Below are 72,089 nucleotides of genomic sequence, written 5' to 3'. Positions count from 1 at the left end.
ACATTAGGGTATGCATTGTCTTATTATTGAATTACATGTATTTATTATGCAATAATACTGTAGCTTTGTTAAAAGATAGCAATATGCACTGGCATTGCCAGACTAGCACTCATTACAATATTTTCAAATTATGGTAAAGCAACCACAAGAAAAATTATAAAATTAAATATCTCATAGAAAAGATTTTTTTCATGAAAATATAAAATGAAAATAAGGCTGCACCAAAGAAAGTTTTATCTCATTTCTTAGTCAAGTAAGAGATGCCATTAACCAATGGTGCTGCTGCTGCTAAGTCACGTCAGTCATGTCTGACTCTTCACGACCCCATGGACTGTAGCCTACCAGGCTCCTCCGTCCATGGGATTTCCCAGGCAAGAGTACTGGAGTGGGTTGCCATTGCTTTCTCTGTAACCAATGGTAAGTGAGATTAATTTTGTTTGATTGAAGAAGCTAAAGAAATGTGTCCAGACTGAGAAAATAAACTCAAATCTATTAGTGCTTTGGTGAGCACATTTTTTCAAGTAGTTGAAGATATTAGAAAAATATCATCAGTCAATTAAGAAACCAGGGGACTATCTAGTTCTGGGAAATAATGGAATAGACACCTTTCCCTATCCCACTAATAATTGAAGCCCCAAGCACTACATATATATAACAAATACAAAGAGACTCTAAAAGATGTCAGCAATGACATATATAGCGAGCTCTCTCTACCTCCATCTTTTTTTTTTTCCTCTCCTAATGTATCCCTGAGTGGGTGCTGGAGAAACCAATAATCCAGAAATGCCAATGGGTAAAGACAAAGCTTCCCAGATGCTGGTGGTGCTGGTGAAAGTCACTCAGTCATGTCTGACTCTTTGTGACCCCAAGAACTACACAGTCTACGGAATTCTCCAGGCCAGAATACTGTAGTGGGTAGCCTTTCCTTTCTCCACAGGATCTTCCCAACCCAGGGATTGAACCCAGGTCTCCCACATTCCAGGTGGATTCTTTACCAGCTGAGCAACCAGGGAAGCGCGAATGACTCCTTGGTAAAGAATCTGCCGCCAGTGCAGGAGATACAAGAAACACACATTGGATTCCTGGGTCAGGAAGATCCCCTGGAGAAGGAAATGAAAGCCCACCCCAGTATTCTTGCCTGGAAAATCCCGTGGACACAAGAGCATGGTGGGCTACAGTCCATGGGGTGGCAGAGAGTCAGACATGACTGAGTACACACACGCATGCTAAGACAAAGTAACCCCCAAGAAAAGCTTGCTCTTTGTGGTCACAGGACCAGGAATAGACAACCTAATGAGATGAAAACTTTTAAGCAATAACTTCCTGACTCCAGCCAAACACCACAGAGAAAACCATAATCCCACTCCTGCTTTTCAGCCAAGACTGAGTAGCCTAGTGGTTCACCGTCACTCAGTTAACAATATGCCCCATCCTGTCCTGGTTGGTGTCAGTGAGGGCAAAGTGGAGAGCTGGAACTTTCATTCCCACTCAGCAGCAGTGAGGTCAGTGCCCCTGCCCTGCCACAGAGTCAGTGGAGATACACAGAAAATAGTAATGAGGTGCCCTCACTCTACCAGGTGAGGTACTGTCAGCAGAGGACCAAAGGGGAACCTGAGCTTTCAGCCCTACCCAGCAGCAACAAAGTGCCTCTCTCCTTCGACAGTGTTAAATAATGCCAAGTGGGAAATGGCTACTTCCACCTTCACTTAGCAAAATGAGATATCTATGTTTTCCCATACATGTGGTGCCATTTGAGGCTTGATACAATAGATGATATAATAAAATACACAGCCTCATAACATAAGACCCAAGATGTCCAGGATACAATAGAAAATCACACTTCATACCTGGGAAGAGGGATGATAGGGGAAGAGGATTAAGAGGTATAAACTGCTGCTGCTGCTAAGTTGCTTCAGTCGTGTCCGACTCTGTACCACCCAATGGACTGCAGCCTACCAGGCTTCTCCGTCCATGGGATTCTCCAGGCAAGAACACTGGAGTGGGTTGCCATTTCCTTCTCCAAGGAAACTGGAGATATAAATAAATAATATACTAGAATGTAATGTGCAACACAGAGTATGTAGCAACATTATGTAATAATTTAAATGGAGTGTTAATACACAAAAACATCAAATCAATATGTTGCATACATGAAACAATAAATCAACTATACTTCAATAAGAAAGAAACAGTAAAAATGATACACTTAAATATTCCAGTTATGAGTGCTTCACTTAAACATTTAAAACATCTAACTGCAAACTAACAGCGGTTAGCAGATAATTTACTTAAAGATATAAATTTGGCTAAGAATCCAACAGAATTTTGTATAAATAGTAAAATCTTTTCCAATTGATTTCCTAGAAACTTAAATTTGAGTACATAACAGTACTTTACAACAATATATAAAAGATAAAATCTGAAATTTTATTTGGTGAGGCAAGTTACTATGTAAGACAGAATCACATCCAAGAGAACCAAATTTTATGACAAAAAGCAAGAATCTGAGAAATGAGCAATAAACAGGGAAAATCCTTTTTCATCTTTGAATCTGATCTTTACTGTGGAAGCCCACATGAAAAAAAGTTCATTCTCTTTTTATATAAGGTTTTAAAGGAGGGGGGCAACATAAGAGTGGTATGGGTGTGGGAGGTACAAACTATTGCGTGTAAGACAGGCTACAAAGACGTACTGAACAACACAGGGAACCCAGTCAATGTTTTGTAATTACTGTAAATGGAGCATAACCTTTAAAAGTATGTGAAAAAGCTCATTCATTTAAATGTAAATTCTTTTTTTTAAATTTTATTTTATTTTTAAACTTTACAATATTGTATTAGTTTTGACAAATATCTATGTGTAAATTTTTTCAGAAAATGCATTTGAAGTTAATAATATAGTCTTGTACGTCATTCAGATTATTTAATTGCTGTTTTTTTTTAATGAATATCTAAGTAATTGATATAAATTTCAAGAATTCTAAGAATTTAAGTCTGAGATGTAGCCATCTTTACTTAATGAAATGTCATTTTACAGTTTCATTATGTGTAATGATGTATTTTACACAAAAAGAAGTATAAAATGTTCTTACTTCTTTTCATTTATATTAGTATTCTTCTTGCTAGAGGTCCACCAATTTCCTACCTATTCTCTCAGCCAAATGCCTGAGAAATGCCTGAGAGAACTGATTTTATCTACTTAATTGCTACTGGTACCATGTGAGCAGAAAGTTTGGTCCAGCTCTCCTTCTAGGTAAATAGTCATACCATCTACTGGTATTTTAGCTCCTTCAACCTATCTTCTTCCTCAAAAAGTGACCAGATCACCTGCCACTGTCTTATCTATCATGTATAATTATACTTCTTCTCCTAGCATTATCGGAGAAGGCAATGGCACCCCACTCCAGCACTCTTGCCTGGAAAATCGCATCGACAGAGGAGCCTGCTGGGCTGCAGTCCATGGGGTCGCTAAGAGTCGGACACGACTGAACGACTTAACTTTCACTTTTCCCTTTCATGCATTGGAGAAGGAAATGGAAACCCACTCCAGTGTTCTCGCCTGGAGAATCCCAGGGACGGGGAGCCTGATGGGCTGCCGTCTCTGGGGTCGCACAGAGTCGGACACGACTGAAGCGACTTAGCAGCAGCAGCAGCCGCCGCCTAGTATTATACTGCAAATTCACAGATAATGGTCAGCAGCAATAACATTGCTAAATCAAATTTTTATTTTTCAACCAATGTTCTTCAGTTTTCTACAGCATGGATATTATCTACCATTCCATTCATTATTTAATATAAATTGATGTCTTTCTAAATCATTTCCTACATCTATTCCTATCCATAGGACTATCATTCCCTGTCACTTCTTTGTCCTCATATTTTTCCACTACTGAGTATTGCTTTGAAAGCAAGCAAATTATTATGCATATTAAATACATGCATAAAATCATAATAAGTAAAGCAATGAGAAAAATTGTGTTCAATTTCAAAAGTGACATATAATCATCATTGAGGGAGTCAATGTAACAAACTACATTATCTTTCCTGTTATATATGCATATTTTAGACACTAAATAGATTAATCAATAATAGCAAAAATGTGTATGTGATAATATGGTCTTCTACATAAGGAAACACTGGAGAAACCTACCTGTACATATCAACCATTCTAATAAAAAAAATAGCTACAACAAAAAAGTCTTCACTACATATTGCAAAGCAGTTCAATGTTTAAAGTTAACATCAAAGTAGCCCAATGCCATATTCTTGCATAAAACAATTTTAGAGCATTATATAAATCTTATGTTACAATAATTTGAATAATACCCCACTGATAGCCAGAAAAACTTTTTCCAATCTCTATCTGTTCATGAGTTGTCCTCGCTTATTTTTCCAAACAGAGATGGTTGCTTACTTACCTACAGTGGCATTATACATCAATTTTTTCAGGACTTACTATATATCAGAATATTAGCCACCACAAGTTGGATCTCTACTCCACTCCTAAATATTTCTAATTAGTGCACATTAAAACATATTCACCATGGATATTAAAATTCATGAATATAAAAATGTTAAAATAATATATTGGAATTCCACAGCAATGTGTTCCTTAAAAGAAGCCTTTATTTCATCATTACACAGAGTGGCCAATTTTGAGAGTAAAGTGTGTTAGTTGCTCTGCCACGTCCAATTCTTTGCAACCCCATGAACTGTAGCCTGCCTGCCAGGCTCCTCCATCCATGGAATTCTCCAGGCAAGAATACTGCAGTGGGTAGCCATTCCCTTAGAGTAGCTTCCTGACCCAGGGTTTGAACCCAGGTCTCCTGCATTGCAAGCAGATTCCTTACTGTCTGACCACCAGGGAAGCCAGTATGAAAGTATTTGTTTTCAGTTCTATGAGGAAATTTTTTATGACTTTAGAATGCAAATATCACACATTAATTGCTAATTGCTGATTATATTTTTGAAATAAGTGATGTTCTAATGACATACAGAAAAGAATGTATGGAAGTCAGATTGACCAGACTTGAGGGAGTGGAAATCCAAGTCTCACGCCTTGTACCCTGAGGTCTGCTCTATCTTTGTGACTCAAATGCTTTTGTTAGAAGCACTAGCTAGACATACAGGCTCTCTCTCTCTCTCTCTCTCTCTCTCTAACACACACACACACACAAAAGCACAAACAATATCAGCAGTATAAAAAAATCAAACTCACCTTTATGATTTCCATTCATCATAGGTGATTTTCTATAGTGATCTATTGGATAAGTCACCATCTTAAGAAGAAAGATGTTTCACGTCAGTCACTTGTGGCCCAGAGAAAGTCTAAGCTTGATCCTGAGTTGTGTTGGCAGGATTTTGAAATATCTTTGTGTCCCTTCTACAAACACAGAGGGAGAAGAGATTATATGACCCAAGGCAATATCCCTGGGTCAGAGAGAAGTTCCAGTCATATGAATCAGGTTTCTGGTTCTTGAGTGCTGCAGGTACAGCATGGAATTAACCAGAAGCAGGAAAGGAGACCCTGTACTCTGAACCTTATATGATCATAAAACAATACTTCAGAAGCAGTTATTCATTTGAATATATCCACAAATAGCATATACACAGAAACTCAATTGATAAATCTCCGATTAGATTTCTTTTTTAATTTTTCTCGTCATGCAAGTCAACCATAGAGTATCTAGTGCTGAAACAAGAAGAACTTTTATGTTCACTTGATCATTTACATAGACCAATTATAGGCCAATTAAACTAAACCAGACTTGTTACTGCTTAACAATCCTGCCCAGGTCCTATCTCAGACTAATCAAATAGAAATTTCTTAGGGGTGGAAAGAAGGAAGAGAAGGTAGAACTATGAATCAGTAATTTAAAATATATTCTCAAGTGATTATACTGTGCCCTAGTGCTCCCGTGCTGTTGTGTCCCACTCTTGCATGCCCCCGTGGACTGCAGCCTGCCAGGCTCCTCTGGCCATGGGATTTTCCAGAGAAGAATACTGAAGCAGGTTGCCATTTCCTCCTCTGGGATCTTCCCAGCCCAGGGATTAAATCCTGATCTCTAGCATTGCAGGTGGATTCTTTGCCTCTGAACCATCAGGGAAGCTGATTATACTGTACAGTCCAGAATTAAGAAATGCAGTCTTAGACTGGCTGACTTCTCCATGCCTCCTACCACTTATCTGTCAGCTCCTGTTAAGCACTCAAATCAAGGTGAGGTGGAAGGGAATGTATTGTTCAAGGATCCTCTTATCAAACCAGCCACTTCTTATCAAAAGAAGTATTTTGAACTCCGTTCTTCAGTTAATGTATAATTAGTCTTTGAGTAAAGGTAGGGCTTAGTACTTTGCCCTAAGCCCACACAGGGCAAGTTATATTTTGAATCCATTTGTAAAACTTGCAGTTTGGACCTCAAAGTCCTGTTAACTAAAAAGTTTATTTACAATGAAAAGTTGAGACTTATGTTTTTTTAATTAATTTATTTATTTTAATTGGAAGCTAATTACTTTACAATATTGTGTTGGTTTTTGCCATACACTGACATGAAAAGAGCCATGAGTGTACATATGTCCCCCATTCTGAATCCCCATCCCACCTCCCTTTCCATCTCATTCCTCAGCATTTTCCCTGTGCACCAGCTTCAAGTGCCCTGTTTCATGCATCGAACTTGGACTGGTGATCTATTTCACATATGGTAATATACATGTTTCAATGATATTCTCTCAAATCGTCCCATCCTCACCTTGTCCTACAGGGTCCAAAAGTCTGTTGTTTACGTCTGTGTCTCTTTTGCTGTCTCACATATAGGGTCATCTTTACCATCTTTCTGAATTCCATATATATGTGTTAATATACTGTATTGGTGTTTCTCTTCCTGACTTACTTCACTCTGTATAATAGGCTCCAGGTTCATCCACCTCATTAGAACTGATTCTAATGTGTTCTTTGTAATAGCTGAATAATATTCCATTGTGCATATGTACCACAGCTTTCTTACCCATTCATCTGCCGATGGACATCTAGGTTGCTGCCATGTCCTAGCTATTGTGAACAGTGCCACGATGAGCATTGGGGTACACATGCCTCTTTCCTTGAGTATATGCCCAGCAATGGGATTTCTGGGTCATAAGGCAGTTCTGTTTCCAGTTTTTTAAGGAATCTCCACACTGTTCTCCATAGTGGATATACTAGTTTGCATTCCCACCAACAGTGTAAGAGCATTCCCTTTTCCCTGCACTCTCTCCACATTCATTGTTTGTAGACTTTTTGATAGCAGCCATTCTTACTGGTGGGAGATGGTACCTCACTGTGCTTTTGATTTGAATTTCTCTGATAATGAGTGATGCTGAGCATCTTTTCGTGTGTTTGTTAGCCATCTGTGTGTCTTCTTTGGAGAAATGTCTGTTTAGTTTAGGTCTTTGGCCCATTTTTTGATTGGGTCATTTATTTTTCTGGAATTGAGCTGCAGAATCTGCGTGTATATTTTTGAGATTAATTCTTTGTCAGTTGCTTCATCTGCTATTACTTTCTCCCATTCTGAAGGCTGTCTTTTCACATTGCTTATAGTTTCCTTTGTTGTGCAAAAGCACTTAAGTTTAATTAGGTCCCATTTGTTTATTTTTGCTTTTATTTCCATTACTCTGGGAGGTGGGTCATAGAGGATCCTGCTGGGATTTATGTCAGATAGTGTTTTGCTTATGTTTTCATCTAGGAGTTTTATTGCTTCTGGCCTTACATTTATATCTTTAATCCATTTTGAGTTTATTTTTGTGTGTGGTGTTAAAAAGTGTTCTAGGTTCATTCTTTTATAGGTGGTTGACCAGTTTCCCCAGCCCCACTTGTTAAAGAGATTATCTTTTCTCCATTGTATATTCTTGCCTCCTTTGTCAAAGCTAAGGTGTCCATAGGAGCATGGATTTATCTCTGGGCTTTCTATTTTGTTCTGTTGATCTATTTTTCGATCTTTGTGCCAGTACCATACTGTCTTGATGACTGTAGCTTTATAATATAGTCTGAAGTCAGGCATCTTGATTCTTCAGTTCCATTCTTCTTTCTCAAGATGACCCAGCAATCCCACTGCTGGGCATACACACCGAGGAAACCAGAATTGAAAGAGACACATGTACCCCAGTGTTCATCGCAGCACTGTTTACAATAGTCAGGGCATTGAAGCAACCTAGATGTCCACTGGCAGATGAATGGATAAGGAAGCTGTGGTATATATACACAATGGAATATGACTCAGCTATTAAAAAGAATGCATTTGAATCAGTTCTAATGAGGTGGATGAAACTGGAGCCTATTATACAGAGTGAAGTAAGTCAGAAAGAAAAACACCAATACAGTATATTAATGCATATATATGGAGTTTAGAAAGATGGTAACAATGACCCTATATGAGAGACAGCAAGAGACACAGATGTAAAGAACAGACTTTTGGACTCTGTGGGAGAAGGTGAGGGTGGGATGATTTGAGAGAATAACATTGAAACAAGTATATTATCATATGTGAAATAGGTTGCCAGTCCAGGTTCAATGCATGAGACAGGGTGCTCAGGGCTGGTGCACTGGATGACCCTGAGGGATGGGATGGGGAGGGATAGGATGGGGGACACATGTGCACCCATGGCTGATTCATGTCAATGTATGGCAAAACCAATACAATATTGTAAAGTAACTAGCCTCCAATTAAAATAAATTAATTAATTAAAAAAAAAAAAAGAATTTGCTTGCAATGCAAGAGCTGTAGGAAACAGGGGTTAAATCCCAGGGTTGGGAAGATCTCCTTGAAAATAAAATGGCAACCCACTCAGTATTCTTGCAGGTAATCCCACGGACAAAGGAGCCTGGTGGGCTACATTCCATAAGTCCCAAAGAGTCAAACACCACTGAGCGACTGAGCTCATAGACATGGTATTTTTGCAGCTCCTACTTTCGCTTTTTCTGTTAATGTGAATTTTAACACAAGTTAAGAGTTTTCAACAAATCTTAGTCTCAGTCTTAGAGACATCATTGTTTTCTCTGATTCTTCTTCCTCTTTTGCTTTTCCTCTCTTCCTCCTCTTCCTCATCCTCTCATTATTATTCCTTTCTATTCCTCCTTCTCTCCTGGTTGTTCATGCTTCTCTATGGAGACCACCATTACCTAACAGACTTCTATGTTTTCTTTTTCTTATTTTCTCTGCCTTTCTCTTCTATCTCTTTTCTCTGAATTTATGTGTTACTTTCCTTTCACAGACTGTAATGTGGCTTTATTAGAGTTTCTCCAAAAAATGAGATATTCAGTTTGATATATAACATTTTTTTCAAAGACCATGTCAGTCATTTGTTATATCTTTGAAAAATCACTTAAAAGTTATGATGCATTCCTAACTATAATATTTCTTTAGAAGAAAAAGAAATTGAATATTTACAGTAAGCTCTCTGTGACTCTCTTCAGAAATAATTTTCAAATTATTTAAAGAAATGGAAAATTTTTATTTTCAAACATTATGTAAGAAATCTTGTGATTCCTAAGCAAAGGCAGACAAATAAGTTGAGTCCTATGATGATCCATCAGATGTTCAAGCTGGTTTTAGAAAAGGCAGAAGAACCAGAGATCAAATTGCCAACATCTGCTGGATCATTGAAAAAGCAAGAGAGTTCCAGAAAAACATCTATTTCTGCTTTATTGACTATGCCAAAGCCTTTGACTGTGTGGATCACAACAAACTGTGGAAAATTGTGAAAGAGATGGGAATACCAGACCACCTGACCTGCCTCTTGAGAAACCTATATGCAGGTCAGGAAGCAACAGTTAGAACTGGACATGGAACAACAGACTGGTTCCAAATAGGAAAAGGGGTACATCAAGGCTGTATATTGTCACCCTGCTTATTTGAATTACATGAAGAGTACATCTTGAGAAATGCTGGACTGGAAGAAGCACAAGCTGGAATCAAGATTGCGGGGAGAAATATCAATAACCTCAGATATGCAGATGACACCAACCTTATGGCAGAAAGTGAAGAGGAACTAAAAAGCCTCTGGATGAAAGTGAAGGAGCAGAGTGAAAAAGTTGGCTTAAAGCTCAACATTCAGAAAACGAAGATCATGGAATCTGTTCCTATCACTTCATGGGAAATAGATGGGGAAACAGTGGAAACAGTGTCAGACTTTATTTTTGGGGGCTCCGAAATCACTGCAGATGATGACTGCAGCCATGAAATTAAAAGACGCTTATTCCTTGGAAGGAAAGTTATGACCAACCTAGATAGCATATTGAAAAGCAGAGACATTACTTTGCCAACAAAGGTCCATCTAGTCAGGGCTATAATTTTTCCAGTGGTCATGTATGGATGTGAGAATTGGATTGTGAAGAAAGCTGAGTGCCGAAGAATTGATGCTCTCGAACTGTGGTGTTGGAGAAGACTCTTGAGCTTCCCTTGGACTGCAAGGAGATCCAACCAGTCCATCCTAAAGGAGACAATGACTGATGCTGAAGCTGAAACTCCAATACTTCGGCCACTTCATGCAAAGAGTTGACTCATTGGAAAAGACTCTGATACTGGGAGGGATTGGGGCAGGAGGAGAAGGGGATGACAGAGGATGCGATGGCTGGATGGCATCATCGACTCAATGTCATGAGTTTGGGTGACCTCCGGAAGTTGGTGATGGACAGGGAGGCCTGGCATACTGCAATTCATGGGGTTGCAGAGAGTCGGACACGACTGAGTGACTGAACTGAACTGAACTGATGATGATCCTGGTATTCTGCCTTGAGGCACTATTTGGAGTTCATTTAAAAAGGAGTGAGATAAAGATAATCTTGTGGTATTCCTCAGGTGAAGTCAATAAGACAAATTTCTGTGAGTAAAGTATGAGTTGGTCTGGAATTCAGTTATACAAATTCTAGCTAGAATTTGTATGACTGAATATTGTGAGAAGGAAGCTTTTTAAAGAAATAATTCCAAATATCCTAGAAATTCCAAATAATTCCAAATATGCTTAGATTTCTTCCTTGACTCTATCACTGAGTTTAAGCAATATATGTATGCATGAAACTAAAGAAGTGAGGCAAATAATGGCAAAGGATCTATAATATTTATAGGACTTCTATAGGACTGGAGGCATTCAAGTTTAGAATAGCTGGAGTGAAGAGTTTTTGGTGAATATATGTGCACTGAGAAAACACCAAATATGGGCAAATCTGGAGGGAGGGGCAAATGGGTATGACTGCTTAATGGTGATGGAGTTTCCTTTTGGATGAAAATATTCTGGAACTGAATACTAATGATGGTTGCACGTATTGTGAATGGAAAAAATACCGATTTCTTGGACACTTTATTCTGTTCCTTAAAACTTTAATGGATAGGGAAATTAAATACACTTTGATTACATTCCTTCCTAATCTTAATTGAATTCAGATTTGAAACATCATTTCAGCAATTACATATCTTTCTCATCTTAGTAATAACGTCTTTCCCGTTTTGCATTCTGCCATTGAGATGTCTCTCTTCAAGAAACTGTAAAATCAGAGTCTGAATAAAGCCCTGAAAACTGTCTATGGTTTTTAGTTCCCTTTTAGTTAAAACAACAACAAGAATTAGACACTCTAAAATGACTAAAATGTATTTTGTATGTATTTTACCACAATTGGAAAAATTTTAAAGCTAAATAAAATAAGTGTGAATACACTTGTGAAAGAATAATATTACATGCTAGAATATTACAGTACATAACTTCAAATATAAATTTGAGTTTAAGTATGGGAAAAAAAAAAAAAAAGCCACGATCCAAAACAGAAAATTCCAGAATGTCACAGATGAATAATCTTCAAAGGACAATGAAAACCGTGATGTCTGCCTTCTTAGAAAGTGCAATCTGTCATTCGGAGATGTCCCTCAATCTCACTTCAGAAGACTTTAAGACTTTTTCCAAATCTTTATTTTTTCACAATTCCTTCTTCTCCTATGTGTGGCTTCTCTGTTTTAATTCACTGTGATTTAAAATATTTTTTTATTTCCATTGCATTTTATTGCTTGTGTTGTACATATTGCTTCTGTTTATTTTGTAAGTATTAATTTTAAATTGTGTGCTTTTGCACTCTAAAACTAAAATTGACATTTTCATATACATGACACGTAACACATTTTCCTCTTGGACTAGTATTTCTGAAAAATTTCCTCACTCCACACTCTCAATTAACTTTCTGAGAAAGTTTGATGCAGAAATTACACACTTTATGGGATTTTCAAGATTATATCTTAGTGATCAGGTTTTCCTCCTTACATTTAGCTGTATTTTCTCTTCTTTATTTTAACTGTATTTTTTGTTTTCTCAGTCCCATTGGGATAATTGTTACCCTTCTAGAGACACAAATCAAATACTTGATTGTTCCCTGCGCTTCCTCCTCTAGGCTAAGTTGCATTTTCCATTGGATTTTCTAAAGGTCTTTTGTTGTCAGATATCAGATTGTGATCAGCCAGCAGGATATTAGAGAGCTTGGGATATGACAGCTCACAGAAAGGATAAGTCTCCAGGTCAGATATGACACCAGAGTAAGGTTAAATCCTCTTGATTAGGTAAGTGAGTGAGTGGGCCAGTCCCCTTCTAGTAGTTGGTGAAAAGAGAAAAGAACTGGGACTTAGAATATAACCCTGGTTTCCAGAATCCACGGTAATTGTTCTCCTTGGAGGTGCTGCTGAGACTCCTTTGGGTGCAGGAAAGATTCAGAAGAACCTACACTAGGAGACCAAAGAAAGAAGCGGGTGCAGAATTTCAGATAAGAATATTGGGGGAAAGTATAGATAAGGCTTCCCAGGTGGCACAGTGCTAAAATTTACAACTGAGCACTCACGCACCATAAATAGGGCACTTGTTCAAGTTATCAAAGGAGAGGCCTCCAGAGGTGTAGTCAAGGGAGATTCTAACGCCCTAGAGACATCTTCAGGCAGTGGAGGCCTAGAGGAGAGGAAATGGCCCAGTACTCATTTCCATAGCAACCCCTTATCCCAACTCATTCTCAGATAATAGACACAACTTCTTCAGGACGCTGTCCTTGGCAACACTCAAGGCCTATCCTGTCCTATCCCTAACCTCCGCCTCTCAGTACCACCCTCCTGAGACGAGCCCCTCCCATCCCAGCTTGCGAAGGAGGCCGTCAAATTGTTGCGGGACATCTGGCTGCATGACTGTCTATAGGCCACAAGCTTGTTTCCCTCAGAAAGGATTCGTTCTGGGTGAGCTGTTTTTGAATCCAATGTCTCATTCACTGCAAGGAAAGAAAATCCATTCTGATAATAACCAACATAGGAATATTTTAAAATATTAATTTCATGATATTAACATCCAAACCGGGGAAAAATGTACGACGACTTAAGAAATTTAAAGTGGAAGAACTTTCTAGGGCTCACAAAATCACCAGTATATGAGAAGCCCTTCCTTCAGAGCAAGGAAAACTGATAAGTAAATCACCGTATTTTAATGATCTCAGTGAAATCAGTTCATGCTGACAGAATCCAGTTAAGTCTCAGCTTCAGAGCAAGGATGTCTATGCCATTTTTTTTCTTCCTCTTCCTCCACTAGATCACCTGGGAATGTGCACTGGGAGATTAAATTATTATCTTTTATTCCTTTTGCTTCTGTTATTACTGTAAATTGATCTCATTCAACACTGATCCTCAATTACACACGTGTAACCTGTGGACTCTCATGTTTCATTAATTACTGAATATCCACTGGATGCCTTTCTGCTTCAGTGTCTGCTGAAAAGGTTCCCACCGCAAAGCCTGTTCCATGCTGTTTCTGTTCTCTTAACTCACCTTTTCTGCAGCTTTTCCTCCAGATCAAGCCTACAACTCCAACAAGAAGAAGAAGAAGCAATCCCCAAATCAGCAGTATGTTCCATGAATAAATCATCCTGGACTCTGAAATGGAAGCCCCAGAACCACATTAAATCCTGAAACTGGGAGAATTTCAGGATTGTTCTCATCTGAGCGGCTCCTAGGCTGCAGAGAAGGATGAGAATTGGCCCTGTCCAGAAGAAAGTTGGTCAGTTGCTCCCTGCTCTGCACAAGCTGAGGAGAGACTAGAGGTTCATGCTAGCTTTCCCATTAGCCCCTCTCAGAAACACACACATTTCTCCCCTTTCTCTTTTCCAACTCTATCATCACCACAAACACTGGAACAGCAAGAGTGGCAAAAAGATAAATTCACCGAATCTGCAGCCATGAAAATGGTGCTATGGAAAATTAATTTCTAATCTGGAAGAAAACCTGTCATGAGGGGCAGGGGGAAGGGATGTCAATGTTTTTGCATTGAAAAGATACAGTGATGATAGAGTCAATTCTTGAAATTTAGTAGCTGATGATATAACCATATAACCTTATGGCTTTAGAGGGGGATTTCAGGGAGAAGCTCAAAAGAGTAGAATCTATAGACGTCTTGAAGACCAGCTTTGCAAGAGATAGCAATAGACTTCATCAGAAAAGGAAAAAAAAAAAAAAACAGAAAAGCAGTAAAATGAGTAAGTCTCGGTTGGTCTTCATATTTAATTCACAAAGCTGAGAGGAGCACATGGAATCACTAACCTGAAGCATAAAAAGTTGTTTTTTTCTCCTCGCCGAGAAGGGGGCTGCTGATGGAGCAGGTCACATTTACAACAGAGCTGTTTGTGATCAGTAGAAATGACTCCACTTGAAATAGCCCCTGTCTGCCTTGAGTCAGGTCCTGGGAAAATGATGGTATTGTGTTTCCTTCCATGTCCCTCCATTGCACTTGGGGCTGTGGGAATCAGCCTTCTGAAGTGCACTTTAGCTTTACTTTTCCATCCTTTGGTCCCTCCATGGAGATTTGAGGGGAAGAACCCAGACCTGGGAATAAAGATCAAGGAAGGCAACTGAGAGCCTCTGCAAGTGGTTACATAGTCAGTGATTTCACTGCAAGGGGAGAGAGGGGTTCAGAGGCTTGGAGCAGAAAGCGAAGCTTACAGGGGTAAGCAAAGTTTATACGCCACTTAGGAATGAGACTAGCTGGAGCCTTTGTTTCCTTTTGTTTGCATATTTTTATGTTTTGTATTCCTAAAATCATTCTGGGAAAGATTAAAGGATGCAATAAATTTCGAATCCAATTTTTATTCTTCTATACCCCAAAAATTAACTCTGATAAGGTCATGAATCAACATGGCCAGAAAAATGGATAAGAGAATATTCTCAAAGAACAAAATCTTATAAATACATGTTTCCAATGGCAGAAAATTATGAAGTTCATTAAACTTGTTAACTTGTGCTCCCATGGAAGTTTTCTAAACATATTTATTAATTTGTATACACCACCCGTGGGAGAAACAGATTATCTGTGAGTTAGGCAATGTCCTCAATGGCAGTTGCCAACCTTAGAAAAATCAGTTTTCACCCACAAACATAGACAGAGGGAAATCATGATGCAAGGGGTGATCTTGTCCCTCCTCCGTCCCTGCCAATACTGTCGACATTTTTATTTTTTTCCTATATGGTAGATTTGTTGGGTTGGCCAAAATGTTTATTTTTTCTGTTTTTCTGTTAAGACATGATGGAAAAACTTGAGTGAACTTCTGGCCAACCCAACAGTTTAACCTTCAAATTACCTTATTTCCTAATAACTACATCTTTCCCAATATTTTAGTAACACACTGAAATAATGAGTCCTGTGTCGTTACGGAGTAAGAATCTCGCATTTCACTAGAGGTATGGCCACTTTATGGAGATCCTGGGAAGGATACAAATTCTACACACAAAGAATTAGGTCTGGTCCATTTGAGTTTGTGGACGTTATGTATCTATGATAGCTCCAGCATGTGGGAGAATTTACTGTACATTTGATGAGTGAATGGACATTAAGAAAATTTCAGGTGCTAGAGAAATTTTCCAGGATCCAGCAAGTTAAAAGCAGTAGGAACAGACATTGAATTCAGAACATCTGTCTAGAATCCTTACCTATGATCTTCAGATCCAAATCGGCCTCTTGGTAGACCCCATCTTTTTCAAAAAGGCACCAGTACTTCCCATCATCTGAAGTCCTGGCATCATTTATCTGCAGGGTCAGCCTCCCCTCACTGATAGCATCACTCAGCAGCGCAGTCCTCCCCCGATACTCTGCCATCTGCTCTCCAGCCACACGGGCCCCATCTGTATAGACGTAAACAGCATAACAGGATGACAGTCATGTCCCCCAGGATGACAGTGGGATCGGACCCACTGCACCTCCATGCTCTGTGCATCAGTCTTTGGGGCCAGGGAGCAGGTTAACTGTATGTCTTCTCCCACTCTAACAAGGATGGGCTGGGAAGGTCCAATCACTTTTAAGGAAGCTGTTAAATACAGCAGACAAAACACAATGCAAGATTCAAACTGGAGCAAAGAGTGTCATGCACAAGAACATCTCAAGTAGTGTTTAGGACCCGGGGCATCTCAGGAGGGGCCTGAGATTCAAAGTTATTCTTTACAGAGGTGGAGATTTGGTGGAATCAGGATAGAGGTTGCCTGTGCAAGGTAGAACCATCCCATGGTTCCATCTGAAGATTATCACTAATTAAACCCACACCTGCAGCCCTTTCCTATAATCTCATTCAGTGTATAGACCCATAAGAAAATAATTTTGCAATTAAAATCAAATTAACATTTTATCATTTCAAATTTGCATGACCTTAAACTACTTCTTAATCTGTGTATGTCTCAGTTTCTTATACTACAAGACATATATGTCACTATCAAAATAAAAAGGTTTGCCTGGAGTTAAGCCTTCCCTGATAGCTCAGTTGGTAAAGAATCCTCCTGCAGTGGAGGAGACCCCAGTTCAATTCCTGGGTTAGGAAGATCCCCTGGAGAAGGAATAGGCTACCCACTCCAGTATTCTTGGACATCCCTTGTGGCTCAGCTGGTAAAGAATTCACCTGCAATTTGCAAGACCTGGGTTTGATCCCTGGGTTGGGAAGATCCACTGAAGAAGAGAATGGCTACCCACTCCAGTATTCTGGCCTAGAGAATTCCATGGACTGTATAGTCCATGAGGTTACAAAGAGTCGGATGTGACTGAGCAACTTTCACTTTCAAAAAAAGTAATCCATATATAAAGGATTACAATGATAGCAATGCAGTGTGAGTGAGGCAAGAGATTCAAGATCTGAGGTTATTGGAGCCAATCCCATTATAGACCTTGATAATGGCAACGAAATGAAAATGAGGTGGCTTTTTAGTAATGAAGTATGAAGAAACACCTCTAGCTTGTTTTATAATACCTTATAAGTCAGATCCAGTCATCATATTTCAGTGCCCCAAGGTCCCACATATGTGAGCCTCTAAACACACACTAGTCAGTGTTCTTGGGTGATTTTGGAAAATGTTATAATGATCTTATAATGTTATTTTTGCCTAGAATCTTGCCCAGTATTCTTGCCTGAAAAATCCCATGGACAGAGGAGCCTGGTGGGCCACAGTCCATGGGGCTTCAAAGAGTTGGACACTACTTAGCAACTAAACAACAAAAAGATAATTTATAATAGAAATCCAGGCATAAAAGTGTCACTTGTTTGCTTGAGGAATAAATGATAAAAAGCAAAATGTCCTCATTATGTATTTCATAGGTAATCTTCTAGGTACTTCTCTAGAAACATAATTCTAATTTTCAGATTATTCTGTTCTATTCTTGATAAAATTTGTCTCCCAGTTATTTCCAGCATGTTGTTTGCTTTGTTTTGCAATTTTACCTAAAACATATTATTTCTACTTTATATGTACCTGTTAAAATCTAAACACAAATGTAGGAGTCAGGAGAAAAAAGAGCTAAGAGTTTGCTGCTATTTCTCCATCCATGTGTCTTAGGGTAATAAAGCAGACTATTTCCTCCTCTCTGTTATCTATATGAGGTTTTTTTTTTCTTTTCTCCTATCCATGAGCTGTGGTACATATCAAGTCTCAAACTAGATTGCCCTACCAGAGATTGATAATTAAGAGCTAAAATTGATTATTTCCCAACTGTAAAATGATGATAAATCTATTCACCTTTTAAATTATTGGAAGAAAAGAAAAATAATTCCCAAAACTCATGCTGGGCATGTGATTATCATTTCAAAAAATTTGTTATTATTTTTATAACGAATAACATTTGCCAGAGTAGGAGCTAGGATTTCAGTTTCAGGACTTCTATAGAAATCTTGGTTTGCCAGCAGCCTCTGAGCTCTAAGTCACAAGCTCTAACAACACAGTGGCAGCTTTGAACTCCCTGGTCTCCTCTCTATTACCAGCTCATCCTCAAGGCTCCTGAGGGCAGAGCCAAGGGAAGTTCTGGTCTTTTCATCTTATTTACCTTTGGTCCCAGAAGGCATGCACCACTTAGAAACAACAGGACATCAGACTGCACTTTGTGTGCTGGGTCTCCAAGGAGCATGTCATTTTGATTCAAATAACTCAGAGAAATGAGAGGATCTTCCTAAGGGACAGACATGTAGGCCAGCCTGCCCAACACTGGCTGGGTTTTCTGAGCTGTAACTGACAAGCTCTGCCAGTCAAGCTTTCTGTCCGCCCCAGGAGGGAAGGGATTTCAGTTGGAGGGTAAGGCTTATCAGGGCACAGTCTACAGAGTTATCTTATCTCCTCAGTCTACAGAGTTACCTTTGACTGTTCCAAGGCCCTTCTCTTTATCTTTATGGCCCAAAGGGGTCCAAAGTATCACACCAGACTCTGGCAGAGACGAGGGTGTGCTCTCCACCTTAATTTTCCTTGAAAACTCCTGTATGGGCTGAGAAGTGTGCTTAAACTAATGTAACGTGCACACAGGCACTCACACACACCTTCACACATATTCCTATAGCTGATGACTTAAAGGAGAGCAGAGTATCGATGGAAGGAGAAAATGGTAGGTAGCAGGTAGGTAGCAGATGTCTTTATGGGTTCAGAGAAGAGGTCACAGAAAGGAGGAAACGGGGGGAAGATACAAGACATCAAAGGAGAAACTGAAAGAGGCTTAAAAATCCGTTGGTTATTGTTTAAACCACTTATCTTAGGGACCATAAAATAATACTTGCAGTCCAACTAGTAAGTAAAGAAAAAGAGGAAAATGACCACCTGGAGCACAGGGTCCCAGGCTGCATCCAGGAAAGTCACAGCTTCCTCCCAACAGTGATGAGGTCAGGCCCCCAGGGGTGAAGAGCAGGTGCAGAAACCATAGCAGGGCGAGAGGGTGCAGGCGTGGAGGGGTGAGGACCTCCAGTATCACGACAGCACTGCTTACTCACGCCAGAAACTCACACCAGCGGTCCCGTGCCGTCCCCTACACACTCCCCCTCCTCCCGCCCAGTGGGGCAGAGCTTCCGTCTGCACCCGTTTTAGGCATCCGTCTGGGGCTCACGGGGGTCCCCACGGACACGGAAGGTGGCAGGTTACGCAGTGTGAAGGTGCCTCGGGAGACTGCGCTTTGCTGGCCCCTCCAGTACTAAGGTGAGACTTGGGAGGATCACGCCCCAGGTTCTCATCTGGGTCACGAGGTGTCGCCTTCGCTGTGTGTGCTTTGTCCAGGGAGCATCGCCTTCCTCAGGGGTGGAGGGAGGGCAGAGGCTCATGTACACTCATGCACACCAACCATCTCTGTTTACCCAGCTCTGTTTGGAGTTTTTCTGGAAAAAGAATGAGAATAACATATCAAGGAATTTGTTCTAAAAGAAAGTAGAGAGAATATTCCCTCCCCCTCCCCAAAAATGCAAGGTCTACATTTTCTCGAAACAGTTGATTCATAAGAAAGAAATAAAATGTAGAAAAATAATGACATTTTTTTTTCGCCTGGTGGTCCAGCTATTTTTCCCTTTCTCTGCATAACAAAAATGTTCTCAATTCTACCACCCCATGATTCTGCTTGTTTCTGCTTATATTTAACATATTTAACTATTTTATTGAAACAATAATATTCTTTTTAATAAATGCAGGCCCCTTGGGACAAAGAGCAGGTGCAGAAATCATAGCAGGGTGAGAGGGTGCAGCTGGTGGGTGAGGCCAGTTATCACAATGGCACTGCTTATTCACACTAGAAACTCACACTAGCTGTCTTGTGCCTTCCCCTAGATACTCCCTCTCCATTCCATATATATGAAAAGTGTATTTTTATACCTTTATAATATGTGGACAAAGACAATTATCACCCATAATCACAAACTGAGAGGTATATTAATATATGCTTTGCAATTATAATACATATACATAGACTCCTTTTAACAGCAACATATAACATTTAACTTTTTCCCTATAACCATTTATGTAAATAGCTATGTACTTACATCTTTATATCTAAATGTAGAGGGTGTCCCAAAAGTCTTAGTGCAATTTTAAGTTATTTAAAGCCAATAATCTTTTAAATACTGTTTTTCATCAATGCTATAATGTATAGTAACATAAGACACTTAATGCTCCACTGTTGTATCAGATTTCTGGCTGCTATTTTTGCTGCTATTTATAAATGAGGCTATAATAAAGATGCATTACTGTGTAAATAGTTGTCTCCATCTCTGATTATCTTCAGATGATAAGTTCCTAGATGTAACTGGCAAAAATACAGCACGAGAAAACATTTCAGTTGAATGAATAGTTGTATTTCCTTCACAATGTAACACATACTTGTGAGAAAAGAAAAGTAATAAAGAAGCAAAGGCAGAATCCAAAAATAAATGGAATGCCATTAACAATATAGCTATATAGTGTATGTATATCTCCAGCCATAAATGTTTTATAGTTTTTAATGCATATTGGTGCTTCTCTCATGGCTCAGATGGTAAAGAATCCACCTGCAATGCAGGGGACTCGGGGTCAGGAAGATCTCCTGAAGAAGGAAAATGGCAACCCACTCCAGTATTCTTGTCTGGAGAATTCCATGGACAGAGGAGCTTGGAGGGCTACAGTCCATGGGGTTGTAAAGAGTCAGACATGACTGAGCAACTAACACACACACACACACACACACAATGCATATTACTAAATATTAGATATTCTTCTTGATTAAAAAATAGTAGGTGCTACAGAACAGTCCCTTCAACCTTTCCTACTAATGGGAGCATCTTGATCCTAGATGTAGAGCACTGACCTGGGATGGAGACGTCTGAGCCCTTCTTCTCGGCGAGTGAGGGGTTGTGGATGAAGCAGGACACAGCCTCTGTAGAGGCATCCCTGACCACAAGAGTGCTTTCTACATAGAACAAGCCATCTTCATCTTGGAAGTTATAATCAGAGAAAGTCAGGACTTTTCTCCCTTGATGTCTTGCCAGGAAAACTGAGGTTCCGGGAACCAGCCCTTTGCAGTGCACACAAGCTGGAGTCCACTTTCCACAGATCCGTCCATGTGAATGTAAGGGTCAGACCCCAGACCTGTGGTAGAAAGACACAGCCCTGAGTCCCTGAGCCCATGGAGGCACAAATCACAGAGCTGGGAGTCCAGTGACCTTGCTCATAGGGAGAGAGCAGAACTTCAAGGCTCTGGGAAGCAAAAGGTGGCCCAAAGTCCTCTCGCCTTCAAACTGGAACTCACATACACTTTATACCTTAGTCTGGATCTTTAAATTCTAGCATATGAGCAGTATTTTCATTCAGACTCAGACAGGAAAATAAGAGTTACATAATGACATTTTGCTTCTGTCTCTAGCACTGCAAACTAAGATTTGTTACAATTTATTCATGAACTCCCTTGTGCCACAGACTTGGCCTTTTTCATAATATTATTGTGTCAGGCACTTGGACATGTTGGATGATATCTTGACTCCAATTTAAATAGAATATTTACTGTAAAGTGAGATCTTTTCTCCAGAGAGAATATTCTTCCCATTCCTTTTGTTGGTGGTTGTGACTTGGGGAAGAAAACAGATAACCTGGGGTATGCAAAATGGGAAGTCTCATGAGGACTTTCTGTATCTAAGTATTCCATTCCATGGGAAATGTTTTTGAGAATCCGAGTTTTGTATAATCATGAAGTTCTTTCTCTATTCAACACAACTCTCAAACCCAAACAAAGGGGATTCTATTTTCCATAGATGACAATTTTGTCTCTACCACTTGCTGAGAACGGAGACCGATTTTCTTCACCCAGAGCCTTAGAAATGCATGGTTTCTTTTCAGATGTCCCTGAAAGTGAAATGCCTTGGTACGGGCCCTCCCAACTCCATATCTCAGAAGTTTGTGGATTCTTTTCATCCATCTTGAGTCAACTTGAACTTAATAACAGTAATAATCACACATAGGTGTTGAGAAAAAGAAGGTGTTGGAGATCAACCTCGTAGGGGAGCAAAGAAGAGAGCAGCATCAGCTAAAGAGGTTAAATTCTACTTAGAACAATTTTCCTGATAAGGTAAATGGATTTGCCTAATTTTTTCTTCTGGGCTTCCCTGGCGGCTCAGTGGTAAAGGTAAATCTGCCTGCCAATACAGGAGATGTGGGTTCAATGCCTAGGCTGGGAAGATCCCCTGGAGAAGGAAATGGCAACCCGCTCCAGTATTCTTGTCTGGGAAATCCCATGGGCAGAGGAACCTAGCAAGCTACAGTCCACGAGGTCACAAAAGAGTCACACACAACTTAGTGACTAAATGACAACAGCAATTTTCTCTTTAGCACATGAAGTAGTTACTCCTGCCAGGGAACCATATGATCAATTACTTTCAGATATTTGTTTTTCCACAGAGCGATCCTTTCTTACAGTGCAATTTATTTCTTCCAACCCCTTCCTACTTTGCTAACACAAAAGCATCATGCAGATCCTTGCCACTCACAATGGGTATGTCTCCAAATCGTCTGTGAGCCCCAATTTCACTGAACACTAGTATCCATGATCTCCATAAAAGCATAATGCCTACAGAACCACTTGCCTCCAAATGAATCAGAAGACTGGACATCAGCAATTGCCTCCATGACTAAAAGAGAATTGTTCAACTGGAAATGAGCTTAATGCAAGTTAATATACTTCCTCTTCTGAGAGCCTGTGTCTTTCCCCAGATACTCACTGGCTACTTGGAGTAGCAGGCTTGTTTCTGCAAGGTAGTTGTCATCTTTGACACGGCACCAGTACTGCCCATGATCGGATGGCCAGAGGCTGTGAATCTTTAGAGCCACGCTTCCCTCATTGATGCCATCTTCTATCCACTCTACCCAGCCTCTGTACTCCTCCATCTGTATCTCCATTACCTCATCTCCATCCCGATACAAAAACACAGGAGTTCTGGGCTCCGAGCAGTACCACCTCACCTCCATGTGCATTGCCGTCCTCTTGGGAAGGAGCTGACAGGTGAGGAGGGCATCTTCCCCAACCATGTCCAGGATAGGATGGACAGAACCCATCACTCTAAAGTCATCTACAAAAGAGTGACACAGAGGAATCGGGAGATGCCACCTGGAGGAGCAATACGATTGCTTTGGGATGTCTACTCTATCAAAACAGAGGCACCTGGATGAGGGAAGGTTTTATTTACAATGTTTTAAAGAAATCCAGCATTATGTTATGTATGTTTGGTGGTTACAGAGACAATCTTGTGTACTGAAAATAGCATGTAGTTCAAAAACCTGAGTATGAGTGCTGAATCAATCACTTACCAGCTGTGTGATTTGGAGAGAAACCCATTATTCTCGAGAAATTGATTTGCAATCTCAATTTCTTCATCTTTAAGATTAACAACTACCACCTCTACATTCCTTTTATTCTCAAATAAGTTAAAGTGTAAACTGATTTTCTAATTGAAAACTTTATTAGTTAGTGGCTTATTTTATATTTTACAGTGATTTATTTTATAGTTAGTAATTTCACAGAGGATGAGACAGTTGGATGGTATCACTCACTCAATGGACATGAGTTTGAGCAAACTCAGGGAGATAGTGGAGGACAGGGAAGCCTGGCATGTTGCAGCTCAGGAGGATGAAAAGAGTCAGACACAACTTAGCGACTGAACAATAACAATTTCACTTTAGTGACTGACATTGTAATCACTTTTCCTAAATTTTAGGTAATAGATTTATTCAATAGATTTTTCGGCTTTTCAGAATTGTTCTTGTCTTGTCCTAAGTAATGAACTGGATTTGTTTTGTTTTGTTTTTCTCTGAAACAGGCAAGATTCCAATTACTAGGGCTATGTAAAATATAGCTTTTGCAAGGATATTTTTGGCAAATTAAAGGCAATGATTAGTATAAAGAGTTCGATAAAATTTTAAGTCATGTTTGACTTGTTATCTACAAATTGAAGAGATGTTTCATAATTCTCTATGTTCCTATGCTTCCTAATTTCATGTCATGTGTATTATGTTTTTTTCTCATCCTAAAAAATTCCAGGGCCAGTTGCACTTTCTCTGTGCAGATCCAAAACTCCTAAGAAGGAACTTCATCTTGTTGAGTTGTTGTTCAGCATCAAGTCAATGGTGCTCACTGTGGAACATAGGTGGATATCTGCTGGTATTCTGTGTTGATGAAATCTGAACATAACACTAGAATGCAAGTTGTGCCATCTGGGTGAATTTTACAGCTTAGGAAAGTGCATCACTAGAGAGGAAGGTAGCCTCACTACATCATATAGCTCCTGGAAGCCTCTGTCTGCTGCTGCTGCTAAGTCACGTCAGTCGTGTCCGACTCTGTGCAACCCCATAGACAGCAGCCCAACAGGCTCCTCTGTCCCTGGGATTCTCCAGACAAGAACACTGGAGTGGGTTGCCATTTCCTTCTCCAATCATGAAAGTGAAAAGTGATTCCGATGTCCTGTGCCATGCTTTTTTTCTACCTTGTCATCCTGCATTTTACTGGGGGTTCTGATGCTACCCACTGACTTTGACTTTTCACAATCTCTTTTCAAGTTACAATACTTCAACCCAGAAAATTCAGCTACTGAGATTTCCAAGCCCATTTCTTGAAACTCTCCTTCAAGTTTATTTCCATGTATTTTTACACTGTTTAATTTACGGTAAGAAGCAGCCCCCTTTCTTGCCCTGCAAGAGTTATCCTGAATAGAAGCAGGAGAATGAATGACTCACCGTGTTCCAGGTGCTGATTCAAGTGTTTTTCATGTACAGCCTCATTTAATCTTAAAGCCCATGTGAGCCTATGAAATACAGTTAGGTTGCCGAGGTCCAGCCCCGGCTGATCCAGGGTATTCGAAGGGGAGATAGCGTCGATGACTATTTAAATATTTGCCAAAGATATAAAGAGTGATAGAATGAGGATAGCTCAGTAGGAAAATTCAGTGGAGAAAAGAGGCTGAGTAGCTTGGTTTATGCGGAAAATCAATATAACCTGTGACACCAGGTTAGCTCTGACCACGGAGGCCGCAGGCGCCCTCTCAAATAGCGAAAGGTGCCCCACCTTAGACACCTTCTCAAGTGGGTCTTAGAAGTCCAGGCAAATAAATGGTCGTGGAGGACCTCGGTGCTCCAGATGGAATCTTCAGCCGGAATGTGAAAAGAAAGAATGACATGGGGAGACCAAGCTTTGGTGAGCAAGGCCCGTAGCTTTATTTTCAACCGGGGCTTTTATACCCTAAGTTACACATAGAGGATAATAGGGGATGTGAAATCATGCAAAGTCAGCAGTCTTTGATCCTTATCAAAAACCAGGGTTTCTTTCCTGCAAATTTATCATATACAAATGGTTTAGGTGATTTACATCATCTTCTGGCCAGAAGGCCTATTAACATTTTATGACTCTTGACAAAGGTTTGTCAACCGTAAGACTTATTTTCTCTGAGAGTAATTATTTTAAGGTTGGGCACCGTCCTCGAAAAGTGTTAGATAAAGTTGCATTCCTATAGGGCAGAGGTGCAGTGGGTTTACAACAAAGGAAATAATTTATTACCTTAAGGGTCTAAAGTTGCTAACACCAAGGCCACTACTTATTTTTTCTACATACCAACTATATTAATCAATACACATTCAAGGATACAATACAGGGGATGTGGAAACTTGGCAGCAAGCATTGTCTCATCAATGAAATCTTTTACTAGTTTTATTCTGACAGTTTCTAACTCTCTGAGAGGCTCTAAGCTATTTGAATATCTTAAGCTTCCCATGCCTCTCGAGGCTGGGAGACTGTAAACAATCGTATGCATAGCTGTAGGAGTCCAGGTAAACTTGTCAGGCGAGTTAGAGAGCTATCTGAGGGGTTTGGATTTAAACACTCCTAATGCCCAGGAACTTTATTAATTGGAGCTGTAAGTTAACTCTTTGTCAGAGAGAGTGAGATGGTGGTGGGGGACAACCCCCAGTAAAGTCAGAGGTGAAAGCACAAAGCAATAAAGTAGGCAGATTCTGGTTTTTGGGGGGTAGATGCTCGAGAATATCCAGCGGGACTCCTGAGGCTCGATCCCACCTTTGCATATGCCGAGCCTCCTTCCTATGACCTTTGCCATGAGTGGAGTGCCTCTCATCAGCTCCCGGCATCAGGTTGTTATTCTTATCTTAAGGATGAGAAAACTAAGGCAGAAGGTATTCAAGTAACTTTCCAAACATAACACAGCTGGAAGAGAAAGAGGTCTTTGTGGAACACAAGAGCTTTGACCCCTGGATCCCCACTCTTAATGTTATACTAGCTCTTTTGAATTTGGAAGTTGTCACCCAGACTGTATCTTTGAGACACTGGAATATATGATAAAGGGAAGAAGAGCATCCTACCTGATTGCTTCATGCTGAGAAGCATAAAGAAGAAGGAGGCAAACACACCAGACAGGCTGTATCCAGGAAGCTCCCTGGATAAACACAAGAGAAAATACAACTGTACCTAAGTGTGGCTGTAATACACAAGCGCTTCTGTGGTTTCCAGTGGTTATGGAGACATAACAGGGAAGCAACATCAACATCTTCCACAATCAAATGATGAAATGGGCTTGGCTCCCTTTCTCTGCTTTTATCCATCATTTCCAACCTCTTACTTACACTGTTGTACTTTATGCTATTTGGGGCACTGAAGGTAGATTTCTGATTGAAATGAAAAGATCTTTGGGGCTAAACAGACAATGATGCTTTGATTACAAAAAGTCTCCTTAGGTCCATCTATTCTGAGCATGCAGAATTAGAGAGCATTCAGTTACTTTTTCTCACCGCTCCCCTTTCAGTCTGTCCTGCAAAGTCCTTCATCTCTACAGTCTCCTGGATGTAAAGGAAAGAGCAAGAAGGCATCATAAGCAGGACTCTATCACCAGGAGAACACAGGGGCAAGGGGATGCCTTGGAAAGTAAAGAAAATAACAGTGGAAACGGTGATACAGAAGAAGATGACCAAGGAAATGATCTTGAATAACCTTTCAGTATCATCTTTCTGTATCATCTTGAAGACACATAGAAATGAGTAAAAGAAAAAGCCTAATTGGTAGAGATGGGCAAACTCAACATGCCCAATGTAACCAACAACATAAAAATACTTCCACACAGTTAAAATATTTTAAAACTACCAAGATTAAAATGCTAGATTTAGTTTTGGGAAAAGAAACACTCAGGGTGAAAGGTATCTAAGATTTTAGTCTATCAGCTGTGTTAAGAATCTTATGGAAAGAAAAACTTCACACCAAATATAAGAACTTGCACAAGGGCAATAAGTTATTGCTTTTCCCCTCCCCCCAAAACTAATACCAATACGATTTTATAGAGCAGGAGGAAAAATCAACACTCATCTGAAATGGAGATGATGAACCAAATGGTCCAGGAGATTGTGTTTTCTGTATTATGACTGTTTACGTTCTAAAGTGATACACTGTTGTTGTTTGTTGTTGTATCCAACTCTTTTGTGACCCCATGGACTGTAGCCTGCCCATGGGATTTTCCAGACAAAAGTACTGGAGTGGGTTGCCATTTCCTTCTCCAGGGGATCTTCCCAACCCAGGGATTGGAACCTGTGTCCTGTGTCTCCTCCATTGCAGGTGGATTCTTTATCTCTGAACCACCAAGGAATCCCCTTTCATAGAAAATATCTCCAGGAAATGTGATACAAGCCCAGCCACAAAACCACAATACCTGAAAGAGTGGTCAAATATTTTCGGAAAATGAGCCTGAGGGTTAGAAGACAGCATGGAACAGTAGTAGTTTGCTGCTTGAAAAGGATCAGTCACGTCCCCTCAGCTGGAAGGAAATTACCATCTTGACTTCTTAACTCCTTCTCAGAAACATGTTGTTCCAACAAGTAAAAGCTAAGAAAACCTGCAAAGTCCATGCCAAAGTACCATCACTCACTGAGGCAGACTAAGAAGGACCCACACTTGCTACAAATCAGTTGGTAAGTTTATGTTCCTTTAGACTCTTTATGGAAAGCAGAGAGAAAACTGGCAAAAGTACTCTAGGAAAAAGCTGTCCAAACCAGGAAGCTTTCAAAGAAAGCTGTGAAAATGCATATTAACCTTCAATGAGGCTCAGAAAGAGACTGGTGAGAGAGTATAAACAGGGAGAATAAATGCCTAAATGTATGCCTTGAAAATGTAATATGATGAAGTGCTTAACTAGGGATGTGTCCTAGGAGATAAACAGGATGGAATACTGTGCTTTCAACTTAATAGTCTTCATCTCATCAACTTTTTAGTAAGCATATAACAAGTGTCTGAAAAACAGAGAAAACTAATATATATATGGGAAAGAAATTATGTGGAACGGGAAAAGGAGGAATTGAAATGGGCTTTTGAAGGGATACTAAATGGAGAAAACTTTCTCTGAGGAGGTAAATGCTCCACAGAGAACATTTAGGAAGTAACTAAAATTTGAAGACATAAGACAGACATTTAAGAGAAGGGCAAGACAAAGAAACATATGGATTAAGTGATTGGGAGTGGTTAGGCCTCAAGAAATTATTTATGTAAAAGTGGACTATAGCAATGTTTTTGGAGTACTTATCATTGCTTTTCTGGAGTTCTTCAGAAAAATAAAATGGAAAGTTTAAGGTCAATATCATGCAAATGGAAGATCAAGAAATAAAATTCATGAAAAATACATATTTAGAATTATAACTAGCAGTGCACATACAAACACACACAAACACACATACAGACACATACAGTGGTCTATAGATGAGAGCTCATTTTTTAAAAATTATAGTATTTTCCTTAAAGACAATAGGGATAAAAATAGAAGTATTGTCTTAATTGAGGAAAATTATTTAAAACGTAGTTCTAAAGTTTACCATTTTGAAATATTCTCTGTTGACAATACTAGTGTTAAAATTCAGTTTGCTAGATCTACCAATTCTTTGGCTATTAATTATAGGTGGGGTTAAACTGATTATTGTTTAACACCTAAAATGCATTAAGAAGCCATGAACATTGTTTAACATCTTGAACCAGTGTTGTTAAAAAAAAAAAAAGAAAAGAAATGCAGAATTTGTATCCTGGATGATTTATCCATATGTTTTTCAACAAATGAATACATGAACTGCTGTTATTAAAATTTCAATTTTAGCTTATTCCTAAGTGAAGCAAGTCTTTCCTGTTGGAGCATGAAAAGAAGGCATTTAAACACGAAATGATAGTGAAAGTGTACATCAAAAGACAGTATTTATTGGAGAACACTCATACTTCAGAAGCTTGAAATCTTTGAAACATACCAACACTAACATTTGGTTGACACAAAAGGAATGCCTGCCTAGCTTATATCAAGAAGAGAAATCACAGGTTAATGGGAAAATAGGATACAAAATGCAACATGGGTGTGTGTTCAGTTGCTTCATTCCTGTCTGACTTTGAGACTCTATGGACTGTAGCCCACCAGGCTCCTCTGTCCATGGGAAGAGAGATTCTCCAGGCAAGAATACTGAGTGGGTTGCCATGCCCAGCTTGAACATCAGGAAGTTCATGGTTCACATATTGCTGATATTCATTTTTAATTCCCATTCTCCTTCAGGAGAATGCTTCCAATAAAATGAGCTGTCATGTACTCTGTGTGTGTGTGTGTTTGTATTTGCATTGAGTACCTTATGTATGAATTTTATAATAAATAAATTTTGTTTCTTGGTATTACATTCATGATATTGACCTTAAACTTTCTGTTTTATTTTTCTGAAGAACATAGGAGAAGATATGATAAGTATTCTAAAAAAGATCTTCACGACCCAGATAATCACGATGGTGTGATCACTGACCTAGAGCCAGACATCCTGGAATGTGAAGTCAAGTGGGCCTTAGAAAGCATCACTATGAACAAAGCTAGTGGAGGTGATGGAATTCCAGTTGAGCTCTTTCAAATCCTAAAAGATGATGTTGTGAAAGTGCTGTACTCAATATGCCAGCATATTGGAAAACTCAGCAGTGGCCACAGGACTGGAAACTATGTTTGCTAGGGACAAGAAGTTGTGTTCTGTATTTTTTTCTGTTAGTAGTACAATATTGCATAGACTTTAGGAGCTTAATTCTGTATCTTAGAATCATCTTCTTCAGGGCCATGTACTTACCAGGATACAATGATGTCTTCTGCCAGCCTGAAAGTGAGCAAAATGAGATAATATTATTCCTCTTTCCTGGTCCTTCTCATAGCTTTTCCTCTCTCATCACTGGCATTCTCTAAATATTCAGTGACTTATTTACCTCTCCATCCCTTCCCTTCTTCACAATACTGTGACCATGCCTTTAACTTCAAAATGGTTGGGTCTGTGTATGTGAGTGGGAAAATATATAAAGTTAGAAGGAAAATCAAGCTAGAAGCAAGACAAGGAAGAAAAGAAAAAAAAAGATAGAAAATAAAGAAGTGATGGAAAGAAAGGTAGGTAGTTTAGGAAATGAACATAGAAAGAAAGAATAATAGACAAACTTGAAGGAATGAGAGGAGGAGGAAGGAAGGGAGAAACAGGAAGAACAGAGGTGAAAGGATAAAGAACTAAAAGAGTGAGACAAAGACGGAAAGAGTAAAGAAAGGAGCAGTAAAGGGATGGAGAGAAAGGAAGGAAAGCTTTAGAAATATCCATCAAAAATTACATTTTTTTTTCATCTCAAGGAAAAGATATCATCAATTAAGAAAGAAAATGAGTTAATTCATTTTTACAGACTCTCTTCCATTCATGCTTCTACGGTGAGCATATACAAGGGTATATTATGCCTGACTCTTTAGGGAAGGAGGTTTAAAGAAGGGTTAGGTATTTGATTATCTGTGGAATTCTATCCAGTGAACGAAGTTCTGAGTTACTATTCTTAAATTGAGCTTTCCTGTCATCTGAAAGGATATGTACACGTAAGACAGGGATTCTCAAAGAGATGAAGACAAAGAAAAAAAGACATGCTTTTTACAAGGGTTTATCTTAATATTACTATTATTAGTCAAGCCATTGCTCTCTTCTGAAATTGCTTTTTATGAATAAAACGTTGAATCACATGATTTTAAGTGTTAAATCAAGGCAAGCAGATAAATTATTCCTAGCATGATAGCTGCAATATGTACAGGCAGTAGGGGAATGAAAAAGATACATGAAATAAGGAGTTAAGGGGAAAGAATAAAGGAAAGCAAGGGGTTTTAGATTGTCCTCCAGCAGAGGACAGTCTTGCAAATATTTGACTACTAGAATACAATTACCAATTTTATTTTACAATTTTCCTGAAAAACAAGAGTGAAAAAGCATTTTAATATTACAGTGAAACAAACACCTAAACTTGCTTGGAAGGATGACATACAATGACTTAAATTAGCTCATTAAGGTTTTTTAAAAAAACCCTCAGTTTTCTCCAACACTTGTTTCAAAAAAGAAAGAAAATAAGAAAACATATTACATGTTAATATAGATAAATAAGTTTACAGTTAAAATTCAATAGGGAAACTATCCAATTCCTCCATGAAGGTATCCTTTTAGTCATGATAATCATCACATGCAATGCTGTCATGCTATAAATCATCTGTGCAATGGAAACTACAATTTATTCAATGTTTCCAGTGACAAATATTTGCTAAGTGCTTTATGTAATTAATTAATACTAGAAAACTAATTGTGAAATAGTGCTCCACTGATCACAAAAGAAAAATCTGAGACTCAAAGGGGTCAGTAGCATGAAGAAATTTCTGTGGGTTAATGGACAGATCAATAATTTGAAATCAGCTCTGTTTAAATGCGAAGTGAAGATGCTGTATCCCTATGTCTCCCTATCCCTATCCCTTTTGTGTCCCCATAAACCTCCACTCCTGGTCCAGCCTGCTGAGTCTTCAATCACAAAATAGAGATCAGTGGCACTCTCTGCAAGGAAGAATTTATTGTACTTTTTCAACAGGGTCCTGCATAGAAGAGGTTTTGAATTTTTCTTAGAATCAGATCAAGGGTATAGTAAGCACCAAGAGAGCTTTTTCAAATATATTCTCATTAGAATTTCATTCATTTCAGAGTCCTGAGAAGGAGTTGCTGTTAGCATCATGGGGACAATCAAAATATAACAATACATCAGATAAAGAGAAGAGGGAATAGGAAAAGTGAGTTAGCTGATAAGAGCAGTTTGTAATAAAATAAGAATGAATAAAATTCACAAAAGAGAAAATTATACATGGGAAGTAGGAGGATTGAAAAAAAGAAGATGCAAGAAAAATTACTATAAAAAGATCATATATTATAAACTGTCATTAAAGTTTACCATTTTCTCTCCTGAGTTGATCTGAAAAAATAAAAAGTAATATATAAATCATGACAATATTGTAGAATAATTAGCCTCCAATTAAAATAAATTAATTAAAAAAGAATTCTTATGAAAGAGCTAATAGGAAGATCATATTTTGTAAAGAGTCATTGAAGTTTACCATTTTCTTTCCTAAGTTGATCTGAAAAAATAAAAATAATTATATAAAAAATTTTAAGAAACAGCTAATAAGATTATATTTTATAAAGGGTCATTAAAGTTTACCATCTTCTTTCCTAGGTTGATCTGAAAAAAAACAAAAAACAAAAAAGTAACATAAAAATTCTTATGAAACATTTAACAGAAAGATCATGTTTTATGAATAATCATTAAAGTTTACCATGTTCTTTCCTAAGTTGATCTGAAAAGTAAGAAGTAATGTAAAAATCACTAAGAAATGGAAATAAACACAAAAACCTTCCAAAATCTCATCACTTGTTTTATATATAATAGATTACCCACTTTAGAGTGAAGAAACTTATATTTATTTTCTAGGTGTTGTTCTGTAAAATATACAGGGGTCACATTGCTCTTTACCAAATGATGAAGTAGAAAAAGAAATTTTAATTTATCATGACTGAACTTAAAATCCCACAAAATGGTTTCCCAAAGTCCTTTTAATGATATGGTAACATTACTGTTATCACCACCATCATCATCACCATTATGACAATTGACTTTTACTGACATACTTTCCCCATACTAGACTCTATGATACTTGTTTTAGAATTACATTTGGTCATCAGAAGTGCTCCAGATAAGTAATTACACATATGCAGAGGAGTAACTTTCATGCATTGGAGAAGAAAATGGCAACCCACTCCAGTGTTCTTGCCTGGAGAAACCCAGGGATGGGGGAGCCTGGTGGGCTGCCGTCTATGGGGTCGCACAGAGTCGGACACGACTGAAGCGACTTAGCAGCAGCAGCAGCAGAGGAGTAAAGTGAAGTTAGAGCAAAGATACATTACTTGCTGAATTCCCCACAGTTGCTTATTTTAGAATAACAATAGCAAGAGATCCAACCAGTCCATCCTAAAGGAGATCAGTCCTGGGTGTTCATTGGAAGGACTGATGCTGAAGCTGAAACTCCAATACTTTGGCCACCTCATGCGAAGATTTGACTCACTGGAAAAGACCCTAACGCTGGGAAGGATTGGGGGCAGGAGGAGAGGGGGATGACAGAGGAGGAGATGGCTGGATGGCATCACCAACTCGATGGACATGAATTTGGGTAAACTCCAGGAGTTGGTGATGGACAGGGAGGCCTGGCATGCTGTGATTCATGGGGTTGCCAAGAGTCAGACACGACTGAGCGACTGAACTGAACTGAACTGATGTAGAGGATCATATCATCTGGAAACAGTGAGAGTTTTATTTTTTTAACAGATTTACTGAGGACTTCAAGACTGGAGGGGCAGCATCTCAAGTAACTTTGAGAGAACTGCTCCAAGAAAGTGAGGGGGGAGCTAAGATATTTAGAAGTTTTACAACAAAGGACAGGTAGCAGGAACAAAAGACTACTCTTAATAAAAGAAAACTAGACATCTCAAGTTAAAGAATTTAACACTTTTTTTTTTTTTTTGTATGTGAAGAAGCAAGAGTCTGGGCTTACTGAAACCATTTCTTTGATATGCACCTCAGCTATTTGGGGCCAGTATCCTGTGTTAGCTCACCCTAAGTTCCCTCAGGGCTCACTGTAGCGAGTGGCTACAGTCTGATGGCTGCTAGGTGGGCAGGTACTCTTTGTACTCCTGGTGACAGGAGTAAGTCAAGGCTGTATATTGTCATTCTGCTTGTTTAACTTATCTGCAGAATATATCATGAGAAATGCTGGATTGGATGAAGCACAAACTGGAATCAAGACTGCCAGGAGAAATATCAATAACCTCATATATGCAAATCACACGACCCTTATGGCAGAAAGCAAAGAAGGACTAAAGAGCCTCTTGATGAAAGTGAAAGAGGAGAGTGAAAAAGTTGGCTTAAAACTCAATATTCAGAAAACTAAGATCATGGCATCCGGTCCCATCTCTTCATGGCAAATAGATTGGGAAACAATGGAAACAGTGACAAACTTTATTTTGGGGGGCTCCAAAATCACTGCAGATGGTGACCATAGCCATGAGATTAAAAGACACTTGCAAAAGAATAAAATAAAATAAATAAATAAAATAAAAGACACTTGCTCCTTGGAAGAAAAGCTTTGACCGGCTTCGATAACATATTGGAAAGCAGAGACATTACTTTCCCAATGTCCATCTAGTCAAAGCTATGGTTTTTCCAGTGGTCATGTATGGTTGTGAGAATTGGACTATAAAGAAAGCTGAGCATTGAAGAATTAGTGCTTTTGAATTGTGGTATTGGAGGACTCTTGAGAATCTCTTGGACTGCAAGGATATCCAACCAGTCCATCCTAAAGGAAATCAGTCCTGAATATTCATTGGAAGGACTGATGCTGGAGCTGAAACTCCAATACTTTGACTACTTGATGCCAAGAGCTGACTCATTGGAAAAGATCCTGATGCTGGGAAAGATTGAAGACAGGAGGAGAAGGGGATGAGATGAACTGAACTCTTTGTTTCCTTAGTTCCCTCAGGGCTGACCAGCTAACCTGTTCTGCAGTAGATGAAGACTGTGACAGCCTTTGTTTAATGATATGCTGGCAATATTTTATTCCTCACTTTGAGACTTGCTTAAGTATGTAATAATCTCAGAGATTTAGGTTTTCATTTCCTGAAAAGGCTGGGGTTTGATAAGGGTGTAAATGCCACTCAGCTTTAAAAAAAAAAAATTAGACTTATGAATTCACCTAATCTAAACCTTGATGTTAATGTTAAAGGGTCACTGTGTTGCAATCCAGATGTCAAAGTCTATAGAAGGGTTTTGAAAATCACAGTCTGTGGACCTGTTCTGCATGGTGCATGCTCAGATGTTCTAGTCATGGCTGACTCTTTGCAACTCCAAGGCCTGTAGCCCACCAGGCTCCTCTGTCCAAGGCATTCTCCAGGCAAGAATACTGGAGTGAGTTGTCATTTCCTTCTCCAGGGCATCTTCCAGGCCCAGGGATCCAACCCATGTCTCCTGCATTGCAGGCAGATTCTTTACTGACTGAACTACCAGGGAAGCCTCTAAACCACCACTAAATGGCATTTATTTTTTAATACTAGTTGCTTTTCATTTGCTAAGGCATATCCAGCTGTTTTTGCAACCCAATGGACTGTAACTCCTCATGCTCCTCTGTCCGTGAGATTTCCCAGACAAGAATACTGGAGTGGGTTGGCATGCCTTCTTCCAGGGGATTTTCCTGGCCCAGGGATCAAACCTGTATCTTCTGTGTCTCCTGCATTGCAGGCGACACTGAGCCACCAGGGAAGCCCTGTGGATCTGTTCTGACTCACTGTAAACTTTTGTATAGTTCACAACCAAGAAGATTTTTCATATTTTAAAAGGGATATAGGGTGGGGGCGGGGGGCAGTGAAATACATGGCACAGACTATGTGTGACCTCCATAACCTAAGATATTTACTTTATTGCCCTTTGCAGAATAAACATGCTGATTTCTAGTCTATAGGATTGATATCAAGGTGTGCAGTGCACACTGGTGCAGCTTTATAAGGTCTCCATGGTGCTTAAACATTTCACATTTTGCCCAAAACTGTTACTTCCTTTAGCTTTTCCTTTCAAGTCTCTGTTTATATTTTATACTTGTCTCCTTGTTTCTGTTTTTAAGTAATATGAATTATTTTTAGCAGGATAACCTAACCTACAATATTTCTATTTATTCATTCATCTATTTTCTTTAAAGCAATGTCTTATTTTTCTCTCCCATGTAGCAAAAAGCTCTGCTCAAAGATTAAAAAGTATGCTATTGTTCAGTCACTAAGTGGTGTCTGACTCTTTGTGACCCCATGGACTGCAGCACACCAGGCTCTTATGTCCTTCACTATCTCCCAGAGTTTGCTCAAATTCATGCCCATTGACTTGCTGATGCTATTCAACCCTCTCATCCTGTGTCACCCTCTTCTCCTTTTGCCTTCAGTCTTTCCCAGCATCAGGCTTTTTTCCAGTAAGTTGGCTCTTTGCATCAGGTGGGCAAAGTATTGGAGCTTCAGCTTCAGCCTCAGTCCTTCCAATGAATATTTAGGGTTGATTTCCTTTAGGGTTGACTAGTTTGATCTCCTTGCAGCCCAAAGAACTCTCAAGAGTCTTCTTCAACACCACAATTCCAAAACATCAATTCTCTGGGCACTCAGCCTTCTTTATGGTCCAATTCTCACATTTATACATGACACATAAATAAAACATACTGCAAAATGTAGATTATACATTGGCTTTTTGTGTATATCTGTGTGATCTCTGACATATGGGGACACTGGATTGGAGTCCAGATTTACCAATCACGTGTGGTAAACGTGGTAAATCCCTCCTGGAAACATGAGGCACATACATCACCAAACGAAGGATGTCACTGTCATCAGTGATTGCAGCCACAACCAATCAATGTTGAGTTGGTGAGCCCTGAGAGAAGTCAGGAAGGAAAAGAGTACCTGTCATCTAGCAGCCATCAGACTTCCCAGAGACTCAGTAGTAAAGAATCCACCTGCCATTGCAGGAGCTCTAGGAGACCTGGGTTTTAATCCCTGGTTGGGAAGATCCCCTGGAGGAGGATCCCTCCAGTATTATTGCCAGTATGTTCCCATAGACAGAGGAGCCTGGCGGGCTACAGTCCATGAGGTCTCAAAGAGCCAGACATGATTAAGGGACTGAACACACATAGCAGCCATCAGACAGTAGCCACTCCCCATGGTGAACTCTAAAGGGGCTCAGGGTGTGAAAAAACAGGATAGTGGCCCCACATAGCTGAGGTGCATATCAAAGGAATGATTTCAGTGAACCCAGACTCTTCCCACACACAAAAAAGCACTTAATTCCTTGAGATGTCTTGTTGTTGTTGTTCAGTTGCTCAATTGTGTCTAACTCTTTGCGTCCCCATGGACTGCAGTACCCCAGGCTTCCCTGGCCTTCACCATCTCTGCCTTCTCTCTTTCCCAGCATCAGGGTCTTTCTCAGAAAGTCAGCCTTTCAGATCAGGTGGCCAAAGTATTGGCCAGTTCAACTTCAGCATCAGTCCTTCCAATGAATATTCAGGATTTATTTCCTTTAAGATTGACTAGTTTGATCTCCTTGCAGTCCAAGGGACTCCCAAGAGTTTTTTCCAACACCATAGTTCAAAAGCATCAGTTCTTCAGTGCTCATCCTTCTTTATGGTCCAACTCTCACATCCATATACGACTACTGGAAACCCAATAGCTTTGACTCTGTAGACCTTTGTTGGCAAAGTAATGCCTCTGCTTTTTAATGAACTGTCTAGTTTTCTTTTATTAATGTAGTTATCTGTTCCTGCTATGCTATGCTATGCTATGCTAAGTCACTTCAGTCGTGTCCGACTCTATGTGACCCCTACTACCTGTCCTTTGTTGCAAAACTCCTGTATATCCAGGCTCCCCCTGACCTCCTTGGAGCAGTTTTTTCAGGGTTACCTGAGACACTTACTCCCAGGCTTGAAGTCCTTAGTATGTCTTCTAAATAAAACACAGCTCTCAACTTTTTAGCCATGCATATTTTTTTAGTCAACACAAGGAATACCAGAACAAACATATATTTGGGAACTAGATTATATAGACACACCTAGGAAGGTTTCAGAGAAGGCAATGGCACCCCACTCCAGTACTCTTGCCTGGAAAATCCCATGGAAGGAGCAGCCTGGAAGGCTGCAGTCCATAGGGTTGCGAAGAGTTGGACACGACTGAGCGACTTCCCTTTCACTTTTCATTTTCATGCATTGGAGAAGGAAATGGCAACTCACTCCAGTGTTCTTGCCTGGAGAATCCCAGGGATGGGGGAGCCTGGTGGGCTGCCGTCTATGGGGTCGCACAGAGTCGGACATGACTGAAGTGACTTAGCAGCAGCAGCAGCAGGAAGGTTTGGCATTCCAAAACCCACAAAAGTTCTTGAATATGAAATCTCTGTGTGATGTGCATAGAGGTTTGGTTCTTCAGGCTATGTGCAAATGATCGTTACACACATTCACTTCTAATAGGTGTATATATATATATATATATATAATCATAAAAGTGTAATAGGATAGACTGAAAAATATACCCAGTAATCTGGACCTTATTCATTTCTTTTCCAAACAAAAAGGCTTTGAGTCTATAGACAATATAGGATTCAGGAAGCCTTTTCATGTGTCAGCAACTGTTCTGTACTCCTTACAGGTATACAAGGGCACAGGTGGTGCCTATCATTATAAAAGGCTATTTATGAGTATAGTCAACCTTAACAACATATATACTCAACCTTTTTCAAAGAAGTTAAAAAATTCTTATATTTAATTTAAGCATCGCCTAGACTCTGCAGTTTTTATTAGGTCTCAATTGATGATCATAGATGTTTTTCACATTTTTAAAATAGCAATGCTTCAGCATGTGGTTGTGAAGTTGTACAACTTTAATTCTTGTTCCACTTATGAGGTAATTTATTGCCCACAGATGATTCAACCTTTCTGTTGTTCCCTAAGGGAGAATTCTGTCTGCTTTCCAATACCCTCCAAAGAGGAGTTTCTCATTCTTCCCCTTATTTTTCTCTTTCCTGTCATTACCCAGACACCTAACAGCCCTTCTTGTGAAACATTTCCTTCCCATGCACTGCAGTCTCTTGGCTTCCTCCTGCCAATCCCTTCTTAGAGATATTTTTCTTTCCTCATGGTACATCTTATTTTATTGATGAGTTTTAAGCAGAGCATTATTTTAATTACCATATAGTATATTCTCATGAGAATGTATTAGTTAATTCTGTCCTCCCATTCACACCAGGTAAAAACACACCAGAAACAATTTGCTCATTGTTTTCTTCATTTTGGCTTTGTTTCAGAAATGTTTTTTAATACAGGTACTTAGGTCTTAGGTTTATTTACTTACAGTATAGTCTACAAACATGAGAGGGCATTATCCAATAGAAATTATATCAGCTTTTACCAGTATTGCTGGCAATTGCCCATCTTATAGGGCTTCACTGGGGGCTCAGTGGTAAAGAATCCATCTGCACAAAGCAGAAGACATGGGTTCCATCGCTGGGTCAGGAAGATCCCTTGGAGAAGGGAGTGGCAACCCACTCCAGTATTCTTGCCATGGGAAATCCCATGGACAAAGGAGCTTGGTGGGCCAAAGTCCAAGGGGTTGCAAAAGAGTTGGTCACAACTTACTGACTGAACAACAAGCCCATCTTATAAGGATCTTCATTCCTTCTGACTTTTCTCCACACTTTCTCCCTCCCGCCCTCTCAAAAGTGTTTGTCTAGTCTTTAATTGGTTGCACCAGTTATACTTTTACTTCTATTTTGTTAAGTATATTAATGTTGATATTTTCCCCTGTAAAAGCAAGAGTCTTTTCACTTAGTTCATATCTGTGCTTAATCCTTCATTTGTGTCTGACTCTTCACAGTCCCATGGATATAGTCCACCAGGCTCCTCTGTCCATGGGATTATGTCCACAAGAATACTGGAGTGGGTTGTCGTTTACTTCTCCAGGGAGTCTTCCCAACTCAGAGATCAAACCCTCATCTCTTGTATTGACACATGTGCATGCTAAGTCACATCAGTCATTTCAGACTCTTTGCAACCCTAAAAGTTCAATGAAATTCTTGGAATAAAAATAAAGTATATTCATTTGTTATGGCTGTTGTAACAAAGAGAACAAACTAAGTGGCTTTAAAAAAAAAATGTTTGTTGTCTCACAGTTGTAGAGGCTAGAAGTTTGAGCTCAAGGTGTTGCAAGGGCCATGCTTACTCTGAAGGTGCTAGGAAAAGATCTCTTCCAACCAGTTCTCCTTGCTTCTGGCGATTTGCCAGCAGTCTTAGATTGTGACAATAAAACTCCAAGCCTGACATGATGCTTTCTCTATATACACACATATGCTAAGTCACTTCAGTTGCGTCCATCTCTTTGCGACCCTATGGACTATAAACCTCAGGCTCCTCTGTCCATGGAATTCTCCAGGCAAGAATATTGGAGTGGGTTGCCATGTCCTCCTCCATGGGATCTTCCCAACCTAGGGATCAAACCCACATCTCCTGTATTGGCAGGCAGATTCTTTACCAAAAGTGCCCCCTGGGAAGCATCCCTACATATATGTCTGTGTCTACATTTCCTTTTTTATAAGGACACCCAGCACATTGGATTAAGGACCCACCCTACTCCAGTATGGCCTTATCTTTACTGATTACATTTGAATGACTTTACTCCCAAATAAGCTCATATCATGAATATTGGAGGTTAGCCCATAACATAGGGTATATTGAGATAGAAATAAGAAACAGGGAAAGAGAACTGGAATATTTGGATAACTATTTTGAGAGAATTGACTATGAAAAGAAAAATAGGAAACTGTATAGGACCATGTATAATTAATTTTGTGTTACAACTGTTCACAGTTCTACAGTAATTTTGTAACTAATGGTGAAGGGCGCATTGATATGTGAGGCAGTCATCAATCTGTGTTCCAGAGCTTTATTTTGAGAATTAGCGACTTAGGAGGAGGAAAAAAATCTACTTGTATGTCTTTGGGGGAAAATTGTGAACACCACTGAAGTCCAAAGTAAACATTATTCATGAAAACTAGGCCTATGAAATACAGCATCAGTCTATTTTCCTTCACCTGGACAGATGGTTAGGTGGCCAGAGGACCAACATATAAAGAGATTTTCAGACAACACAGAAAATGTGTTCTGGTGAAAGGTGAAAATGTGAAATCTATCTGTCACATCATAGAAAGACACATCCCCAGCCTCATACTCCAGGTATACCCTCACACTAAGGGGTTTCCCTGTTACAGTAAGAGGGGTTGCTGGGGCGGTGAGGGTACAGTACTCCCCTTCATAGAGCCTGATGGCCCAGAAACCATTCTGTGGGGACATGAATGGGACCCTACCCTTCCTTCTTACATTATCCCTACAAACTCCCAGGTCCCAAGAACAGGTGTTGCCAACCTGCATCTCAGAGAATTGTCTCCCTGAGCTGATGCTCAGTTGACCCAGCACACAGGAAACAGAGTCGAATCTCTGTGTGGAGCTGGGAAGATCTTGATACTTGTTTTGCCAGGTAACTCATTTCCCTTCTTCAGACAGGAGGAGAACAGGATGAGCAGTGGCTTCATCCAGGGTCACATTTGCTGCAAAGACAAGTGGACCATCATGTTTCTGGGAAGGGTCTCAGTAGACATGGGCCAGAGGTTCTCATTCTGTGAGGACTCCTCTGACCCTGGATAGATCCAGCTCACTTCCACCCAACATTCCTCCAGACTGTCCCACAAACAGCAAGGTCCCTCATGGATCATCACATACTCACCAGCTTTGAATTCTTCTTTCCTCCAGTCTACAAGGAACAAGTGAACATGAGAACCTACCATCTGAAAAACACAGCTGCCTGTCTGTCCAAAATACAATGAGTATAAACTACCTAGGATTAATTAAAGGATAATAGCAACCAAAGAAAATACTCTTTAATACCTTGAACTTCTGTTTACAATCTACTAAATTATGTCTGACTTGAGACCTGATCCATACCTAGCCCGTCAGAAGGGTAGACATTCTTGCAGGATAAATATCTAGAATCTACTTACAGTGTTAGAGAGGAAATAAGGAACATGGCATGTCTGACCAAATAATTTATTTTTCAACTCAGTTTCCACATCATTTAACTGATGAAAACCACTTTACATATGCTCAGAACACAATGTAAGATACAATTAAAGAAACAAAAGAAACTGTTAAAATTTAATGTTTCAAACACATTAATATCTGTTACTGAGTAATCTATGGATTTCATCCTATGTATACTTTGGAGTTTCTTTAATTTTCAGTATACTATTTTGCATACTGTAGGTGTTCATTTAAATATCTTTGATAGTAGAATGTTCTTCATCAGAGTCCATATCACTCACCAGGATATAACAGTGCATTCCTCCAGGCTGGAAAATAACAAATAGGAAACCCTTTACCTGTTTTCCTTTCCTGTTTCTCTCTTGTCATTTTCATCCCTTCCTGTCTTTATCCCATTTATTCTTTTGAATTCCTTGAACTTTCTCTTTCTATCGTGCATCACCTTTATATTCCATTTTCTTTCAGATGTGATAATAAAAATTTTTATCATGTAAGTGTAAGACAGGTAGAATTATAGAAGAAACAAAAGATGATAGGGACAGAGTTGGAGCATCACAGAGACAGCATGAAATAAAGACAAGACAGGAAGGAGAAGGGGAAGAATATGCTGAATAACTCCTCATTTACATTTAAGAGATAATTCATCAAAATTATAGACATTTATGGGCTTCTCTGATGGCTCAGACAGTAAAGAATTTGCCTGCAATGCGGGAGACCTGGCTTTGATCCCTGGGTTAGGAAGATCCCCTGGAGGAGGGCATGGCAGCCCACTCTGGTATTCTTACCTGGAAAATCCCCATGGACAGAGAAACCTGGAGAGCTACAGTCCATGAGGAAAACAAAGAATCAGACACGACTGAGTGACTAAACACAGAACAGCACAGAGACAGAAAACTAAATGCTTCTTTGCTGACTGTAGACATTTTAATGTTTATTCGCGTATCTTATCCTATTGCTATAGAGCCAGGACTCAAGAGAGATGAAAGGATGAAACTTTCTGAGATAACCATTTCAGTTCAGTTCAGTTCAGTTTAGTCGCTCAGTTGTGTCTGACTCTTTGCAACCCCATGGATCACAGCACACCAGGCCTCCCTGTCCATCACTAGCTCCTGGAGTTTACTCAAACTCATGTCCATTGAATCAGTGATGCCATCCAACTATTTCATCCTCTGTCATCCCCTTCTCCTCTCACCTTCAATCTTTCCCAGCATCAGTGTCTTTTCAAATGAGTCAGCTCTTCGCATCAGGTAGCCAAAATATTGGAGTTTCAGCTTCAAAATCAGTCCTTCCAATGAATATTCAGGACTAATATCCTTTAGGATGGACTGGTTGGATCTCCTTGCCCCTTTACCCACCATGATTGAACTGAACTGTCCTCCTATCTGAGAGAAAACACACAAAGAGGCATATATATGACAGGATTTCTTAACAGTATAAGGAAGATGTGATTAAAGCCATACATCTGCAAATAGTTATGTCTGCATATTTGTCAAGTAATGCATATTTTTAAAGTAATCAGAGAAATCTCTAAACTCTATTCTAAATGAAAAACTCACTTCAATTTGAAGAGAACTATCTGATACATAGGGTCATGAGAATTTAAACAGTTCACACAGTGGGGTACCAAAAAAATATTGTAGGAATACCTCATAAAATAGCCTTAGACTGTAGAAATGCATTGTCAGTGAAGTTTACTTGAGCAAATGCAATATAAAATATCCAAAGGAAGAGTAATTTCTTGAATTATTGTTTGAATTTAAATAAAAGTGAATAATAACTAAGGTTGGAAAGAGAAAATAAGTAGGAAAATAAGGAAAAATATTTATAGACTTTGGATCATCTGAGAGTATAATGCTCAAAATTCTCCAAGCCAGGCTTCAACAGTACATGAACTATGAACTTCCAGATATTCAAGCTGGATTTAGAAAAGGCAGAGGAACCAGAGATCAAATTTCCAACATCTGTTAGATTATCGAAAAAGCAAGAGAGTTCCAGAAAAATATCTACTTCTGCTTTATTGACTACACCAAACTCTTTGACTGTGTGGATCACCACAAACTATGGAAAATTCTTAAAGAGATGGGACTACCAGACCACCTTACCTGCCTCCTGAGGAATCTGTATGAAGATCAAGAAGCAAGAGTTAGAACTGGAAATGGAACAACAGACTGGTTCCAAATGGGAAAAGGAGTATGTCAAGGCTGTATATCATCACCCTGAGTATTTAATTTATTTGCAGAGTACATTGTGTGAAATGTCAGGCTGGATGAAGCATAAGGTGGAATCAAGATGGCTAACCCTAACCCTAACCCTAATTTCAATTAGAAGAAATATCAGTAACCTCAGATATGCAGATGACACCAACTTTATGGCAGAAAGCAAAGAACTAAAGAGCCTCTTGATGAAAGTGAAAGAGGAGAGTGAAAAAGTTGGCTTAAAGCTCAACATTCAGAAAACGAAGATCATGGCATCCGGTCCCATCACTTCATGGGAAATGGATAGGGAAACAGTGGAAACAGTGTCAGACTTTATTTTTGGGGGCTCCAAAATCACTGCAGATGGTGACTGCAGCCATGAAATTAAAAGACACTTACTCCTTGGAAGGAAAGTTATGACCAACCTAGATAGCATATTGAAAAGCAGAGACATTACTTTGCCAACAAAGGTCCATCTAGTCAAGGCTATGGTTTTTCCAGTGGTCATGTATGGATGTGAGAGTTTGACTGTGAAGAAAGATGAGTGCTGAAGAATTGATGCTTTTGAACTGTGGTGTTGCAGAAGACTCTTGAGAGTCCCTTGGACTGCAAGGAGATCCAACCATTCCATTCTGAAGGAGATCAGCCCTGGGATTTCTTTGGAGGGAATGATGCTGAAGCTGAAACCCCAGTAGTTTGGCCACTTCATGCGGAGAGTTGACTCATTGGAAAAGACTCTGATGCTAGGAGGGATTGGGGGCAGGAGGAGAAGGGGACGACAGAGGATGAGATGGCTGGATGGCATCACTGACTCAATGGACGTGAGTCTGGGTGGATTCCAGGAGTTGGTGATGGACAGGGAGGCCTGGTGTGCTGCGATTCATGGGGTTGCAAAGAGTCGGACACAACTGAGTGTCTGAACTGAACTGAACTGATGTATGAATGTGAGAGTTGAACTATAAAGAAAGCTGAGTGTCAAAGAATTGATACTTTTGAACTGTGGTGTTGGAGAAGACTCTTAAGAGTCCCTTAGACTGCAAGGAGATCCAACCAGTCCATCCTAAAGGAGAAGAGTCCTGAATATTCATTGGAAGGACTGATGCTGAAGCTGAAACACCAATACTTTGGTCACCTGATGTGAGGAACTGACTCACTGGAAAAGATCCTGATGTTGGGAAAGATTGAAGGCCATAGGAGAAGTGGATGGCAGAAGATGAGATGGTTGGATGGTATCACCGACTTGATGGACATGAGTTTGAGTAAGCTCTGAGAGCTGGTGATGGAAGGGAAGGCCAGGCGTGCTGCAGTCCATGGGGTCATAAAGAATCAGAAATGACCAAGCAACTGAACTGAACTGAGAATATGGTCGAGAAAAGTGGACCAAGTCTCAGGTTTACATGTAATATTAGTAATAGATATATAAAAGGACAACAAGAGACTTATAATAGACAAAGTGTGTAAATCAAAAAGAAAATATGTCTCTCTCACCAGGTTTGGGGTTTGAACCATTCCTTTAAAACCTGGGATAAAATCTTGAACAAAACCATAGGCATTCTATCTTGGAGGACAAGTTGAAGAACCCAAGTTAAAGAAAGCCTTCTATTACATAGAGAAAACACTATCCTTCTTAGTCCAACCCTCTTCATTGAACCAACCTTATAGTGAAATTATGATTATCATCTGGAAGATAGTACTTGAATGCTGTAGCAAAGGAAAATAAGGAAACTAAGAAAAAGTATTTCTAGGTAATACATCTGCAAAAGAAAAAGATCAGAAAAAAATTACCAATTTCAATCTGAAGTACATCTGAAAAGTAAACAAACAAACAAACAAACAAAAAAAACATTCATGTAAATATCATAGACAATCAACAGAAAATAAAAGATGAAAATGTCCAAGTATAGAATTCCTAATTCAAAATTTAGAATACACAGGTATTTAATAAAATAATAAAATATTTTTACAACAAATACTATACATATGACAGATTTAAAAATATTTTTTAAAGTAAAAACATTATTTGTGTAATCATGGATAAATGTAGGTATAAGTTCTGAAAAGGGTCTTTTTAGAAGATGTCACAACCTGTTGAGAAAGTGAATCAATGTATGTATGGGTACAAACTTTTTGCAAGTCTGATGATTTCTAATTCTTTGCATTTAACAAATTTGCAATAAAATTAATTATGTTACAAATTCACAGGACTTTCAAAATAACTTGAAAGCCTGTACACTTTGATTTTATCATCTATTGCAGAAAATAAAAAAAATTGAGTGATATGGCTCTAACCGAATTTGGTCCATTACTTACATAATAACCTAGATAATAGTAGAAAATTTCTCAGCAAACAAACTTCTTATAAACAAACAGAAAACAAATGGAATAAAATTGATACTGATGACTGATTCATGCATTTGGGGAAAACATCATTGGTAAAAATGAGTTAATGGAGGAAAAAAATACTAGGATTACATAAGCAAAGTGTTAGAAAGCTGTGGTTTACATACTTGTTTTATCTTCTTTCTATAATGTGACTCCAGACTTCATTGAAGTCCCTTAAATTTTCATGCAAATTTCAAGAGATTAGCTAGTTTCCAGAATTGAAATTTTATTAAAAGACAGCGTTTGAGAGCCCTTAGAATTTATAGAATTCAAGTTTTTATGTACCAGGTACACTTTTACTTGTCTTAAATTATTGGAGGAAACCTTTCTGGCGACGTTACATCCACTATGTAGTCTTTTCTGATTTCTCCTGGGTTTACCAGACTAAAACATCAATCTGTATTCCAAGTTGTAACTTTCCTAAATTTAGATGCCTTTTAGGATACAATTCCTCACTTTAAAAGAAAGGAAACTAATGTAAGCTCATATACCTTCCAGTAAGGAAAAACTCATTTCTTTAAATTAAATAAAAAGAAAGTAATAGAAAAGAGGTATTATGTGTCAGTGAAGAGAGATCTGTGTCAAGTGAGATTATCTTGGAGAAATATCAATAACCTCAGATATGCAGATGACATCACCTTTATGACAGAAAGTGAAGAGGAACTAAAAAGCCTCTTGATGAAAGTGAAAGTGGAGAGTGAAAAAGTTGGCTTAAAGCTCAACATTCAGAAAACGAAGATCATGGCATCTGGTCCCATCACTTCATGGGAAATACATGGGGAAACAGTGGAAACAGTGTCAGACTTTATTTTTGGGGGCTCCAAAATCACTACAGTTGGTGACTTCAGCCATGAGATTAAAAGACGCTTACTCCTTGGAAGGAAAGTTATGACCAACCTAGACAGCATATTGAAAAGCAGAGACATTACTTTGCCAACAAAGGTCCATCTAGTCAAGGCTATGGTTTTTCTGGTGGTCATGTATGGATGTGAGAGTTGGACTGTGAAGAAGGCTGAGTGCCGAAGACTTGATGCTTTTGAACTGTGGTGTTGGACAAGACTCTTGAGAGTCCCTTGGACTGCAAGGAGAAAACCCGTCCATTCTGAAGGAGATCAGCCCTGGGATTTCTTTGGAAGGAATGATGCTAAAGCTGAAACTCCAATACTTTGGCCACCTCATGTGAAGAGTTGACTCACTGGAAAAGACTCTGATGCTGGGAGGGATTGGGGTCAGGAGGAGAAGAGGACGACAGAGGATGAGATGGCTGGATGGCATCAATGACTCTAGGACGTGAGTCTGAGTGAACTCAGGGAGTCGGTGATGGACAGGGAGGCCTGGTGTGCTGTGATTCATGGGGTCTCAAAGAGTCAGACACAACTGAGCGACTGAACTGAACTGAACTGATGAAAACTGATTGGTCAGAATTTGAAATACTCAAACTTGGCACATATCTTCATAAAGAATTCTTTTCATGGAAATTATTAAAGCAGAGACATCAGTTTGCTGATAAAGTTCTGCATAGTCAAAGCTATGATTTTTCATTAGTAATGCATGCATGTGATAGAGCATAAAGAAGGCTGAGCACTGAAGAATTGATTCTTTTGAACTGTGGTGCTGGAGAAGACATTTGAGAGTCCCTTGGACAACAAGGAGATCAAACTATTCAATACTAAAGGAAGTCAACCTTGAATATTCATTGGAAACTGATGCTGAGGCTGAAGCTCCAATAATTTGGCTACCAGATACAAAGAACCAACTCACTGAAAAAGACCCTGAAGTTGGGAAACATTGAGGGGAGGAGGAGAAGGGAACCACAGAGGATGAGATGGTTGGATGGCATTAACTTTTCAATGGACATGAGTAAACTCCAGGAGATAGTAAAGAACAGGCAAGCCTGGTTCACTGCAGTCCATGGGGTCACGAAAAGTTGGACATGACTTAGCGACTGGGCAACAAAAATATTCATGGAAAGGCTCTGTCTCCTTGATTGCAATGACTGGAAATATTAAAGAGGTAATAATGCCATAAATTGAATAGCAAATGAAGATGGGTAACTTAAGGTGGAAGGAAAGATACTGACATAAAAGCATGTAAAACTATGTCTTTGTTTGCATTAAAGGACATGTTCTTTAAGAGTGGAAGGCAAGGACATAAGAAATAGATGAGAGAATGACAACGTACCCAGTAGAATACATTCGGAACTTGCCTTTTTCCTGTTCACTCTCCTTTGAAAAAGTAGAAGGAAGAAGTAAGCAATTCATTCCAAACAGAAGCATAACGTTAAGAAGGAAGGAGATCCAAAATTAGGACTTCTTTCATAGTTTACTGTGTGGTATAACTTGATGTATATTTGTGAAAACCGAGGCCATAAATTTCCAAAGGACATTTCACCAATCAGAGGCTGGGCTGTTTTATATCCCTCCACCCCTTTGTACAAAAGGAACTTAATTAGGAAGTAAAACCCTAAGACGAGATGGGGCAGGAATTTTGGGGGGATGCAAATATCAATCATCAGTCTGTTGTCGGGCCATCCTTTTTCACACTGAAATGCAGGTATAGACACATGTAGGACACAGGGAGGCTTCCCAGGTTGCTCAATGGTAAAGAATCTGCCTGCCAATGCAGGAGACTCGGGTTCAATGCCTGGGTCTGGAAGATCCCCTGGAGAAGGAAATGGCAACCCACTCCAGTGTTGTTGCCTGGAAATCCCATATACAGAGGTGCCTGGAAGCTACAGGGATTGCAAAAGAGTCAGATAGGACCTAGGACTAGACAACAACAACAGGAGACAAGTACTTAAAAAGTGAGGAGGAAGCATATGGTGAAGGCACCCATTAGTGCAAAAATGTATCTGTAGCAGTAGTCATATGAGACTTCTTATTTACATTAAAGAGATAAATTCCTAAATTCTATTCCAAAAACAGAATATAACTGAAATTTTCATGAGAAATTTGTACAACCATTTTGGAAAACAGTGTTATGGTGTCTTCAAAATGTAGAAATAAAGTTAATATTATGATCCAGACTTTCCTCTCCATGAAAAAGAACTAAAATGGAATTTTTACATAAACATTGCAAATGAATGTTCACAGCAACTTTCCTGTACAGGCCAAAAATGTGAAAAAAATTAAATATTCATTGACAGAAGAAGGATAAAAAAATTGCTGCATATGACTACAATGGGATAATACACAACAGTAGAGAATAAAAAGTAGACTGTGAATACATGCAGCAATATGCATGACTACAAAATGAGTATTCTGAGTGAAGTAAGCCAAATGTAAAATTATATTAAAAGTGTGCATTTTCATAAAATTCTCAAAAATAGGAGATAATCTGTATTCAGAAAGACATTCATGATTACATAGGAACAAGATGGGGCAGAAAAAGGCCTGATGGGATCATTACAAAAGTCATAAGAAAACTTAATGGTATAGATAGTTTCATTTCTTTAAGTGTTGTTATTGCTTCATGGATGTGTATGTATGTTACAATGTATTCAATTAAACATTTTCACAAGTACTACTTCCTGTATTTCAACTAGATCTCAATAAAGCATTGAGGCAAATCTCTCTTCAACTTCCAGCCCTAAGTTCTTCCCCATTTTCCCAACTCAGAATTTCTCTGTTAGGATTGTTTTTGCCATAATCATATTTTATTTTTTCTCAAGCAGTTTATTAGATACCCAAGGATACTTTCAACTTATCCAAAGATTCTCCTTTACTGAATTTAATTTACTAAGCACACAAATGCTCCTGAGCACCTAATGTTATCCTTTGAGCAGAAAAACATGTAGTAAGTTTAGGAGGTTACTGTAGTCACTCAGGAGAGAACGAATGTTCAGTAATACCACTGTAATGGGAAGAAGTGGGGAGGAAGTAAATAAATGTTTTCATTAACCATTTGTGTATTTCTCATATCATTAATTGGCTTCCAGGGGGCTTGTGGCTCAGCTGGTAAAGAATCTGCCTGCAAAACAGGGGACCTGGTTTTGATCCCTGGCTTGGTAAGATCCCCTGGAAAAGGGAAAGGTTACCCACTCCAGTATTCTGGCCTGGAGAATTCCATGGACTGTATAGTCCATGGGGATGCAGAGGGTTGGACACGGCTAAGTGACTTTCATTTCACTTCACTTCAGGTGGTTCAGTGGTAAAGAATCCATCTGCAATGCAAGAGCTGCAGAAGATGCCAGTTTGATCTCTGTGTCAGTAAGATCCCCTGCAGAAGAAAATGACAACACACTCCAGCATTCTTGCCCACATAATCCTAAGGACAGAGTAGCCTGGCTAGCTACAGTCCATGGAGTTACAAAGAGTCAAAAATGACTGAGCCAAGAAACACACACACACATCATTTATGCAGGGCTTACTTTCATTTTTATGGTAATATTAATTTGAACAAGTATAAAGATAGATTTAGACAAATCTCAGTCTTAGAGCTAGAGTGGCATTGTTTTCTCTGATTCTTCTTCCTCTTTTTCCTCTCCTCTACTTTTTCTCTTCCTCTTGTTTCTTCTCTTCTTTTCATGTTCTCCTTCTTCCCTCATTGTTCATCCTTCTCTATGGAGGCCACTATTTCCTAACAGACTTCTATATTTTCTTTCTTATTTTCTCTGCCTTTTTCTTCTCTCTTTTCCCTGTAAATTTATGCGTTACTTCTCTTTCACAAATTCTTACATGGCTTTATTAGTGATTTTTCTCAATAAAAGAGAAATTCAATTTGTTATATACAATTTTTTCAAAGACGATTAATCAATCATTTCTTTTTACTTTGAAAAATCTCCCTGAATAGTTACTATGCATTCCTAACTAAAATATCACTTCAGAAAAAAAAAAGAAATTAAATATTTGTAGTAAGCTCTCTGTGAATCTCTTCAGAAATAATTTTCAAATTATTTAAAGAGATGGAAAAATATTATTTTCAAGCATTGTCTTACAATTCTTATAATTCCTAAGCAAACAAGAACAAACAAGTTGAGTCCTTGCTTCTCTTGTGGCTCATCTGGTGGGTTCGACCCCTGGGTTGGGAAGATTCCCTGGAGAAGGGAAAGGCTACCCACTCCAGTATTCTGGCCTGGAGAATTCCATGGACTATAGCCCATGGGGTCTCAAAGAGTCAGACATGGCTTGGCGACTTTCACTCACTCACTCAAGTTGAGTCCTATGACGATCCTGGTGTTCTGCCTTGAGGCGCTCTCTGGACTCCAATTGAAAGAGGAGTGAGACCAAGAGAATCTTGTGGTAATCCTCAGGTGAAGCCAGTAAGATCAGTTTCTGTGGGTCAAGGGAGCTGGTTTTGTATAACTGAATACAGTGAGGAGGAAACTTTTTAAAGAAATAACTCCAAATACTGGCTTAGATTTCTTGATTCTATTGCTGAGTTTAAGCTATGCTTACATGGGGTGCAACTAACGAAGTGAGGCAAAAAATGGCAAAGAATCTATACTATTTATAGGAGTTCTATAGGACTGGAAGGCATTCAAGTTAGTAGCAGCTAGAAAGAAGAGCCTTCATTGCACAAATAGGCCCTGAGAAAACACCAAAATATGGGCAAATCTAGTGGTAAGACAGAATTAATTACATATTCAAGGCTACCCTAATCTTGATTTGACAAAATTTAAAACAAACCTTAAAAGAACCAAGGCAATTCTTAAGTAACTAAACTCTGTGCCAGACAAATTCAATGCTCAAAAAAAAAAACAAAACACAGAAGCCAGCAGTCAACAACATAATATTCAAACTATCCAACATCCTACAAGCAATTACTTACTAGGTGAAGGAGAAAAGTTTAATCCATAACTAGGAGAGAAAGATTCTAAAGAAAAAGACCAAGAATTGCAGATATTAGGGAATTAAATACTGGTTTAAAGATAGTATTTGGTTTATATTATTAATATAAACATTAATTTAAAAAACATAAAATAGAGTAAGAAAAAAATACAAAGTACAAAAAGGAGACAATAGAATGCTTACGGAAAAAACTAGTCTTTGAAAATTTAATTTACTGCATAGGGGTATATATTAAGCACTGCAGAAGCAAAAATATTAAAATTTGAGACAAAAATTATAACCGAACTAAAGCACAGAGAAAAAATGGCATCAGCTGAATTGACACACATGTGTTTTAGATCCTAGAAGCAGTAGAATGAGCAGGGACAATGAAGAAGAAATAATTGTCTAAATTTCTCCCAATTTTATAAAACTAAAAGCCAGACCTGACTCCAAACTGGACAAACAAAAAGAGTTCCTCACTAAGGCACATTTTAAAAAAATTTGGAAACAGTCAGAGAAAAAGAAATTTTAACAAAAATAAAATAAATACAAGAATGTATTTCTTACAGTTCTTTGTCATTAAATATGCAAACTGGAAGACTATCAAATCACAACTTGAAAGTCTGAAAATGAAAAAAAAATTAAAACTGGAATTCTATAGTTAGTGATATATCCTTCAAAATTAAGGAGGGAAAATTATTTTTAAAACAAACAAATATAGAAGTTTATGTTGCCAGAATAGTGTCACTACAAGATAGAAGTCAATGTTTATTTAGAATGAATTAAATAACATAAAAATAGGAGATACGAATGTATGGAAGTTACAGAGACAGAAATGATCAGAACTTAAATAGGGAGAGGTCCAACACTGAAATTTTAGATGTGAAAAACAGACATCCTGGAGTGGAGGCAGCCAACAAATGGGTAAATGGTTTATGCTGCTGCTAAGTCACTTCAGTCGTTTCCGACTCTGTGTGACCCCATAGACGGCAGCCCACCAGGCTCCCCCATCCCTGGGATTCTCCAGGCAAGAACACTGGAGTGGGTTGCCATTTCCTTCTCCAATGCATGAAAGGGAAAAGTGAAAGTTAAGTCGCTCAGTTGTGTCCGACTCTTCGCGACCCCATGGACTGCAGCCTACCAGGCTTATCCGTCCATGGGATTTTCCAGGCAAGAGTACTGGCTTATAGATTTTTAAAAAGGCAGGGAATCATAAAGACATCCAGAAACCAATTTCTTAAAGGGCTTCAGGCATAAAAGATATCTGAAAACTTACCAACTTTTTCTGAAGTTCTTCTGAAAAATATAAATGCAAAAATCAATGTAAATTTCATGAGATAGACACAAAATATGAAATTTAAAATTATTTAAATATTTGTATTTAAAATTTCCACTATCAGGATGCAGAAGACTACTCACACTCACACACACAGAGAAACACACAGGGAATCAGAACTCACTTTTTCTATGGTTTGTTTTCTTTTCTTTCAGCTTTGACTGCTGTTAAATATACAGTCATTTTTCATAATGTGGTAGCTACATATGTAAAGTTACTTCAAACACTGCATTAGAGAAAACAGAATCACTGCTCCAAAATTGCCTAACATAGAATTAGGTTTCTGGGTGCATCTATGCTCAAAGATTTTGTCTACCAGTTATTATGGAATTTTGTTGAATTTGAGTTTCTGTTTTAAACCAGCCTTAAAAATGCTGATCTCCACTATATTACATGGCGGGGAAAGTACTAAATGACAGTAAAGGAGGTTTAAATCAAATGATCTGGTTTTTTAAAAGAGAAATCTGGCATATCATAAACCTTAAACACGTTGAAATTTCAAAGGTATCTTGAAAAATTAATGAGAAAACAACTATCTGCTCCTTTGATTGCAACAAGAAGACCAATCAAAGAAGTAACAATGGGGGAAACTGAATGGCAAATGAAGAGGGCAACCTCAGTTGGGAAAATAAATGAACAAGACAAGAATCAAATAAAAATATGTGTCTGTGTGAGTTGAAGAAGGAGATCCTTGCTTGTTGAAGGTAAGGGTACAATAAACAGATGAAATAATGACAAGGTCCTCAGGGGAATACATTATTGGTACTTGCCTTTTTTATGTTCACTGTCCTCTAAAAAGTAGAAGGGAAAGAGGAATCCATTCCAAATGAAGGCATTTTGTCAAGAAAAGAGATGGACAAAATTGAAAGCCCTTTTATAATTTACTCTCTGGTATATATTGACTCAGGTCTTACCTGATTTGGCTTCATGATAAAGAATACGCCTGCCAAGTAGGAGTCACGGGTTCGATCCCTGGGTTGGATACATGACATGGAGTAGGAAATGGCAACCCACTCCAGTATTCTTGCCTGGGAAATTCCATGGACAGAGGAGCCTGGTGGGCTACACTGCAAAGTGTTGGGAAGTGTTGGACATGATTTAGTGACTAAACAACAGCAAAGGAATAGAAAAGAGATGTTAAATGTAACTGAAGAGGTATCTATATCAATTGAGTTTATCCTGGAGAAAAATAATAGGTCAACAAACTAGAATACACAAACTTGGCACCTATCTTACAAATAAAATTCTGTTCACAGAAAGGCTCTGTCTCCTTTGATGGCAATGACTAGAAAGACAAGACAGGTAATAATGCCATAAATTGAATAGCAAATGAAAGTGGGTAACTTGAGTTGGATGAATAAGATACTCACATAAAAGCATTTAAAATCATGTCTCAGTTTGCATTCAAGAGAGATGATCTTTAAGAGTGTACACCTGTGGCGGATTTATGTTGATGTATGGCAAAACCAATACAATATTGTAAAGTAATTAGCCTCTAATTAAAATAAATTAATTTAAATTAAAAAAAAAAGAGTTGAAGGCAAAAGCATAAGAAATAGATGAGAGAATGACAATGTACACAGCAGAATACATTATTGGTATGTATTTTCCTATTCATTTTCCTCTGAAAAGTAGAAGGGAGAAATAAGTGATTCATTCCAAATAAAAGCATAATGTTAAGAAGAAAGAAAACAAAAAAACAAAAACAAAAATTTGGACTTCTTTCATAGTGTACTGTCTCGTCCAATTTGATCTATATTTCTGGAAATTGGAGGACATGTTACCAATCAGAGGCTGGGTTGTCTTACATGTCTATTATAGTTTAGGAAATAAAACCATAATAGGAGATAAGGCCAGAATTCTTAAGGGATGCACAATATCAGTCATTCTTCTTTTGTTCAGTTCAGTTCAGTTCAGTTCAGTCACTCAGTCATGTCTGACTCTCTGCGACCCCACGAATTGCAGCATGCCAGGCCTCCCTGTCCATCAGCAACTCCTGGAGTTCACTCAAACTCACGTCCATTGAGTTGGTGATGCCATCCAGCCATCTCATCCTCTGTTGTCCCCTTCTCCTGCCCTCAATCCCTCACAGCAACACAGTCTTTTCTAATGAGTCAACTCTTCGCACGAAGTGGCCAAAGTACTGGAGTTTCAGCTTTAGCATCATTTCTTCCAAAGAACACCCAGGACTGATCTCCTTTAGAATGGACCAGTTGGATCTCCTTGAAGTCCAAGGGACTCTCAAGAGTCTTCTCCAACACCACAGTTCAAAAGCATCAATTCTTCGGTGCAAAGCTTTCTTCACGGTCCAACTCTCACATCCATACATGACCACTGGAAAAACCATAGCCTTGACTAGATGGACCTTTGTTGGCAAAGTAATGTCTCTGCTTTTTAATATGCTATCTAGGTTGGTCATAACTTTCCTTCCAAGGAGTAAGCATCTTTTATTTTCGTGGTGGCAATCACCATCTGCAGTGATTTTGGAGGCCAGAAAAATAAGTCTGACACTGTTTCCACTGTTCCCCCATCTATTTCCCATGAAGTGATGGGACCAGATGCCATGATCTTCGTTTTCTGAATGTTGAGCTTTAAGCCAAGTTTTTCACTCTCCTCTTTCACTTTCATTAAGAGGCTTCTTAGTTTCTCTTCACTTTCTGCCATAAGGGTGGTGTCATCTGCTTCTTTTGTTAGGCCATCCTATTTTACACTGAAATGCAGATATACACACATGTGGGCTTTCCAGGTGGCTCAGTGGTAAAGAATTCAACTGCCAATGCAGGAAATGGGGGATTGGACACAACTTAGTGATTAAAGAACATTGACAGGAAACAGGTTCTTAAAAAGATGAGGAGGCATACAGTGAAGGCATCTATCTATGCAAAAATGTAGCTGTAGCAGAGTCATATGAGACTTACTATATACATTAAAGATATATGTTCCTAAATTCCATTCCTCAAAAATAATATAACTGAAATTGTCATGATAAAGTGGTACAACTGTTTTGGAAATAGTGTTAGGGTACCTTGAAAATATAGTAATAAGGTTCCTGTTATGTTCCAGAACTTATTGTCCAAGGAAAAAGTAATAAAATAGAATTGCTACACAAATATTTGTTTTTTTATTTTTATTTTTGCAATTTAATCAGATTTAATTTTATCTTTTTAATTAATTTATTTTAATTGGAGGCTAATTCAGTTCAGTTCAGTTGCTTATTCATGTCCCACTGATGCGACCCCATGAACTGAGCACACCAGGCCTCCCTTGTCCATCACCAACACCCAGAGTCCATCCAAACCCATGTCCATCAAGTCAGTGATGCCATCCAGCCATCTCATCCTCTGTCAATCCCTTCTCCTCCTGCCCTCAATCTTTCCCAGCATCAGGGTCTTTTCAAATGAGTCAGCTCTTTGCATCAGGTGGCCAAAGTATTGGAGTTTCAGCTTCAACATCACTCCTTCCAGTGGACACCCAGGACTGATCTCCTTTAGAATGGACTAGTTGGATCTCATTGCAGTCCAAGGGACTCTCAAGAGTCTTCTCCAACACCACAGTTCAAAAGCATCAATTCTTCAGCACTCAGCTTTCTTTATAGTCCAACTTTCACATCCATACATGACTGCTGGAAAAACCATAGCCTTCACTAGACGGACCTTTGTTGGCAAAGTAATGTCTCTACCTTTTAATATGCTGTCTATGTTGGTCATAACTTTCTTTCCAAGGAGCAAGCATCTTTTAATTTCATGGCTGCAATCACCATCCACAATGATTTTGGAGCCCAGAAAAACAAAGTCACCCACTGTTTCCACTGTTTCCCCATCTATTTGCCATGATGTGATGGGACCAGATGCCATGATTTTAGTTTTCTGAATGTTGAGCTTTAAGCCAAATTTTTCGCTCTCCTCTCACTTTCATCAAGAGGCTCTTTAGTTCTTCTTCATTTTCTGCCATAAGTGTTGTGTCATCTGCATATATGAGGTTATTGATATTTCTCCCATCAATCTTGATTCCAGCTTATGCTTCCTCCAGCCCAGCATTTCTCATGATGTGCATCACCAACTTGATGGACGTGGGTTTGGGTGAACTCCGGGAGTTGGTGATTGACAGGGTGGCCTGGGTGTGCTGCTGTCATGGTGTTGCAAAGATCGGACATGACTGAGTGACTGAACTGAGCTGAACTCTGCATATAAGTTAAATAAGCAGGGTGACAATATACAGCCTTGACGTACTCCTTTTCCTCTTTGGAACCAGTCTGTTGTTCCATGTCCAGTTCTAACTGTTGCTTCCTGACCTGATACAGGTTTCTCAAGAGGCAGGTCTTTTTTTTTTTTTTTTTTTTTTTACTTTTTCACTTAATGTATTAGAAGTATCTCCAAAATCTCCCCTAACATGAGTTTTTTGTTTTTTTTTTTTTTGTTAAGAACACATAACACGTAATACAAGAGGCAGGTCTTACTTTACAATATTGTAGTGGCTTTCACCAAACATCGACATGAATCATCCATGGGTATACACATGTTCCCCATCCTGAAACCCCCTCCCACCTCCCTCCCTATCCCATCCCTCAGGGTCGTCCCAGTGCACCAGCCCTGAGTACCCTGTCTCATGCATCAAACCTGGCCTGGCAATATATTTCACATATGGTAATATACATGTTTCAATGCTATTCTCTCAAATCATCCCCCTCTCGCCTGCTCCCACAGAGTCCAAAAGTCTGTTCTTTATCCCTGTGTCTCTTTTGCTGTCTCGCATATAGGGTCAACGTTACCATCTTTCTAAATTCCATATACATGTGGTAATATACCAAATTGGTGTTTTTCTTTCTGACTTACTTCACTCTGTATAATAGGCTCCAGTTTCATCCACCGCATTAGAACTGACTCAAATGCATTCTTTTTAGTAGTTGAGAAATATTCCATGTGTATGTGTATCATGGCTTTCTTATCCATTTGTCTGCCAATGGATATCTAGGTTGCTTCCATGTCCTAGTTATTGTCAACAGTGCTGGGATGAACATTGGGATACACATGGCTCTTTCAGTTCTGGTTTTCTTGGTGTATTGTCCCAGCAGTGGGGTTGCTGGGTCATATGGCAGTTTTATTTCCAGTTTTTAAAGGACTCTCCACACTGTTCTCCATAGTGGCTGTATAAGCTTGCATTCCCACCTACAGTGTAAGAGGGTTCCCTTTTCTCCACATCCTCTCCAGCATTTATTGTTTGTAGACTTTCTGATAGCAGCCATTCTGACTGGCGTGAGATAGTACCTCATTGTGGTTTTGGTTTGCATTTCTCTGATAATGAGTGACGTTGAGCATCTTTTCATGTGTTTGTCAGCCATCTGTATGTCTTCTTTGGAGAAATGTCTGTTTAGTTCTTTGTCCCATTTTTCCATTGGGTCATTTATTTTTCTGGAATTGAGCTGCAGGAGCTGCTTGTATATTTTTTGAGATTAATTCTTTGTCAGTTGCTTCATTTGCTATTACTTTCTCCCATTCTGGAGGCTCTCTTTTCACCTTGCTTATAGTTTCCTTCATTGTGAAAAGCTTTTAAGTTTAATTAGGTCCCATTTGTTTATTTTTGCTTTTATTTCCATAACTCTGGGAGGTGGGTCATACAGGATCCTTCTGGGATTTATGTCAGAGAGTGTTTTGCCTATGTTTTCCTCTAGGAGTTTTATAGTTTCTGGTCTTACATTTAGACCTTTAATTCATTTTGAGTTTATTTTTGTGTATGGTGTTAGTAAGTGTTCTAGTTTCATTCTTTTATAGGTAGTTGACCAGTTTTGCCAGCACCACTTGTTAAAGAGATTGTCTTTTCTCCATTGTATATTCTTGCCTCCTTTGTCAAAGATAAGGTGTACATAGGTGTGTGGATTTATCTCTGGGCTTTCTATTTTTTTTCCATCGATTTATGTTTCTGTCTTTGTGCCAGTAACGTACTGTTTTGATGACTGTAGCTTTGTAATATAATCTGAAGTCAGGCAAGTTGATTCTTCCAGTTCCATTCTTCTTTCTCAAGGTTGCTTTGGCTATTTGAAGTTTTTTGTTATTTCCATACAAATTGTGAAATTATTTGTTCTAGTTCTCTGAAAAATACCGTTGGTAAGGATTGCATTGAATCTATAGATTGCTTTGGGTAGTATATACATTTTCACTATATTGAGTCTTCTGATCCATGAACATCATAAATTTCTCCATCTATTTGTGTCCTCTTTGATTTCTTTCATTGGTGTTTTATAGTTTTCTATATATAGGTCTTTTGTTTCTTTAGGTAGATTTATTTCTGAGTATTTTACTTTTTTTGTTGCAATGGTGAATGGAATTGCTTCCTTAATTTTTCTTTCTGTTTTCTCATTGTTAGTGTACAGGAGTGCAAGGGATTTCTGTGTGTTAATTTTATATCTGGCAACTTTAGTATATTCCTAGGTTAGCTCTAGTAATTTTCTGGTGGTGTCTTTAGGGTTTTCTATGTAGAAGATCATGTCGTCTGCAAACAGTGAGAGTTTTGCTTCTTCTTTTCCAATCTGGATTCCTTTTATTTCTTTTTCTGCTCTGATTGCTGTAGCTAAAACTTCCAAAACTATTTTGAATAGTAGTGGTGAGAGTGGGCACCCTTGTCTTGTTTCTGACTTTAGGGGAAATGCTTTCAATCTTTCAGCATTGAGGATAATGTTTGCTGTGGGTTTATCATATATGGCTTTCATTATTGAGAGGGTAACAGGCAGAAAGGCCAGGGGTCTCCAAACGGAGGAAATAGCCTGCAAGTGTTAGACATTTTTATCTCTCTTAAGTGGCAGGAGGAAACAAACTAGCAATCTTTTTTCCTTATCTATACAAATTTAAAAGGAGGTTTCTCTTAAAATACTGTGTTGCCATAATGACACCTGGTTTCACCTGAAGTTAACTATTCTCAAACCTAGAGATAACCAATGCCTTTTTCTTATGCAAATGTTTGTCTTAAGCTATGCTAATGTACTATGCATTTACCCCAAACTCTGTCTTCAAGTCGGTTCTGCCTCTTAGCTCAGAACCTACTTGACAAACCAGTATGTTATACTCAGATATTGTTCCCCTAATCTATGTAAATGAAACTATTTTGTATGGTGGTCTGCCCTTCTTCAAGATTCAAATTGATCATTTTATGGCCCAGGATAAACCATTTGGTACCAAGATTATCCCAAAATGCATCTTATGGGTGAGGGGCCTGGTGCCATTCTGAATTTTAAGACATTCCTTTCTTTCATTAACAGACTGCTAATGACTATATAACATCCAGCTGAAGACTAGCAGGGGGTACTCTTTCTGCCCCCTTCTGATGCCTATGTCAGAAGCTTTCTCTTTCTCCTTTATACTTTAATAAAACTTATTACACAAAAGCTCTGAGCGATCAAGCCTAGTCTCTGGCCCTGGATTGAATTCTTCTCCTCCGGGGGCCAAGAATCCTGGTGTCTTTGCGTGATTCAACAATAACCTTTCATTATGTTGAGGTATGTTCCTTCTATTCCTGCTTTCTGGAGGGTTTTTATCATAAATGGATATTGAATTTTGTCAAAGGCTTTCTCTGCATCTATTGAGATAATCATGTGGTTTTTGTCTTTCAATTTGATAATGTGGTATATCACATTGATTGATTTGCAAATATTGAAGAATCCTTGCATCCCTGGGATAAAGCCCACTTGATCATGATGTGTGATCCTTTGAATATGTTGTTGGATTTGTTTGCTAGAATTTTGTTGAGTATGTTTGCATCTATGTTCATCAGTGATACTGGCCTGTAGTTTTCTTTTTTGGTAGGATCTTTTTCTGGTTTTGGTATTAGAGTGATCGTGGCCTCATAGAATGAGTTTGACATTCGAATTTGACATTTGAATGAGTTTACCTTCCTCTGCAATTTTCTGGAAGAGTTTGAGCAGGATAGGTGTTAAGTCTTCTCTAAATATTTGGTAGGATTCACCTATGAAGACATCTGCTCCTGGGCTTTTGTTTGTTAGAAGATTGTGATGGGTCTGTTAAGATTTTCTATTTCTGCCTGGTTCAGTTTTGGAAAGTTGTACTCTTCTAAGAATTCATCCATTTCTTCCAAGTTGTCCATTTTATTGGCATATAGTTGCTGATAGTAGTCTCTTAAGATTCTTTGTATTTCTGTGCTGTCTGTTGTGATCTCTCCATTTTCCTTTCTAATTTTGTTGATTTGATTCTTCTCCCTTTGTTTCTTGCTGAGTCTGGCTAGTGGTTTGTCTATTGTATTTGTCTTCTCAAAGAACCAGCTTTTAGTTGTGATGATTTTTGCTATAGTTTCCTTTGTTTCTTGTTCATTTATTTCTGCTCTAATTTTTATTATTTCTTTCCTTCTTCTAACCCTGGGGTTCTTCATTTCTTCTTTTTCTAGTTGCTTTAGGTGTAAAGTTAGGTTATTTATTTGATTTCTTTCTTATTTCTTGAGGTAAGCATGTATTGCTATGAACCTTTACCTTAGCACTGCTTTTACTGAATCCCATAGGTTTTGGGTTGTCATGTTTTCATTTTCACTTGTTTCTAAGCATATTTTGATTTCTTTTTTATTTCTTCTGTGATTTGTTGGTTATTCAGAAGTGTGTGTTTAGCCTCCATATGTTTGTATTTTTAATAGTTTTTTTTTTTTTTCTGTAGTTGACATCTAATCTTACCTCATTGTGATCAGAAAAGATGCTTGAAATGATTTCAATTTTTTTGAGTTTACCAAGGCTAGATTTATGGTGCAGCATGTGATCTATCATGGGGAATGTTCCATGTGCACTTGAGAAAAAGGTGTAATTCATTATTTTGGTGTGAAGTGTCCTATAGATATCAATTAGGTGTAACTGGTCCATTGTATCATTTAAAGTTTGTGTTTCCTTGCTAATTTTCTGTTTCGTTGATCTATCCATAGGTGTGAATGGGGTATTAAAGTCTCCCACTATTATTGTGTTACTGTTAATTTCCCTTTCATACTTGTCAGCATTTGCCTTACATATAGTGGTGCTCCTATGTTGGGTGCATATATGTTTATAATTGTTATATCTTCTTCTTGGATTGAGCCTTTGATCATTATGTAGTGTCCTTATTTGTCTGTTTTCATAGCCTTTATTTCAAAGTCTATTTTACCTGATATGAGTATTGCTACTTCTGCTTTCTTTTGGTCTCCATTTGCATGAAATATCTTTTTCCAGACCTTCACTTTCAGTCGTATGTGTCCCTTGTTTTGAGATGGGTCTCTTGTAGACAACATATATAGGGGTCTTGTTTTTGTATCCATTCAGCCAGTCATTGTCTTTTGGTTGAGGCATTCAACCCATTTACATTTAAGGTGATTATTGATAAGTATGATCCCATTGCCATTTACTTTGTTGTTTTGGGTTTGAGTTTATAATCCTTTTCTGTGTTTCCTGTCTAGAGAAGATCCTTTAAGCATTTTGAAGAGCTGGTTTGGTGGTGCTGAATTCTCTCAGCTTTTGCTTGTCTGTAAAGTTTTTGATTTCTCCTTAATATATGAATGAGATCCTTGCTGGGTACAGTAATCTGGGTTGTAGATTCCTCTCTTTCATCACTTTAGGTATGTCCTACCATTCCCTTCTGGCCTGAAGAGTTTCTATTGAAAGATCAGCTGTTATTCTTATGGGGACTCCCTTGTGTGTTATTTGTTTCTTTTCCCTTGTTGCTTTTAATATTTGTTCTTTGTGTTTGATCTTTGTTAATTTGATTAATATGTGTCTTTGGGTATTTCATCTTGGGTTTATCCTGTTTGGGACTCTCTGGGTTTCTTGGACTTGGGTGGCTATTTCCTTCCCCATTTTAGGGAAGTTTTCACTATTATCTCCTAAATAATTTTCTCATGCCCTTTGTTTTTGTCTTCTTCTTCTGGGACCTCTATGATACAAACGTTGGGGCGTTTAACATTGTACCAGTGGTACCTGAGGTTGTCCTCATTTCTTTTCATTCTTTTTTCCTCTCTGCTTCATTTATTTCCACAATTCTATCTTCCACCTCACTCATCTTCTGACTCAGTTATTCTACTGTTGGTTCCCTCCAGAGTGCTTTTGATCTAGTTATTGCATTATTCATTGTGATTTACTCTTTTTTATTTCTTCTATCTCCTTGTTAAACATTTCTTGTATCTTCTCAATCCTTGTCTCTAGTCTATTTATCTGTAACTCCATTTTGTTTTCAAGACTTTGGATCATTTTTAGTATCATTATTCTGAATTCTTTTTCAGGTAAACTCCCTATGTCCTCCTCTTTGGTTTGGTTTTGTGGGCATTTATGTGTTCCTTACCTGCTGATTATTTTTCTACCTTTTCATTTTCTTTAGATTGCTGTGTTTGGGGTGGCCATTCTGTAGGCTGGAATTTGTGGCTCCTCTTTATTGTAGAGGTTGCTCCCTTGGGTGGGGTTGGACTAGTGGATTGTCAAGGTTTCCTGGTTAGGGAAGCTTGTGTCTGTGTTCTGGTGGGTGAAGCTGGATCTCTTCTCTCTGGAGTGCAATAAAGTGTCCAGTAGTGAGTTTTGGGGTGTCTATGGGTTTGGCGTGACTTTGGGCAGCCTGTATTTTAATGATCAGGGCTGTGTTCTTGCATTGCTGGAGAATTAGCGTGTTATGTCTTGCCCTGGAACTTGTTGGCTCTTGAGAGGATTTGGTTTCAGTGTAGGTATGGAGGCTTTTGGATGAGCTCTTGTTGATTAATGTTCCCTGGAGCCGGGAGTTTTCTAGTGTTCTCAAGTTTTGGACTTAAGCCTCCTGCCTCTGGCTTTTAGTCTTATTCTTACAGTAGCCTCAAGAGTTCTCCATCCATACAACACCAATGATAAAACATCTAGGTTAATGGTGAAAAGATTCCCCACAGTGAGGGACACCCAGAGAGGTTCACAGAGTTACATGGAGTAGAGAAGAGGGAGGAGGGCGATAGAGGTGACCAGGAGGAGAAGAGGGGGACTCAAAAGGGGAGAGAGCAATCTACCCAGTAGTCAATTCCCTATGTGCTCTTCAAAGTCTGGAACACTCAGAGAGGTTTGTGGAATTACATAGAGAAGAGAAGAGAAAACGGAGGAGGGTGATAGAAGTGACCAAGCAGAGAAGAGATGAAGTCAAAAGGGGAGAGACCAATCTAGCCAGTAATCAATTCCCTAAGGAGGACAAGGGGATGACAGAGGATGAGATGATTGGGTGGCATCACCGACTCAATGGACATGAGTTTGGGTGGACTCCAGGAGTTGGTGATGGGCAGGGAGGCCTGGTGTGCTGTGGTTCATGGGGTCGCAAAGAGTCAGACAGGACTAAACAACTGAACTGAAGTGTTCTCAACAGCCCAGAACACCCATAGAAAGTCAGAAAATTAAGTACAGAAGAGAAGGGGGAGGGAAGAGATAGAGGTGACCTGGGGGAGAAAAGGGAGAGTCAAAAGAGGAGAGAGCAGTCAAACCAGTAAACATGATCCATTTTCACTTGATCTATCCATAGGTGTGAGTGGGGTAAGTGAAAATGGATATTGAAGATTAGATACTTAAAGGTACAAAATTGATAACAAATACCAAAAATCAAATGATAAAAATACAGAGTAGTGGTTAGACTCTCAAAAATACAATATTAAAAATACAAAGCAAAACCAATCACAAAAATTATTTTAAAAATCTATGTGAAATTTGCTTTTAAAATACTCTTCTTTTTTTTTTGGCAAGGTAGGTTATAAAAATTAAAATTAAAGGAGTACTAAAGAACTTTAAAATAAAAAGATTATAAAAATTTAAAAATTATAATAGTAAAAATATATCTAGGAATTTCTGTGGAGCTGTTTATGGCAGTGTGGGGTCAGTTCGGTTTCAGATAGTTCCTTGTCCCATCTTGTACTTCTTCTCAAGGTCTATAAGCCCCTTCCAATGCTTCAGTTCAGTTCAGTTCAGTTGCTCAGTCGTGTCCAACTCTTTGCAACCCCATGAATTGCAGCACGCCAGGACTCCCAGTCCATCACCAATTCCCAGAGTTCACTCAAACTCACGTCCATAGAGTCGGTGATGCCATCCAGCCATCTCATCCTCTGTCGTCCTCTTCTCCTCCTGCCCCCAATCCCTCCCAGAATCAGAGTCTTTTCCAATGAGTCAACTCTTCACATGAGGTGGCCAAAGTACTGGAGTTTCAGCTTTAGCATCAGTGCTTCCAAAGAACACCCAGGACAGATCTCCTTTAAGAATGGACTAGTTGGATCTCCTTGCAGTCCAAGGGACTCTCAAGAGTCTTCTCCAACACCACAGTTCAAAAGCATCAATTCTTCAGTGCTCAGATTTCTTCACAGTCCAACTCTCACATCCATACATGACCACAGGAAAAACCATAGCCTTGACTAGATGGAACTTTGTTGGCAAAGTAATGTCTCTGCTTTTCAATATGCTATCTAGGTTGGTCATAACTTTCCTTCCAAGGAGTAAGCGTCTTTTAATTTCATGGCTGCAATCACCATCTGCAGTGATTTTGGAGCCCCCCAAAATAAAGTTTGACACTGTTTCCACTGTTTCCCCATCTATTTCCCATGAAGCGATGGGACCGGATGCCATGATCTTAGTCTTCTGAATGTTGAGCTTTAAGCCAACTTTTTCACTCTCCTCTTTCACTTTTATCAAGAGGCTTTTTAGTTCCTCTTCACTTTCTGACATAAGGGTGGTGTCATCTGCATATCTGAGGTTATTGATATTTCTCCTGGCAATCTTGATTCCAGCTTGTGTTTCTTCCAGTCCAGCATTTCTCATGATGTACTCTGCATAGAAGTTAAATAAGCAGGGTGACAATGTATAGCCTTGATGTACTCCTTTTCCTATTTGGAGCCAGTCTGTTGTTCCATGTCCAGTTCTAACTGTTGTTTCCTGACCTGTATACAGGTTTCTCAAGAGGCAGGTCAGGTGGTCTGGTATTCCCATCTCTTTCAGAATTTTCCACAGTTTATTGTGATCCACACAGTCAAAGGCTTTGACATAGTCAATAAAGAAGAAGTAGATGTTTTTCTAAAACTCTATTGCTTTTTCCATGATCCAGCAGATGTTGACAATCTGATCTCTGGTTCTTCTGCCTTTTGTAAAACCAGCTTGAATATCTGGAAGTTCACGGTTCATGTATTGCTGAAGACAGGCTTGGAGAATTTTGATGCTTAGTCAATGTTAACAATAGGGTTTTAATCTGTTGCACCTGTCACTGCCAGAGTGGTTCCCTCTTCTTTGTTTATTTTGGCAACCTCTGTTTGCAGGTCTCTTCAGTGTCTAATTTCCACCCTTATAAAGCGGGTGAAGGTGGTCACTTATTTAGGCTCACATGTTCAGTTGTGTTGGGAGGGAGGAACAAATATCACTGGTGTGTTGGGGGGTGCTCACAGTATATGGACCACCCTGTGTTTGCCCAAGCTCAAGGAAGCATGTGCTTTCTGGGTCTACACTGCTCAGGCTCCAGGATGATATGCAGGGGAACTATCCAAAGCTGGCCCTGAATTTCGTCCACTTCCCAGGTCTGAGCTGCTCAGGTTCAGGTTCTCGGGTACTCCACAAGGGCACAGACTTGGTTGGGCATGCATTTTGTGTCCTTCCTAGGTCTGAGCAGCTCAGGTGACCAGGTGCTTGATGAACACACTGTCCCAGGTGGCCAGTGTATCTTAATCACCTTCCCGGTCCCAGCCACTCAGTTTCCTGGGTGTGCTGTGAGAGCACTGTCTCAAGTGTGCTGCGGGTCTCCTTTGGGAAGCTGATCTCAGGCTGCAACTCTCCTGGCAGACATCAACTGTTCAGGATCCCAGGAAGGCTTGGTTAGCAACTGGAGCCAGGAGCCTGCTCACAGTTTGGTGGAGGATGCCAGTCTCTGGAACCAAGATGGACCCTTGCCTTCCAGCTCTGGCTGTTGCATGCCTGCTTCTGCCTCCAGCAGCAGGGGAGGGTCCTGTATGTAGCTGGCTACCTCTCCTTTGGTATTTGCTCAATCCTTTGTTCTGTGAGTGGGCCAGCCTGTGTGTTAGGTTAGAGCCTTTCATGAGAAAGTTCTTTTTTTTTTTTTCTTTTTTCCCTCTCTGGCTATCCCACAGTTTTGGTGGCTATCTCACGTAGCTCCCTCAGATTGTCCTCAGGGCATTCAGGCCTGGTCCTTACCTTAAGCATGCAACCCACGCCTCCCTGTCCAGGCCCTCCTCACTTGTGGCAGACGCGAGCAAATGGGCTACTTCTCCTCTTGGAGTTGCAGTTAGGAGCATATTGGGTGTGTATGTGTGTGTGTGTGTGTGTGTGTGTGTGTGTCCTCCCGGTTATGTTGCCCTTAAGATTCCATAACTCCCTACAGACCTGCCAGTAAGATGGTTTCCTGGTCTTTGGAAACTTCTCCTCCTTCACTACTTCCTCCTCAGGATGGGTCTCCATCCCTAAATCTTTTCTCTCTCTTTTTGTCTTTTATATTTTGTCCTACCTCCTTTTGAAGAGAATGGGCTGCCTTTCTGGGTGCCTGGTTCCTCTGTCAGAGTTCAAAAGTTATTCTGTGGAAGTTTCTCATCATTCAAATGACCTTTTGATGAATTTGTGGGGAAGAAAGTAGTCTCCCCGTTCTCTTCCTCTGCCATCTTGGGACCACCTATGAATGTTGAGTTTTAAGCCAACTTTTTCACTCTCCTGTTTCACTTTCATCAAAGGCTGTTTAGTTCTTCTTTGCTTTCTGCCATACGGGTGGTGTCATCTACATATCTGAAGTCATTGATATTTCTCCTGAAAGTCTTGATTCCAGCTTGTGCTTCATCCAGCCTGTATTTTGCATGATGTTCTCTGCATATGGATGGAGGTTCATTACATTGTACAGGAGACAGGAATCAAGACCATCCCCAAGAAAAAGAAATGCATAAGGCAAAATGGCTGTCTGAGGAGACCTTACAAATAGCTATGAAAAGAAGGGAAGTGAAAAGCAAAGGAGAAAAGGAAAGCTATACCTATTTGAATGCAGAATTCCAAAGAATAGCAAGGAGAGATAAGAAAGCCTTCCTCAGTGATCAATGCAAAGAAATAGAGGAAAACAATAGAATGAGAAAGATTAGAGATCTCTTCAAGAAAATTAGAGATACCAAGGGAACATTTCATGCAAAGATGGGCACAATAAAGGACAGAAATGGTATGGACCTCACAGAAGCAGAAGATATTAAAAAGTGGTGGCAAGAATACACAGAAGAACTATACAAAAATGATCTTCACAACCCAGATAATGATGATGGTGTGATCACTCGCCTAGAGCCAGACATCCTGGATTGTGAAGTCAATTGGGCCTCAGGAAGCATCAGTACAAACAAAGCTAGTGGAGGTGATGGGATTGCAGTTGAGGTATTTTAAATCCTAAAAGATGATGCTGTGAAAGTGTTGCACTCAATATGCCAGCAAATTTGGGAAACTCAGCAGTGGCCACAGGACTGGAAAATCGGTTTTCATTCCAATCCCAAAGAAAGGCAATGCAAAGAATGCACAAACTACTACACAATTGCATTCATCTCATATGCTAGTAAAGTGATGTTTAAAATTCTCCAAGCCAGGCTTCAGCAGTACATGAACCATTCCAGATGTTCAAGCTGATTTTAGGAAAGGTAGAGGAACCAGAGATATAATTCCCAACATCTGCTGGATCATCAAAAAAGCAAGAGAGTTCCAGAAAAACATCTACTTCTGCTTTATTGACTATGTCAAAGCCTTTGACTGTGTGGATCACAATAAACTGTGGAAAATTCTGAAAGAGATGGGAATACCAGACCACCTGACCTGCCTCTTGAAAAACCTGTATACAGGTCAGGAAACAACAGTTAGAGCTGAACATAGAACAACAGACTGATTCAGATAGGAAAAGGAGTACGTCAAGGCTGTATATTGTCACCCTGCTTATTTAACTTCTATGCAGAGTACATCATGAGAAACGCTGGGCTGGAAGAAGCACAAGCTGGAATCAAGATTGCCGGGAGAAATATTAATAACCTCAGATTTGCAGATGACACCACCCTTATGGCAGAAAGTGAAATGGAACTAAAAAGCCTCTTGATGAAGGTGAAAGAGGAAAGTGAAAAAGTTGGCTTAAAGCTCAACATTCAGACAACAAAGATCATGGCATCTGGTCCCATCACTTCATAGGAAGTAGATGGGGAAATAGTGGCTGACTTTATTTTCTTGGGTTCCAAAATCACTGCAGATGGTGATTGCAGCCATGAAATTAAAAGACGCTTACTCCTTGGAAGGAAAGTTATGACCAACCTAGATAGCACATTGAAAAGCAGAGACATTACTTTGCCAACAAAGTTTCATCTAATCAAGGCTATGGTTTTTCCTGTGGTCATGTTGGACTGTGAAGAAATCTGAGCACTGAAGAATTGATGCTTTTGAACTGTGGTGTTGGAGAAGACTCTTGAGATTCCCTTGGACTGCAAGGAGATCCAAACTGTCCATCCTAAAGGAGATCAGTCCTGAATATTCATTAGAAGCACTGATGCTAAAGCTAAAACTCCAGTACTTTGGTCATCTGATGTGAAGAGCTGACTCACTTGAAAAGACCCTGACGCTATGAAAGATTGAGGGCAGGAGGAGAAGGGGACGACAGGAAGAGATGATTGGATGGTATCACCGATTTAATGGACATGGGTTTGGGTGGACTCTGGGAGTTGGTGATGGACAGGGAGGCCTGGTGGCTGTGGTTCATGGGGTTGCAAAAAGTCGGACATGACTGAGTGACTGAACTGAACTGAAATGAACTCTGCATATAAGTTAAATAAGCAGGGTGACAATATACAGCCTTGATGCACCCCTTTTCCAATTTGGAACCAGTCTGTTGTTTCATTTCGGGTTCTAACTGTTACTTCTTGACCTGCGTACTTATTTCTCAGAATGCAGTAAGATGGTTTGATATTCCCATCCCTTGAAGAATTTTCCACAGTTTGTTGAGATCCATACAGTCAAAGATTTGGCTTAATCAATAAGCATAAGTAAATGCTTTTGTGGTTTTCTCTTGCTTTCCTGATGATCCAACAGATGTTGGATCCAACTAATCAAACTGATAACATGGGCCAAAGCCTTTCTTACTCATCGAAACTATGAGCCATGCTGTGTAGGGCCACGCAAGACATACGGGTCATGGTAGAGAGTACTGACAAAACGTGGGGCACTGGAGAAGGGAATGGCAACCCACTTCAGTATTCTTGACTTGAGAACCCCATGAATAGTATGAAAAGGCAAAAAGATATGATACTGAAAGATGAATTCCTCAGGTCGGTAGGTGCCCAATATGCTACTGGAGAAGAGTGGAGAAATAACTCCAGAAAGAATGAAGAGATGGAGCCAAAGTGAAAACAATGCCCATTTGTGGATATGACTGGGTGATGGAAGTTAAGTCTGATGCTATAAAGACAAATATTGCATAGGAACCTGGAATGTTAGGTCCATGAATCAAGGTAAATTAGAAGTGGTCAAACAGGAGATGGCAAGAGTGAACATCAACATTTAGGATTCAGTGAACTAAAATGGACTGGAATGGGTGAATTTGATCCCTTGGGCTACCTGGACCAAAGGGAACCCCAAAATCCTTTCCTAGAGATCATGTGGATATGAAAGGTTGAATAGGGGTCATCTGGAAATCTGACAGAGAGAGACAGAAAGGGACGGGAGACAGGGAGGCAACAGAAAGACACATGTGGCATGACTCTCTCAAATCCGGATTCTGACTGAGGTCTGTGAAGGACTGAATGCAAGGAAATTCTGAGTCCTTTCTCTGTTTTTGGCAAAAGCTACTGTGCCATTCACAGGCCATTGTTTTGTGGAGTCCCCCAATTTGTATTGGGCCAAGCCTTTTTCAGGGTCAAAACTTTCCAGTTTCTGAGAGTGTAGACAGGAGTGAGTTTGAGAGAGGCTCCTGGGATGTACCAGAACCCACTCTTAGCCTACCTGCCATAGAATGGGGTACTGAGAGTCACCAGCTGACCCTTTGGTCCCAGTGATCTCTCTGTGCAACTAATGGCACAAAATGGCCAACCGTCCCAACAGTTACATCCGAAGTGAGAGGTGGGCCCTGAGACACATGCAGCTAAGGCACCATGTGACACAACCGTGAGGCTAAGACACCATGTGACACAGGC

At 39.3% G+C, this 72,089-nt stretch overlaps 1 pseudogene; it reads right to left on the bottom strand.

The window, feature by feature from the left end:
- Positions 1–13,051: 13,051 nt before the first annotated feature.
- LOC133237065 (butyrophilin-like protein 2) lies at positions 13,052–49,141 on the bottom strand (annotated as a pseudogene).
- Between the last annotated feature and the right edge of the window lie 22,948 nt (positions 49,142–72,089).

The sequence above is a fragment of the Bos javanicus genome, chromosome 23, assembly GCF_032452875.1.
Source record: "Bos javanicus breed banteng chromosome 23, ARS-OSU_banteng_1.0, whole genome shotgun sequence".
Lineage (NCBI taxonomy): Eukaryota > Metazoa > Chordata > Mammalia > Artiodactyla > Bovidae > Bos > Bos javanicus.
The sequence above is the reverse complement of the archived record's forward strand: the minus strand, read 5'-3'. Positions and strand labels throughout refer to the sequence as shown.